This window comes from Aphelocoma coerulescens, chromosome 5 (assembly GCF_041296385.1).
Source record: "Aphelocoma coerulescens isolate FSJ_1873_10779 chromosome 5, UR_Acoe_1.0, whole genome shotgun sequence".
Lineage (NCBI taxonomy): Eukaryota > Metazoa > Chordata > Aves > Passeriformes > Corvidae > Aphelocoma > Aphelocoma coerulescens.
The window spans coordinates 281068-350682 of record NC_091019.1 but is presented as its reverse complement, the minus strand read 5'-3'; the positions used below and the strand labels follow the sequence as shown (position 1 = coordinate 350682).

The following is a 69615-nucleotide window of genomic DNA, read 5'->3' as shown; positions in this document are numbered from 1 at the left end:
GATTTGGATCAAACGTGGCGTTTAAATGTGGGACAGCTCAGCTCCCCGGGTGAGAAAGGGCTTGGAGTAGCCAAGCTGAGCCATTTTTGAGAATTCCAAGCATTGTGTCCTTACGCTCCTTAATACAGCGTTTAAATAATTGATACAGAATGGAGACAGTATCAGGGGGATTTGTTAGCCTGGCAGGGATGTTTTTTCACCTGGCAGTGTGTTGGAATAGTCAAGACTCCTTATGTCAGAATTAATTGGTCTTCCTTCTTTTCCTTTCTTTCCTTTCTAGATTGTGGCTGAGTGGGAAGAATGTTTGGGGTAAAGAAACGAAATGCCCGAGGGAAGCTTCGTGTTCCTGTGGGGCTGCTTTAGGTACGTGCAGGTTCTGAGCTGCACCGCGACTTGAGGCTCCCACAGAAGCCTTCCGAAGCTGGAAGGGCTGGGAAAGAGAATTCCAGGAGAGGTGTGGGAAGCGCTTTCTGCCAGGTCTGGGCAGTGTTTAGCCAGCTTTAGTTAAGTTCCTTTTGCACAGGTTTCGTGTTGCTTTGATGGTGAAGTCACCAAACCCTGAAGTTTGCTAAATTACCCCTGAAAAGCTTTAATGAACCAATGCTGAGGGAACTGGGGATTGGATATCTGGGATCTTATGGCCCTTTGAGGCCATGTTGGGTTTACCCCCTGATTTTGGTGCCAAGGGAAACTCCCAAGTTAAGAATAATCCAAATATGAAGCACTTCTCACAAAACTCAGCTTTGCAAACCTTTATTTGGGCTAAAAAATAAGAGATGGGAATGCCCTTGGCAGAAAAGCAGCTGTGAGGCCCAGCAGGCTTCAAATGCCTGTCAGCAGGAGCTCCAGGAGAAATGGCTGCTGGCTCCGGGCATCCTGGGCTTCCCAGGCAGATTTTGTACTGGATTGCAAGGCAGTTTTCCTGCCTCTGGGGGGTGGCACCTGCATCCCACTGGAAAGGGAAAAATGTGGAGAGAGCGCCAAGCGGGAAGGCGGTTGCTGATGTGTGTCCTTGGATTGCAGTTCCTCCCGGTGGGTCTGTGCTGCTGGAAGTACAAAGGAGATCAGTCCTGGAGTACGTGTGGGTTCGCCGGTGGGGCTTGGGAGAGACGCTGGACGTGAAATTCCAGGGAAGTTCCCCTTGCTGGAGTGAGAAGCAGTGGAAGCAGTTTGCTGTCTGCTTCTTCATCCCCTTCACCTCGGTCCCCTGGGGCTCCAGGTAATCCCCTCTCACCTTTGCTTTTCCAAGGGTCTCTAAATGAGGGCTTGAGCTTTGGTGTTGCTCCCTTTTACAGGGAAGATCTGTTCCAGGAAAGGTCTCCTGGTCTGGACTGATGGCGTTGCAGGAAGAGCAGGAAACCCCACAGCTCCTGTGGCTCCCTCATCTGATTTTGCTGCAGGCCGCAAGGCTCATTCCCAAGTGTCATCCCCTGGCTCCGTGACTCGGTGAGGTTGTGTTCCCCCAAAGGCCAGGGGCCGCTTTGTGTTGCAGTTCACGAAAGTCCAGCTCGGTGGTGCTGGGTTTGGTTTTTGTGTGCCATGAAGGCACTAAAACTTCCCCTCCTTCACTGGCACAGCCCTGGAGTGGGAGCAGATTCCCCTTATCCCGGAGTTATCCCGCTCCTGCCCTGGATCCCTGTGGTGCCGTGTGTTCTCCAAGCTCACAGCACTGCTGGCTCTAAACAAGAAAAACAATCCCTGTTCCTTCTCTTCTCCGTCCTTGATGTTCCCAGGCCCTGCATCTCCCTGGCTATTCCCTGTGTGAGTCTTCATCTGCATCCCACCTTATCCTGATCAAATAAGGGCCTGAGATGTGTTTAGCAGCAAATGCATTCTTGTAAAGAAAGCCAAGAGCAAAGAGCATCCAGATGCAGGGAAGTCTTTAGAAAAGCACTCCGGACGTGCAAATGAGGGATGTGTCTTCCTGCATCTCCCGTTGTTTTTCTCTGTCAGGTTTTGGAGGGGTTTCTCTCCGTGATTTCCTGCGATCCAGGTGCGTCCCTTCTTTTGTCCAAATCCAGTGCCAGAGGATTGAACAGCTGACGAGGGGGGTCTGGGATGAAGACGGTTCTGCTAAAATGAGGGAAACAATGCTGGAAGATAAATGAGCATCTTTTTAATGCTTGGAATAAAAGCGCTGGAGAAGGGCACTTTTTATTTGATATGGTGTCATTCTCCTTTTTTTTCCAAGGATAATACTCTGCGGTGAGCAATCAGAGCAGAAATATGAAATGCAGGAGTCTTGCATTCCACAGTGGGATTAACTTCGCTTTTCTGCTCTCTTTCAGGACAGGAGCAACCACTGAACTCGTCCTATCTTTGGCACCAAGAGCTTTGGATGTTGGAGCAGCCAAAGCCAGCTTGGGCCCCCCTTGTCCTGCCCGTGGTGTGGATGAGTGACAGGCTCCTCTTCTCCTCTGTGCTGGGATGAACTGCCTAGGGAATGCTATTTCTGACAGCCCGGTCCTAGCCATGGCTGCTGGAAAAAGGCACAGGTGAAGAGGCAACCTGCCGGAGTTCCTTGGGGATGATAGAATTGTGGTGTTTGGCTGTGCCCAGAGGGGCAGGTTGGGCATTATTTGTGTGTCTGAGGACTGGTTTGGGTGTCGGGGAGCCCAGGAAGCTGAACTCTCAGTGCATTCCCAGCTCTCCCAGGGGTGGGAGCTGGTGCAGGGCTGGGTGACAGCCTCTGGTTGGGCTCGGGGCAGGCACTGGCCCCGGCACAGACACGGGGTGGTTTGGGGACGCTTGGGGAGCAATGGGAGGAAAATGAGGGATGGTGCTGGGCAGAGCGATCAGCCTGTGCTCGTGTCAGTGCAGCTGTGCAGGGCACTGGGATCTGGGTAAAACTCCAGCTCTCCTGGTGTTCAGGGATGCAAGGTCTGAGGGACTGGATTTACCTGGGGCTTTCCAGGCCAGCAGGAACAAGAGGAAATGTGGTGCCAGAGCTGCGTCTGTGTGTGTCTGTCTGCCTGCAAGAAGAGTGCGTGTGTGGAATGCTTCTAACCTTGTGGGTGTGAGTTTTGCCTTTCAGGCTTTTCAGCTACTTTTTAAACTTAGAGTAAAAACCACCCAGCTCTGCTGTCTGGGGTTTTTTTCCCTCCCAGCTGGGTTTTTTTATCTGGGCCCCGGCCGCTCTGTGAGGTGACGTTCATCGCCAGGGGTTGGGTGCTGACCGTGCCGGGGCTGGGCATTTGTCAGGCGCGATGATTTTGGGGCTCCCGGGAACCGCCTTCCCATGGGGTGCTCTCGAGACGAGAGCGAGGGTGGGTTTGTGTGGAAGCTGAAGGAGGCGGGTGGTGGATGAGTGTTTTGTTCTCTGTCTGCTGCTGTTGTTTTGGGTTTCCTGGACCAATAAGATGTCATACATTTTCCAGAAAGAGAACAATTGTTAGGTTGTACTGCGATGGGGTTGGCTTGTGTTGCTCTGGATTCGTGTTTGCCGCTGCACTTGCACGTATTGCTCTGGATGTCACTTGGACTTTGACCAGTGTGCAGATGGATTGGATTTGTACTTGTGCTTGTGCACATTGTTGTTTCCACTTGCTTTGCTGAAGTGTAACTAAAAAACCCTCATTCAATAAAGTTGAAGAAACCCTAATAAACCCCCCTCCCCCCTTTGGTTGCTCTCTTCCTTTGGTGTGCTTTAGTAAGTTTTTTGCCGTATTTCTTGCTTTGCTGCTCTGCTTTGCTTTACTTTTTAGTCTATTCCTCACTTGACTTTTTCCAACTCTTTCTCTTTTTCTCACTGTTTAACTCTTTCTGGATGTCTCTGTCACTCTAGTTCTCAGTTGCTCTTTTTCTCTTCAACACTACTTCTCTTTTAAACTCCATTTCTTTTTCTCTCAAACCCGATTCTTCTCTTTCTCTATTCCTTTTTCTCTCTATTTTTCTTTCTTTCTTTCTCTCTGACTTGCTTTCTGCCTTGCTTTCTTTCTGCCTTTCCCTTTCTCTGACTTTCTCTCTTTCTCTGACTTTGACTTTCGAACTACCTTTCTCACCTTCCCTCCTTTGTTCATTTTTACCTTTCTACCTTAGTTTGTTTCTGTAGCAGCTTGGAAAAAAAACAGAGACCATTCTTTCTTCAGGCACAATCTGCCCCAGGCTTTGTGTTGCTCTTTTGGGCAAGTTTGAAGAGAGTTTTGGGAATGGGCACAGGGCAAGACCAAACAGATCCATGCCCACACACTTGTCAGGGCAGACTTTCTGCCCCTTTTAGGCCACTGACTCAAACATGAAAGCTCCCAGCTTTCTGGGAGGTGAAGGAAAAGCATTCCCACCTGCTGCTTCTAGCTGGAGTCATGGCCTGGTCTGCATCTTTCCCAAGAGAGCAGAAGGCCCTTCTCGAAGTGAAGATCAATGGAACAAGTTGCTCTTCTCCACAGGGCTCTCCTTAAGGCTGGAATGGCTGCTGCCAGCCTCTGCACTTTCTGCCTCTCCAACTTTCTACCTTTGTTCGTTTCTACCTTTTTGACTTTCTACCTTTGTTTGTTTCTAACTTTCTAGATTTGTCCCTTTCTGCCTCTGTTTGCTTCTAACTTTGAAACTTTCTACCTTTGTTTTTCTCCCCATTTTTACCTTTCTGCCTTTGTTGGTTTCTAACACTCTACATTTCTAACTTTGTGCCTTTCTAAATGTATTTTTTGCTTTCTAACTTTTACCTTTCTAACCTTGTTTCTAACCTTCTTAGAGTGGAGGCTCCTCTGGCCTCAGGCCCAGAGGGAAGCCAAAGCCTTAGGTTTGAATTGAAACCTTTGGACAAGCTGGCATCCATGAAGCCACAGCAAAGTGCAATAGAACTACGGATTTTTAACTTTTAGTAGAAATAGATGCCAAGTGCCTTCGTCATGAAAAAGCTGTAGCAGAGATCTTCAGCACAGCTCTTGCTGCAGCAGTGTTACCTTTTCACAGAATTCTTTACTTTAGACAAAATCTAGATTGAGTGGCACTGTTGCCATTTTTTAGATGGAGTGTTCACATAAACACTAAGAGCTGATAGAAACTGTAGATGCAAATCTGTGTAACACAGATGTAACACTTGTGTGAGGCTTACGACTGTTAGAATTAGACCAGGGTGGGTTAAGAAAACTAGAATCGTGTGTGAATCTTACTGGTCAATTAACAAATATAATCCACACTTCTGTAAGCAAAAAATATAGGGTATGGAGCATATAGAAGCAGCTGGTTTTGCCTGCTGCTGCTGCTTGGCTTTATCATGTAACCCCATTCAAAGTCTGCCTTCAAGACAGCTGTGAGACTGTGAAATCAAGAACTTAGCAGAACAGCAGCCTCCTCTGCTCTTTCACCCTGGTCTGAGAAGGAAGGGTACCCTGTCAAAAGCTCAACACTCGCCTTTCTGACTTTGTCTCTAAATGTCTACCTAACTTTGTTTCTAATTTTTTTTGTTTCTACCTTTGTTTTTAACTTTCAACCTTTCTACCTTTAGAAATTTGTTCGTTTCTTGTATTGTACCTCTTTGTTTGTTTCTAAATTTCTGCCGTTGTAACTTTTTTCCTAACTTTTTACTGTTTAAATTTCATTTGTTTTTAACTTTTTACCATTCCTCCCAGGGAGGGATGTGTGCAGAATACCAAAACCTGCTAAGGTCTTCATTTTGACATCTATAGACAAAGGCGATGGATTTAGATGTAGATTCATTTTGAAATAAGCCAGCCCTCTCTGTCTACTCTGTTGCATATAGGAATATAAGAAGCTGGGACTAGAGATGAGCAAGTTTTGAGCATAACGAGGCGGCGTTTTTCTGTAGGAAGGGAAGAAGCGAGTGCCTGGCGCCAGGAGCCGAGAGGCTCGGGCTGCAGGAGCTGCAGAGCGCCCTGAGCCGGCTTTTGCCTCTGCTCTGTCCGTGCCCCGCAGCGCGGCCCGGCCCCGGGCTGAGCTGGGCGGCGCTGCTGCCGCCTGGTGGCGAGAGCGCGGCACTGCCGGCCCCGGCACGGCGCCCCGGCGCTGCTGCCGCCCGGGGCCGGGGGAGCCGAGAGGGCGGCGGCCTCGGTGGCTGCCGAGCGTGGCAAGGGCAAGGAGCGAGCGGGGCCGCGTCTGGCAGCGGAGGGGAGGGGCGAAGGACGGTTCGGAGCGCCAAGGGACACGGGCGTGCATGAGCGGGGCCAGAGCGCTGCAAAGGAGCGGGCGCCGTGCGGGGCGGCGACCGCGACGAATGACAGCGCGGGGGGCGGCCCGGCGGGGCCGGTTTTGCCGGGCAGCAGAGGCGCGGTCGCAGCGCGACACGGGGCGGGGAGCACCGGGCGAGCACGGTGGGAATAGAGCCGCCCGCGTGCCGCTCTCAAGGGGGCGGCTCGGAAAGGAAGGCGCAGTTCGGCGCTTTCGGGACGGCGTAAGTGGCGTTTTTATTCGAACCTGCCAGGACCTTGCAGAGGGTGGGTGACACTTCCGCCACACTCAAGATGGCGGACGCACTAGGCCCCTAGGAGAGGTGTCCCTGCCGATGCCTGCCGCCGGTCGCGGGACCGTCGCCCGCCTCCGGCGCCGGTGACCCCACCACCCGTGTCCTCGCACCGGGGACCACGGCGGAAAATCGCGCGGAAAGCGCGGGGCCGGCGTCGGAATCCGGGCCGGATTCAGGCAGCTGAATAGACAGAAGCCCTTGTGAGGGGCGGGGGCCTTGTGCGTACCACACTAAAGATGGCGGCTCGACCGGAAGTGGCTTCTGCCAGCACCCAAGATGGCGGCGAAACCGGAAATTAGGTCATCGCCACACTAAAGATGGCGGTCGTTTACGCTGTTTTCTGACCTTCTCAAGATGGTGGCAGGGAAGGCCCCCTCTAGCTGCGTCTATTCGGCTGCCTGAACGCGACGCCGACACCGACGCCAGCCCAGCGCTTGCACGCAATTTTCTGAGGCGTTTCCCGCTATGCGGACACCGACTGTGGGGTCAGTGGCGCCTGGGGTAGGCGGGAGCATTCAGGCAGCCGAATAGACGGAGCGGGGTCCTCCACCGCCGCCATCTTGAGAAGGTCGCATCGCCACATTGGTGTGGTCCCGGTAATTTCCGCCCTTCTTCGCCCGACGCGGCAATGGCGGGGAGTCCGGGGAGCAGCGCGGCCGGGCCGGGGGCACCGGGGCGGGTGCTGCGGGCTCGGAGGTGAGCGGGGAACGGGGACAGTCCCGAGCGGACGGTGGGGGCCGCGGGGGATCGGTATTCCGGCCCAGGGATGGGTGTCCCGGGACAGGGGTGGGGGTCCCGGCCCAGGGATGGGTTGCTGGACTATCTAATAAGATTATATAACGATCGTACAAGGAGAACTATGTAAAAAATCCTCCCTTGTTACCCTTCTCCCAGCCCCGCTGTGTTTTCAGGATCCTGGGGGCAGAGTTTGGGTCTGGACAAGGCTCTCGGGCACAGGGTGGGATTCTTGGGGTGCAGGACCAGGATGTGGACTCGATGCTCCCTGCGGGTCCCTTCCAGCCCAGGGAATGCTGCGATCCTGTGCCTCTGGGGGTGAAAGAAAGGGGATCGCTGGGGTTTTTGCCCACTGTGTTCACGGCCCCGCCGGCTCCGGGCGGGTTAAAGGCGCAGCTGCCCCGAGACAGCGGGACCGGCCGGGGCTGCTCGCTCCCGGTGCTGCCGCCTTGTGGGGAGAGCCCGGCACTGCAGCCCGGAACGGCGCTGGACACGGGATCGGCGTGGAACAGCAGCCCAGGGAATGCTGAGGCACCCCAGGGAATGCTGAGGCGTCCCATGGAAGGCTGAGGCGTCCCCTGCCCGGGGCACTTGGCAGCAAATCCCTGATGTTGAGCGGAAAAAGGAAAGTTCTGGGTTAGTGGGAGGAGGTTTCTGGAATGGAGTTGGGTCAGGTGCTGATCCACGCATGGAATCACGGGGTGGTTTGGCTTGGAAGAGACCACCAAGATTATTTATGCTGTTTGTTGTCTGATTCCACAGCAAAGAACGTCCAGAACTGCCACCTCACCCTCACAGACAGCAGGAATGTCTTCCATAGCTCTTGTTTTGGAATGGAAATGGCTGTTGGGAGCTCTGGCAGGACCAGGTAAGAACAGAAATGGGATCATTCCGGCTGCTGCTGGAGGTGGTTTTCTCCTTTCAGGCTGTTCTTCTGACTGATCCTTTCACAGCACTGTTCCAGGGCACAATTGAGGGTCATTCCAGGAATTTCAAACCAGATGAAAACTGGTGGGGAAAAAATGTGAACCTGATCCATTTCTGGTAATTCCAAGCTTCTCCCACAACACCGTTCCAGGGGAAAGCTGATGAAAGGGTGAAGATGCAGAGGAACAAGTGCTGTAAACCCCCCAGGCTCTCTGACAGAGCAGACCTTGCCGTACTCCCAGCAGATCTCTTGGAGAAACTGTGGGATCACAGGGTTTTCCAGGAAAGCAAAAGGAGGGCAGAGATGAGGGAATAGGCTTCCAGTTAAGAATGGTTTGGTGGGTGTAGGAATGATTCTTGTATGTGTGATGCTTCCCTTTTTATTCCTGAATAATTAAAAAATTCTTGCTTTAATAAACCATTTAAATTTAGGAATTTAAATTTGAGAGGGAACAGTGCAAAAATAATACCGGGGGAGGTCATGGAATGATGGAATGGTTTGGGTTGAAAGCCCCATCTCTGAGCCTGTTCTGGGCAAGCTCGTGCCCATCGGCCACTCGGTGCAGGTGGACATGGAAGTCATGGAGGCGTTCAGGGAACGCTGATTGTTTTTCCCTGCCTCTGGCAGTCAGGTCATTACAAAGACTAATTGACCTCTTCCAGTGGGGAGACATTTGAACAAGAGGTGCCAAAAAGAATTGGAGCTTCTGCACGATGAAATCTGCAAGAATCCAACTTAAAATCCCCCCTGGATGGTCACCGGTGCGATTCCCACGGACTGGTCACCTTGGCCAGGAGTGTCCAATCCTGCTGTCAATGCACTGGACCAGGATGTCATTTTCATTTCATGTAAAGACCCTCTGGGTGCCCCCCAGTCACTGGAAGGACCGGACTGGGCTCCCAGGGCAGTAATTCCAGGTGTTCTCTTCATGGGAATAGCACAGGGGCCTTCCCCTTGCCCAGAGGAGCAGCCAGTGCCTCCCTCAGTCCACAAATCCCCAGGACAGAACACAGAGAAAGTAACAGGAATATGGAAATCCCCCACAGTGGGAGATTCTGGTGCTCTGGATTAAATTTTGGATTTATAATGTTAAAGGGAGGGGGGTGTGGAGGGGTTTTTCTCCCTCTCCTGTTCATTATTGTTACCACTGCTCTTGTTGCTCTCACTGTTATTATGTGTTGTCATTAATCTCAAATGATTGTATTTGTCTTGGTTTCCATTCTTAAACTGTTCTGAGCTGGAATTTTGTCTCTGGTCTCTTCCCCATCCCACGGGGGGTGAGGGAGCAGCTGCTGGTGCCCAGCTGGGGTCCAGCTGTGGCCCCGGGCACTTCTGGGGGCTCCGAACCCGAGGGACAGGAGCGGTTTTGGGCTCACAAAAAGAGACCCAGTGCTGCGTTTCGGGGGCTCAAAAGCAGGCGCAGAGCTTAAAAGCAGAGACTAAATCCTGCATTGTGGAGTCCTATTACCGCAGGCCGAGGCCCTAGGGTATATCACTGTGTCCCGCAGCCGCAGGGAGGAGGAGGAGGAGAGAAGATCCAGCAGGCAGGAATTGTGCAGCAAGATTCATTTCTTTAATTATTTTACAAACTCTATTATAGACTTTTTTCTTCATAGTCTAATTGGACAAACGATCAGCCTCCCCTTGGGGGTGATTGGCTAAAATCCTAAAACATCCACTCTCAAAATATTTTTCTACTGTACCATTATCAAGACTTTTCAAGGTTGCAGGTGGTGGTTTGGTTGTTTACATTCCCTGCCACCTCTTCTGTGAGAGAGAGAAGTCTCTCACAGACTTAGAAAATAGCAAGAGAACCCTTGCTAACAGCATTTCTCTATCTAAAGAGTCCTGAGAGCAGGCTGGTATGGCCAGAGCTGGGACTCAGAAACAGTGACTAAATCCTGTTTTCAGGGCTTGAGGAAGAGAATGAGTCCTGTGTGTTTGGGCTCACAAAGAGAAACTGAAGTGCTGCGTTTTGCTGGACCTGAATTAAAGCCTAAATGCCGTGTTTTGATGCTCAAAGCGGGCTCTTCGGGCCAGGGCGAGTCTGTGTCTCTGAGCTCCGAGTCCTGCCTTAGGCACAGCCCGAAGCCGGGCTCCCCGGCCTCACGCAGAGCTCGGGAGCAGCGACTCAGCGCCGCGTCCGGGGCTGGCGGCAGAGCCCGGGGCCGCGTCGTGGGGCCCAAGGCGGGCTCCGGGAGGGGCTCAGGGCTGAGCGGAGCCCGGCCCGGCGCGTCGGGCCCGGCTCGGGATCCCGGGGCTGCCCGGGCGCTGGCACAGCCCCGGCTCCCCGCGGAGAGCCGGCCGGAGCAGGAGCGGCAGCGCCGGGCTCGGCCCCAGCGCCCGTCCCGGAGCGGCTCCTCCCGGTCCCGATGCCAGCCCCAATCCCGCCGGGGAAGAGGCGGCGCCGCCCGGGACCCGCAGCGGCCGCCGGCAGGACCCGGAGCCCCGGTCCCGGGAGCGGCCCCGGTGCGCGGGGCGGGCCCGGCCCGGGAGAGAGGGGCGGGGCCCCGAGCGATGGAGCCGCCCCCGTGCCGGGCAGGGCGGGCCCCGGGGCCGGGCGGGGCCGGGGCTCTGGGGCGGTCCCGGGCGGGGCCGGGGGCGCGGCTTCAGGGGCGGCCCCTAATCCGGCTCAGGTGCGCGGGGCGGGGTCCGCACAGGTGCGCGGGGCCCCAGCGCGGCTGCGCGGGGCGGGGCCGAGGGGATTTAAGGCCCGGAAATCGCCCCCGCCGCCATTTGCGCGCTCAGAAGTCGGTGAGGCTGCCGCCGGGCCGGGCTCCCCCTCTTTCCTCCCCCTCTTTCTCCTGCCCCTATCCTCCTCCTTCTTCCCCCGCTTATCACCTCTTTCCTACCCCCCCAGTTCTTTCTCTCCCCCACACCCTCCCTTTCCCTCCCAGCCCCCCTCCTGCCCTCTCCCCAGCGCCCCCCACCCTCTCTCCCTGCTCCCCTGCGCATCCCCGACCCCCCCAGCCCTCCTTTGTCCCCCAGCCCTCCTTTCTCCCCTCTCCGTACCCCGCTCCCCAACCCGACTCCCCTCTCTTCCCCTTCTCCCCCTCCTCTGACCATCATCCCTCGCCCTCACCCGGCCTTTCCCTTCCCCCCTCGTTCTCCCCAACGCACCCCGACTCCTCTCCCTACCCTATCTCATTCCTTCCACCTCCCCGTGTTCCTCTTCCCGCTTTCCCCCTCTGCACCTTGACCCCCCCCCCCACCTGTGCTCCGTCCTCGTCCTCCCCCCCCTCCTTTCCTGTCCCCCCACCCCGCCTCTCCCTGCACACCCCGAACCCCCCACCTGCCCTCCTTCTTTGACCCCCTCTGCTCCCTTATTCCCGTCCTCTGTCCCGTCTTTCTCCCGCAGCCGCGGGGCTCGGGGCGCCGGAGAATAAAGCCCAGAGGGCCGGAGCCCGGCGCCCCTGCCCTCGCTGGAGCCCCACACGGGGCCGGACCCGCTCGGCGGGTCCCCTGTGCAAACAAGAACACCGCCGGGGCTCCGGCTTTCCACACACACACTGGGGATCCCCTCCTCAGGAGGGGGTCCCGGGAGGGGGGGGTGGGTTTCAGGGAGGGTGGTGGGTTGGGGTGGGCCCCCTCCGGAGGAGGGGGTCCCGGGGGGGGTGGGTGGGTTTCGGGGAGGGTGGTGGGTTGGGGTGGGCCCCCTCCGGAGGAGGGGGTCCCGAGGGGGGGGTGGGGGGGGTGGGCCCCCTCCGGAGGAGGGGGGTCCCGGGAGGGGGTCAGGGTGGGCCCCCTCCGGAGGAGGGGGTCCGGGGGAGGGGGGTGGGGCGGAGGGGGGACTTTCCCCCCCCTCCAGTCCCCGCCCCCTCTCCCGGACCCCCTCCTCCGGACGGGGCTCCCCCAGGCCCCCTCCCCGGGGCCCCCTCCTCCGGACGGGGCCCTGGGGGGGGGAGGGAGGGGGGCGGGTGGGGGTGGGGGGGAAGCAGAGGGGGTCATGTCACTCTGCAGCATGAACAGACATAGAGACCACAGGCCAAACCAACAGCCCCTCCCGTCGAGCCCCCCCACCCCACCCGCCCCCCCCCTCCCTCCCCCCCGGGGCCCCGGTCCGGAGGAGGGGGTCCCGGGGAGGGGGGCCGGGGGGAGCCCCGTCCGGAGGAGGGGGTCCGGGAGAGGGGGGCGGGGACTGGAGGGGGGGAAAGTCCCCCCTCCGCCCCACCCCCCTCCCCCGGACCCCCTCCTCCGGAGGGGGCCCACCCCCCCCACCCCCCCCTCGGGACCCCCTCCTCCGGAGGGGGCCCACCCCAACCCACCACCCTCCCCGAAACCCACCCACCCCTCCCGGGACCCCCTCCTCTGGAGGGGGCCCACCCCAACCCACCACCCTCCCTGAAACCCACCCACCCCCCCCCCCCGGGACCCCCTCCTCCGGTGGAGGGGGCCCACCCTACCCCAACACACCCCCCTCCCTGAAACCCACCCCCCCGCCCCGGGACCCCCTCCTGAAGAGGGGATCCCCAGTGTGTGTGTGGAAAGCCGGAGCCCCGGCGGTGTTCTTGTTTGCACAGGGGACCCGCCGAGCGGGTCCGGCCCCGTGTGGGGCTCCAGCGAGGGCAGGGGCGCCGGGCTCCGGCCCTCTGGGCTTTATTCTCCGGCGCCCCGAGCCCCGCGGCTGCGGGAGAAAGACGGGACAGAGGACGGGAATAAGGGAGCAGAGGGGGTCAAAGAAGGAGGGCAGGTGGGGGGTTCAGGGTGTGCAGGGAGAGGCGGGGTGGGGGGACAGGAAAGGAGGGGGGGGGAGGACGAGGACGGAGCACAGGTGGGGGGGGGGTCAAGGTGCAGAGGGGGAAAGCGGGAAGAGGAACACGGGGAGGTGGAAGGAAAGGTGGGAGACAGAGGGGGAGGATTGAGGGCAGGTGGGGGAAATTGGGAGGGGAAGGGGAGCAGGGTGAGGGGGCAGGGGGGACGCGGGATGGGGGGGGGGAGGAACGGTGGAGGAGGGGGGGGGGGGATGGAGGGGTAGGGCAGGGTTGAGGCGTGTAGGGGGAAAGGGAGGGGGGATGGGGGAGACCGGGCCGGGGGGGAGGGAGGGGAGGGCTAGGGGGGAGAGGGGGGGGGGGGGTTGGGGGGGGGGGGGGTGTAGGGGGTGGGGGAGGGGAGGCAGAGGGGGAAGAACAGAGAGGGTTAGAAGAAGAGAAGCAAACACAAATATAAAGAAAAAGAAATACAGAGACACAGAGATATACAGAGATACAGAACCCGGTCCGGCCGCAACCTCTCCCACCGAGCACCGAGCGCGCAAATGGCGGCGGGGCCGATTCCCGAGGCTTAAATCCTCTCGGCCCCGCCCCGCGCAGCCGCTCTGGGGCCCCGCGCACCTGTGCGGACCCCGCCCTTCACACCTGTGCCGGCCCCGCCCCGCCCCGCCCGCGCCTGTAAATGCCGGCGGATCCGCGCCCGCTCCGCTTTGTGCGCTGGATGCTCATTCTGCTCGTCCCGGGCTGCGGCGGGACCGTCGTTCGGAGCGCTGTGCGGAGCCCGGCCCCGGGGGCTGCTCCCGGCGCTGCGCCGAGCCCGAGGCGCTGAGGTGGGACCGGGAACGGGGTCCGGGGATTCGGGTCCGAGTCCTGTCGGTGTCTGCTGGGGGTCCCGGGCCGAGCCGCTTGTCCCTCGGCGGGCGGGGTGTGGCTCCCGGGCTCGGAGAACTGAGGTGGGATTGGGGATGGCATTAGGGATCGGGATCGCCGCGGCTGGTTAAAAGCCGCTCCGGGATTGGCGCTGGGGCCGAGCCCGGCGCTGCCGCTCCGGCTGCGGCCAGCGCGGGGCTGCGGTCCCGCCGGAGCTCCGGCTACGGTCCCGCCGCGGCCGCGGGGAGCCGGGGCCGTGCCGGGCGGGCGGCGCTTCCCCGGAGCAGGCGCTGGATCGCGCCTGGAAGCGGGCGGGGCACGGGGACCGCCCGTGCTGGCCCCGGCACCCCCAGAGGCCGCCGCTCCCGCAGCGCCGCCCGCCCCGTGGGGCGGAACCGGAGCGGTGGCGCTCCCGGCCCGGGCCCGCCCGCAGCCCCCGCGGGGACGCGCAGCTCCCCCAGCCCCGGCGCTGCCGAGGCCGCCGCACCCCCTGCGCAGAGCAGCGCCCGCCTCCCCCCGCCCCGGGGCCGCTCCCCCGGGGGCCTCCCGCCCAGCGAGCGCGGCTGCAGCGCCGCGGCCGGGAGGAGCCGCTCCCCCGGGCCGGGCGCTGGCGCCGAGTCCGCTGCTGCCGCTCCTGCTCTGACTGCGCCCGCTCTGGGGCCGGGGCTCGGGCCGCTCAGCTGGTACCTGATGCTCTCCTTCCCCCCCCCCCCCCCCCCCACTTTCTCTGCGCCTTGCACTCTCCAGTGCAAAAACCTCTGGCTTTGAAAGTCCAGTGGAAACTGTTTCTTCTTTATTTCCAGAGCACAGCATCTCCTGAGTGGGAATGGATACACAAGGAGCACCAAGTCGAACCCTTATGTGAATGCCTCATCTGGGCCTTGAACCCACACCTGGCCATTCTCAGCACCCTGCTCCAACCAAGCCAATCTCAGCTCCTGCCAATGTCCTGCCTGGCATGGCAATGCCAAGTGCCAGCAAGGTAATTCCTTTGCAAATACAGCTCCTTCTTTTATGCTAATGCTGCTTTACACCCCAGCCCCTGCCATGGCCACAGGGCAGAGCTCCATGGCCAGCACCTGATCATGGAACACCACAGGTGATCGCTTGGGGGACAGCACAAAACTCTTCCCATAGCCCTGATTTCCTGCCCTTTCCAGGATTTCCCCAACAGCTGTCAAGGTGCTCATTCCATGTCCCTTTCCAGGGAGAAAGAAGCAAGGCAAGTCCTGAGGGTTCACTTGCTCCATGGCCAAAGTTCTGGAGAGTGTCAGAGCTGCTCCTGCCTGCAGAGGGGCATTTCCCGCAGGTGAGTGTTCACAGGCCAAAATCACAGTGGCGGCTGAGGCAGCTTTTGTGGCCCAGAGCTGCACAGAGCTCTCAGTGACTCCTGCTCATTGCCAGGAGTGTTCCTTGGTGCTCCTTCTGTGTGTCCCAGCTGGCAGGGAACGGGGGGGAGGGAGAAGGCCAGCAGCCCCAGGAAGGGAACCAGCAGCTCTTGTGCTTTGGATTTGCAGAGAGGAGCTGTGCCTGCAGTGTCCTGCCTGTGGCACACAGCATGCCAAACACACATCCCGGGAACGGGCACTGGGCTGCCTGGGCAGCGCTGGGATGGACATGGATAAAGGGCGGCCCCTCGGCCAGGGGCTGCTCTGAACAGGCACCCGGAGATGCTTCGGCCCCAACAGACCCCACTGACGCCCCAAAAATACCCCAAGGAACAGCTGGCACCGGGGAATGTTGGCACGGGCTGTTTGCAGAGGGGCTCAGACAGCAATTCCCGCTGCCGACCTCCCACACACCTGCCAGCTATGTCCCAGCCACCCAAAATGCCTTCCCTTCCAGCCTGAGGACATCATCCCTCAGCAGCGTTAAAGCCAAGGCAAGCTTCCCCCACAGCAATGAAATGCCAAGCAATGCCCTCAGAGATGCCTTCAAATGAAAGGTCAGAGGCAGAGAAATCTCTTTGGATTGAGTTGGCAGTTTTTGGGGAACCAGCTGGAACTGCACAACTGATGGAAAGCTTTCACAGGTGGCTCACACTGCAGGTGCCCTGAAGGCAGGGATGTGCATCCCTTTCCTGAGGGAAAAGAACTTCCAGAGGCTCTGCAATGAAATAGCTCCTGCAGGGAGAGAACTCCTCCCATGGGCACAGGGGCTGCCTCAGCACGGGCTGGGAGCGCGTCCGGCCAGCGCCTTCTCCTGCTTCCAAATATCACCTGGAGCCCGAGCTCGGGGGGTGCAGGCAGCTGAATTCCAGGGAACTCTGTCAGGTGCCCCAGGGACATGGTGGGGGGGGCTGGGGGATGAGGGTTACAAACAGCAAATTCTATGGAACATGAAGCTGTCCTTGCCCTGACCCTGCTGAGCTTCCCTGGAAGCTCTGCTGCTTCCTGACACCTGCTGTTAAATAGGCAGCTCTGCATGGGAATATCCATGCTCCAGGAGGCACTAGGAGGCTATTCCAGTGGCAATTCAGGGCTTTGGGTAGAATTCATGTGAACTAGCAAAGCCTAACCCCAAATCTGGGCACCACACAGGGAACAATCTTTCTGCTGCCCTGGCAGCCAAAGCCCCTGGGCTGGGAAATGTCAGCAGGCAAATGGATAGAATGATTTAAATCCCAGCATCCCCCAAAGGGACAATCCACTCACCTCCCTTTGCTCCCAAAGTGTCCACTCTGTTCCCCACAGGTGCCCTGGGGATGCCAGGGAGGTCCCTTTGCCCACAGTGCCTTTCTCCTGCCCCTCTCCAGCCTGAGGCCTCTTCTCCCTTCCCTGCCAGCTGCTGCCAAGGAAGGAGGACACAGTGAGTCCTGAGTTCACCTCCAAATAGTCCTTCCCTCACCTTGAGATGACCTGAGACTTTACCCCCAAAATGTCCCCATCTGTCTCCTTCTGAGTTCCTCATTTTTTACAAGGAAGCATTCTTTCTCTGCTCTGGAGATTACCACAAGATTTGCCCCCAAAACTTTCCCCACCTGTCCACTACCTCTTTCCTCATTTCCACCTCAATATTCTCATTCTTTACCCTACAGACACTTTCAATTTTTACCCCTCAGAACTTCCCTACCTGGCCATAAAACCTCAGTTTACCCCATCAAGTGCATTCTCTCTGCTACAGATCACCTCAGATTCTACCCCCGACATTTTCTGTACCTCTCCACCACGGAGTACTTCATTTTTACTTCAAAATACTCCTTTTCTACCATGGAGATTCCCTCAAGTTTTACCCCCCAGATTTACCCACCTGTCCACAGCAATTCCCTCAGTTTACCTCAGGATGCTCCTGCTCTCTCCTAGAGATGACCTCACATTTTACCCCCTCAATTTTCCCTACCTGCCCAATTCTGATCACCTCCTTTTTACCTCAAAATAGGAGTTCTTTCTTCTACAGATTAACTAGGATTTTATGACCAAAATGTCTATTTTGTCCCCTGTATACTGACCAGATTGTAAAACCAAAACCACGCAAGTTCTGTCTGTCTTATCCCCAAAATGTTCATTCTGTCCCCTACAAATTAGGTCCGATTTTTTCTCAAAAACACTTACTGTTCCTCCATAATTACCTCAGGGTTTGCCCCCCAAATTCTACCTCCTCTTGACTACTGGTCACCTCATTGCTTCCTCAATATGTTCATTCTCTGCCCTACAGATCTTCCCACGTTTTACACCCCAAATTTCCTTGCCTAGCCCCAGTGACTGCCTCAGTTTATGTCAGTGTGTCATACTCTCCCTAGAGATTACCTCAAGTTTGACCCCCAAAATTTTCCTTAACTGTCCACAACTTATTACCTCATTTTTACCTCAAAATATTCATTCTCAACCTCTAGATTATTTCAAGTTTTACCCCCCCAAAATTCCCCTACCTGTCCACTACTGATTCCCTCTTCTTCCTTCAATATTTATTTACTTTCTACCACATAGCTTCTATCAAGATTTACCACCAAAGTTTTCCATCTGTCTACTACTGATGACCTCATTTTTACCTCAACATGTTCTTTCTACAGCTTATTTAATGTTCTTTTTACACAAGTTTCCCTACTTGCCCACAACTGATTCCCTCATGTTACCTCAGTGTGTTCATGCTCTCCCCTAGAGATTAGCTCAGATTTTCCCCACATGCTCAGTACTCATCACCTCATTTTTCCCTCCAAGTGATCATTCTCTGCTCTTGAGATTTTGTCACGCTTTGCCTCCAAAATTTTCCTTATTTGTCTACTCCTCTATGCCTATGCCAAAATATTCATTCTGTCCCCTACAGGTTACATCAAGTTTTACCCCCCAAATTTTCCTTCCTCTACAATATTAACTCTTTTCTGCCCCAAAAATGTGCATTCTCTCTCCTAAACATCACCTCAGCTTTTCCCTCAAAAATGCCACCTCGCTCCCCTCGACATCCCCTCCCATTTTCCTACACAAACAATTCTTGTGTCCCCTCTCAGTCACCCCAGGTTTTCCCAGTGAGGAGCTGCAAGGAATTCAGGCAGGGCCAATGACACCAGGGAACAGCTGTAAATTCAGAGGCAGAGAGAGAAGATCTACCAGGAAAGGGGAAAGGTTCAGAAGACATTTCTGCAATTAATTAATTAATAATTATTTCCAGTTCCCCACTGAGAAGAACACAACCTCACAGCTGTTAAGGCCTGACGGTTCCCTGCAGGGAGAGCTCAGCACACGTGCCCAGAGGCAATCCCAGCATCTGAAAGAAAGAAAGAAAGAAGCAGCAAAAGGTGATTGCTTCTCTTTCCAAGTTATTTCAAGTGCTCACACCCAAACCAACCTTTGCTCTTGATTCTGGCCGGGTGCATGGTGAGCGGTGGGCACAGGTCATGTCATCCATGCTGATGTGAGTGATGCTTTCTGGGGGAAATCAGCTGATTTCCAAAGTTCCCTTCCTGCCCCGTGCCTGATGTGCACAGGAGAAAACCCCTTCCCTGAAGGGACTTGTGCTCCCTCTAATCCCATTTGCCCAGTCTGTTCCATGGGGATATTGCCAGCCTGGGGCAGCAGAGGCACCCGCAGCTCTCAGCACTCTCTGCTCCAAGCACAGCTCTGGGCTCCTTTGCAGACTGCCTCTGCCGTGGGGTTTTCTCCAGGAGAAGCCAAGGAATTGCTCATGGAAGGGTGGAGATTAAGTTAGCCCAAAGGGAAGCAAAGAATAAGTACTCCAGGAAGAGCCCTTGGGAGCTGCTGGGCTGAGGTGGGAAGGGGACATTCCTTGCCTGCAGGGCCAATACACAACAACCTCCAACCCAAAGCACAGACTGGCAGGTGGGGTCTGACAGCACCACTCTGACAAACCTCCTTGTCATTCTTCCCTGCAGTGACTTTTGCAATCAAACTCTGAAGCTGACAAGCCCAGCAGCTCTGTCCATCCACTCTGGAAGGAAAGGATACTCCAGGGATGAGGCCCATTCCCAGCAAACGCTCCCAACACAGCCCGGAGGCACCGCTGGAGCTCGGGTGTGGAGCTGGGAAGGGCTGCCAGGAGCACGCAGCCCCCAGGTGGGGTGGCAGTGGCAGCAGCAAATTCCCCCAGGCTGATGGCACAACAGAGAGACAAAGGCCAGCAGTGTCCACGGGAGGTGCAGGGTTAATTCTGCTCCCTGCCCTGCCCCATCCCTGCAGGAAAGCTCCAGGGGGGAGAGAAACTCTCAGGGTGCCCAAAATGCAGCATCTGTCACCCTGATCCCGCTTCAACTCAGAGTGTGGGGCCAAGCTCCCCCCACAGGTAAACACTGAGCTGACCTGCTCAGGCTCAAACACAGCCCCAGTTCTCACCTCCAGCCTGCTCCTGGGGCTGCTGCCACATTCCTGACAAGGTGCCAAAGGCCCCTTTGGACAGGGCTCTCTCTGTCTCAGGTGCTGGGCACTGCAGGGACCAGGGCAGCCCCCTCTGGGGACAACTGGGGATTCATCCCACACCACGGGCAGGACCAGGGGCCCTCCAGTACAGGCTGGTGGGGCCAGAGCTCCTTGGGTTTGGCTGCTCAAACACCAAAGCTTTTGGCAAAGATGGGACAAGTTAAGTGGGTTTTCCTGTCCTGAGAGAGAGAGGAAATTGTTAAAATTAAGCATGGAAATTAAGTTCACTGTGGAAGTCAAAGGCTCCTGGCTTTCCCACTCCTGTTCTGATTGCTCACTAGAGGGCTTTATCCATAAAAAAATGAGAGGTGGCACCAAATAAAAGAACTCTTTTTCAACATTTTTCCCCTACTTTCTTTCACACATAAAAAGGATGTCCATTTTTACATAGTGCATTCTTTGCCTAATTTTAACAGAACTGTTTTCCTTCCAGGCCCCACTTGTGGGTTCTTCACTCCTTTGCCATCGGACTTTGGACAAAGGAAGAGAAGGATCGGCTCCACACGGGTGTCATCCAACGGGGAACACCCCCTGTACCAGCCCCAGCCTTCTCCAAGCACGCTGCCTCACTTTCCCCATTCTGGATGCTGGCTCCAATCCAGTCTGAGTTCTCCCCTGTTTTCCATGTCTAAGGACAGGAACTTGTCCTGGTCAGGGTGTAAGGCCTTAAACTGCACATTGATCTGGGGGGCTGTGACTGGGATTCCAGCAGGGAATTCACTGTTTTACAAATAAAAATTATTCCAGGGAGCTGCTGCTTCACCACACAGTGTCAGCAAAAGAGAGAAAACACTAAAGGTGTATCCAAAAACAAGGATGAAATGATTCCTCCTGCTTTTAGTGGGATCAGGGCTTATGCTGTCCTGGAATGACAAAGAACTTCTCCCTCAGCCCCCCAGAGAGCCCTTGAAAAGCCAAAGTGCAGCAGGGAAGGAAGGAAGGAAAGGCACCTGCTGGGGCAGCACAGGTCCAGCTGCTCATGGGGACTGGGAATGAGTGCGGAGCCAAAAGCACCTTCCCAGGCTGGAGGGGCTTGCCTAAAGCACCACCTCTGGGAAGCAAAGGGCTATGGAAGAAATGGAGTGGGAATTTACAATAATAATCATCATGTATCGGGAAAGAGCAACAACAGAAGCAACAATCATTCCAAGGGAGCAGGAGGGATGCTGAGCTTGAAACGAGGTTTGAGTGAGGCAGCAGCTCCTGGGAGTTCTAACCCACAGCTCCAGCTCTGCGATTCCAGGAGCACTGCAAGCTCCTACTGCCCCGTCCCCGGCTTTGCCTCCTGCCAGTACTCGGCCCCTCGGGCACGGCTGGGTGCGAGTGCTCCAGTGCTGCTGCCCCGAGGGAGTGGGAAAATGGCCATTAAGCCTCTTCCCACTGGACTGGCTCCGAGCTCTGGCTGGGGAAAACATTTGGCACCCCTGGCATTTCAATGAAATCAGTTTCCATCACTTTGAAGAGGCACTGAATAAACCCAGGGCACATAAGTAAACCTCTCCCCATAAGGACAGCCCCAGGGAATACACAATTATTCCTATGCCTGGCCAAACAAACCAGCAGCCAGGTTTTGGGAAGAGACTCCAGACTCTTATCTCCTTCCCTGGCTGTAAAACACTTGCAGAGGCTTTGGAGTTCATACAAGCTTGTCAGGATTTGGATACTTCATGTAAATTCCATTCAGATACTGGAATGGAAGTGTCCTAAAGGCACCTCCACTCAGACTTTAATTTTAAGCCCTCTACCACCAAAGAATTTAGATGTTCTTTTCTTAGGAACACCCCACCTCTGCTTCTTTAGGTGTCTCCACGTGGGACATAAATTAAATGTGGACAAATTTTAGAATGCAGCTTCCAAGTCAAGTTACCTGCTAGGAAATTACTTCAGCTCTCTGGTACCTTGGGCTGTTTTAAACACAGCCTGGCCCTTCATGGCTGAGGCTCTGAGCTACACAACTTGTGAGTGGGCAAGTAGCAGCAGCTGAGGTCTCATCCCAGCTGTACACAAAAACAGGGAGTGGGGGCTGCACTTGGATACGTGCAGGCAGGGTTGGGCCCCTTCTGAAAGCTTCAATCCCTGTTTTGCAGAGATTCAATCAGGGATAATGACATTTTCACAAAGCTCTCTTAAGGCACGTGAAAACCCGAGTAAGAAAATGGAATCAAACCCTTTGTTCCACTGGCCTCACGCCCCAAATTCCAACGGGACAGACAAGTCCCTCTCCTCGGAAGGCAACGTCTCCTACCTGGACCTGTGCCTTCCGCAGCCTTTGGTGGCCGCTGTCTCCATCCTCCCACACCTCCTCATCTTCCTCCTCAGCAGGCCTGGCTTCCTCATCCTGCAGAGCAAGCACAGGGACAGTCACCAACCTGCTCATCCCAAACCTGGCCAGCAGGGATGGACTGCTGGGACCCCCTGGACGGTCACCCCTCTGCTGGGCACCATCCCTGCTCTGCAGTCCATTCCCGTTCCTGGCCTGGCATCTCCTTTGAACGGGATGTTAAACCACAACCACTTGCTCGGCTGGGTTTTGGGACATCAGAGACTCCCCCAAGGCAGTGGACAAAGCTCCTGTTCCCACACCCTCTGCCTCCCAAAGCCCTGCTAGGGCCAGGCAGAGCAAAGGAAACCCCTCACTTCCTGCTGGAAATTTCCTCTTGTGCTCGGAAACCCAGGGAAATCGTGGTTGCCCCATCCCTGGAAGTGTCTGAGGCCAGGCTGGCCGGGGCTTGGAGCACCCTGTGGATGGAATGAGGTGATCCTTAAGGTCCCTTCCCACCCAAACTATTCTGCCATTCCAGGATGATTCTGTGATCTCTCCCTGCATTTATTTTGCATCGCTTCCTCTCTAATTTGAATTCCCAAATCAAAATGAGTTTTTAAAGAAATCATTTAAAATTATCCCAGGAATAAAAAGGGGTGCAAACATACAAGAATCATTCCTACCTCCATCAAATCATTATTAATTGGAAGCCTCTTTCCTCATCTCTGTCCTTAGTTTTCCTTTCCTAGGAAACCTTGTGATCCCACAGTTTCTCCAAGAGATTTACTGGGATTGCAGAAAGCTTTGCTCTGTCAGGGAGGCAGGGGGGTTGACAACACTTGTTCCTCTGCATCTTTATCCTTTAACCAGCTTTCCCCCAGAATGGTGCTGCAAGAGAAGTTCAGAATTACTAGAAATGGATCAGGTTCACCTTTTGTCCTCACTCTTTTCCAACTACTTCCAAATTCTTGGAATTATCCTCAAATGAGGCCTAGCAAGCTACTGTGAAAACATCGATCAGAGGAACATTCTGAAAAGAGAAAACCACATCCAGCAGCAGCCAAAACAATCCCATTGCTATTCTTACCTGGTCTCCAGGTGCTCCTGCCAGAGCTCCCAACACCCATTGCCATTCCATGAGGGTGAGGAGGCAGTTTTGGATGTGTTCTTTGCCATGGGATGGGAAAACAGAGCCCAGAGGGTCTTTGTGTCCCTTCCAAGCCACCCCATGATTCCATGATACCATCAGCACCTATACCAATTCCATTCTGGAAAGCCCAATTCCATTCCTCCCATCAACTCAGAATTTCTCCCTTCCTCTCTCTGCTCCACATCAGGCATGTGTTGCCACGTGCCACAGGCATGGGATGCCTCAGCATTGCCTGGGAATGCCACTCAAGGCTGCCCTTGTGGCCTCAGCGCTCCAAAATGCCCAGCTGGCTCCCGTTCCAGCTGGGAATGTCCCAAACAGCAGCGTGGGCTGTGCCCTCTGCCATCCCACCATTGGGGCAGCTCCCATAGAATGTGACTGACTTACTGGGTTTGCAATTCCTGGCTTAAAAGTCAGGTGGTGGAATATCCTCTCCTGGGAATATCCAGAAGACCAGAAGGCTCCCTGGAAGCCACAGGTCAGGGACAGAGTCAGATGAACGATCCTGAACTGGTTTTCAGGGGATGCATCCCCAGCCTGTGGCTGCAAAAACTCCAGAGCTGTTCCTTCCCCTTGGGACAGCCAGGGAAAACATCCCCAGCATGGATTTCTGACAGGAAAAACCTCACTGCTCCAGGCTACTTGGCTCCTCCCAAATCCAGGCCAGCACTCCAACAGGCTCTAAGGACAAAACAACAGGAAAGACCATCTCAGGGCACACGCCACAAGCTGGGCATCACATTCCTCACTGGAACTGGGCTGTTCCCACATCCCTGTGACAGTTGGGAGCATCTCCCGTTCCTCGCTCTTCCATTCAGGACAAAGAGACAACAGAGCTGTCAAACAGCCAGTGTGTAACCCCAACAATCCAGGGAAAACCACCTTGCTCTGGGGAGAAACATCATGCCCAGTTATGGAAAAAACCAAAGAGCGGTACTGGGAACACTCCCAGGCATGGAGGCTCCCAGCTCCGGAAATGCAGCTCACAGGCTTCTTCCCATGGGAACCCCAGTATTGCCCGGGATTGGGCTCAGGGAAAAAGTCCTGCCCATTCCACCACTCTGGCACAGACATCCCAGGAAGGTGTCCCTGACCATGGCAAGGGGCTGAACAGGATGGTCTGTAAGGTTCTTCCCAGCACAGACCACTCCAGGAGTTTAAGGTGGATTCGAGCAGCTCCTGAGGACATGAACACCACCCACACCTCCCACCTGGCTCAGCCCAGAGTCCATCCAGCACTCACAGAGAGCTGCTGGGAGCTGAAATTCTCCCTGCTCCCCCTGCCTGGGAAACCCTGCCTCCAGCTCCTGGGAAAGAGGAGCTGCATCCTGCTGGGTGCTCCCGGCTCTGGGCAGCTGCCGCCTTCAGGCGGGGGGATGGCTCGGGCAGCTCCGGTGACTGTTCCACCTCGATGATTTTGTGTTTTCCTGCATTTCCCTGGGCTGGAGGGGAGCAGGGGGTGCGGTGGGAGTGCGGGAAGGCAGCGGCAGGGAGGGCAAGGAGTGCGGCCGGGCACCGCACAGCGCAGGGGGGCTTCTGCTGGGAGTGGAGGGGCGCGACCCGGACGGAGACGTCCCCGCCGCTGCCGGCCACTGCCCATGGGGCTCCTGCCTGCCCCCGGCGCCACTGACCCCACACCCCGTGTCCCCACACTGGGAACCACCATGGAAAATCATGCTGAAACCTCTAATCCTGAGCCTGAGCCTTGACCTTTTACCCCCCCTGACCTTTGACCCCTCGACCCATTCCTTGACAACTTGACCTTTGATCCCTGACCCCTGACCATCCACCTTTACACCTTGAGCCCTGCCCTTTGACCCCCCCCCAACCTGAGCCCTTTGACCCTTGCCTTTTGACCCATGACACCTGACCCCAGGACCTTTGACCCCCCTGAGCCCTGTGACCTTTGCCCCAACTTTCTACATGTGACCTCTGTGCTTTGACATTGACCACCTTGACCTTCGACCCCTGGACTTTCACCTTTGATTCCCTGACCCCCCAACCTATGCCCTGACTTTTGTCCCTTTATCCCCTAACCTTTAACCCCCTCTACTTTATACCCCTCACTGCTATTGCTGCCTGGAACCCCTCACTCCTGCTCTACACGCCCCAGCCCTCAACCCGTACCTGTCACTCTCCAGCCTGCAGCTGTCATCCCTAACTTTTTGGTGTGGGGCTTGTCCTCCTCTGAGGGTTCCAGGGTTATCCCAGCACCAGGGTTACTGAGCTCTGCTGCAGTGAGGGTTCCAGGGTTGCTGCACTGTGCTGCTGGTGGGGGGAAAATGGTGCTGTCAGGGGTGGTATGAGGGCTGGTGCACCTTTTCCCTGTATTCCTAACCTCCACTGGGTACTCTCCACCCTGTTAGGGAGGCTGTTTGTTTGGCTGCACCCAAACCTTGGCGATGAACATCACCTCGCAGACAGGACGGGACCAAGGAAAAACAAAACCCAGATGGGGGAAAAAAAACCTCACAGCTGGCTGTTTTCTTATTATAAAGTTAAAAATCAGTTGAAAAAACTGAAAGGCAAAAATCCCACACACAAGGTTAGAACCAGTCACACACGCTCTCACAGACTGACACACGCAGACACAGACAGACACACACTCTCACAGACAGACACCCTTCTTCAGCTTACACACTGACTGCAGCCCTTACTCACAACACTCCACCGATGAAGACGCTTCAACACATCTTCCAACTGCTGCTCCCTGACGTGGAAGGGTAGATTCTGGGAAAAGCGGTAGCATCGGTGACTGCAGGGATCAGAATCGGCCTCAGGGACCTGCAAGACAACATGAGACAGTCTACAAGTAGCTGACAGCTCGGAGTTATCCCCATACACCAGGCCCATAAGTTTTCTACACAAAACCCCACAGCCAAGAGATGAACCACAAAGTTTTACAACTGTTCGACCCAGCCACGACTCTACGTGCCAGGGCAGGGCAGCTCCAAGTGTAAGCACACCAAATAGAAGCAAAGATGACACGAGGACTTGAGATAACTCTCCAGAAGATAAATTCTAGACCCGATATGCTTTGAGGCAATGGAACCTATGGAACTACCACAGTGAGGAGGGTCTAATACACTTCATAGAGAAGTCCATGGCCCATGAAAGAAAAGATACTACCAAAAGTGAGAAGGAAGATGGAGGAGAACATCTTGTGTACTTCTCCTGGTCTCCAAAAGCAAAACTGTAAAGATGCCGGAATGAGCCCGATCTGGGAAAGCACGCGAGCAGAGACCCCCGCTGCCGCTACGGCCCAGAGCGAGGCCCATAAAGCACCGAGATGTAACAAAGGCCTGTGACACAGGAGAGGATGGACACAAACTACAGAACACAGACACCCATGACATAGCACAGACACGAGCTGAAACTGCCCAGCAACGGGCACAAGATTGCTAGTGATGCCATGAGGATTTTTGCCTTTTCTTTTATACCCCTGTTGTACCTTTTTACAAATTCTGTATTCCTAGTGCTTTTTGCCTACATTCTTGGACTTGTTTGTCAAGCTGAGAGACTCAACATTTTAGAAGCTTCGTAGCTAGGGATCAGTGTGCCCCAGGCCCCACGGTCCTCTCCAGAACACATTCTGTAAACCAAGATAGAACCATCCAGGGGAAGGTTCCTTGGGGAGGGGGGCTCACTTGAGCCTCTCATTGGGGAATCTTTGATAGATATGCTAATTAGTAACACCTATAATGTTACACCTAATGTTGGGGGAGAGGGGGGGACACAGAGACTCGGCGGGGTGCATCTCGATGCATATGACCTGGACGTGTGCACCTAAGGATCCTTAAAATAAATACCAAGGTAAAATCCCTTTTCCCCTTCGAACCGTGTATGACTCTTGATTTTAAGGCCAGGAAAAGGCATCATTTAATCACGTTTCCCTCATTAGAGGAGACAATTAAATGACCACTCAGGTGCACAACCACTCCTGCAGAGCACTTCACTAGACCCCGTTTTGCAATAACTCCCCCAGGCTGCAAAGCCCCGTTTGCCAGGGACCTGAGAGAAGAATTCGGTAGTTTTAAAGGAATGTCAGCAACTAGGAATACACCTGAGAGGAGTTCAGTAGCTGGGAGGGAGCCCAGGTGACAAATAAACACACAGGCCCCAGCAGAACCAGCTCATTCCAAAGAGTGGCACTGAGGAAGCGCCTGGGCAGTCCCACAGGGGCAGGTGGGTGCCTGGCTGCCAGCACTGGGAACGTGGGAATGCTTCAAAGCACCGGCACTCCTGAGAAAATGACCAAACAAGGCCGTCATAAGGCAAGAGATGAGCCGGGGGGACAGTGGGTCCCACACCTGCCCCTTTTCCCTTTCCACTGTACAGCATCTGCCCAGGCTGTGAGCGAGCTTTGGGCAGAAGCACTCAGTTCTCCCCCAGAATCCAGTGAACCACTTGCTCATCTCCAGAAGAGAATCACAGGCACAGCACTGAATGCACCGATACCCGGCTTACACCTCTCAACACTTTCTCGCTTTGGTTTGTTCATTGAAAAATGGCAAAAAAGGAAAAAAGTCAGCCCAGAGCCCAGGAACGTTAAGCGACTGCTCTTTTACAAAGTCCAACACAACCCCCCCCAAGGATGAGGCTTTACGTAAGAGCCACCTACTCCGTCCGGACGGGATTGTGTCCGGACCCGCGACTCTTCCCTCGCTGACCTTCGGCAGCAGCCGGCGGAAGCCAATTCCCCGAGCACGGCAGCCCCGCGGAGCCGCCCAGAGCCGCCGGCCGCCCCCAGAGCCCCGCAGCCCGTGCCGGTGCTGGCCCGCTCCATCCCGGAGCGGCTCCGGCCGCAAACCGGGAGAGCAAAGGGGAAGGAACAAAGCCCTGACAAAGCCAATGAGCGGAACACCATTCAACCCATCAGCGGGGAGGGCAGCGCAGCGGCCCCGCCGGCCCCGAGCCCGCCCCGAGTCCCCGTTCCAGGGAATGCCCCGGGTTGCGCTGCCCGGGGAGGGACCCCCGCCCTCCCGGGGTGTCCCCCACAGCGGGGCGCGAGCGCGGGGAAAGCCGCGGGTCCCGGCGGGAGCTGCGCCTGGAGCGGCCGATGCCGCCCTCGGGCCCGCCGGTGCCGCCCAGGGGGTGCCGGGATGTGCCGGGAGTGCCCGGGGCGGGGACGGCGCGGCCCCGGCGCTGCCCCGGTGCCGGCGGGAGGCCAGGCCCGGCCGCGCTCACCTGCGCTGGTCGCTCCGCTAGGCCCGCACCATCTCTTGGCTGCCGCCACCGGCGAACGACGGAGGAGCCGCGGAGCCGCCGGCGAGTCACGGAGCGCCGGGGGGGGCGCGGGGCGGGCCCGGCGGAGGGAGGGGGGGGCGGCTGCCAAGCGGGCGGCCGATCCGGAAAGGTCCCGGCGGTCCATGGCGGGCTGGCGGCTCGCAGGGCTCGGGCAGGGCCGCGGCTGCGCTGGGCCCGATCCCGGCCCGGTCCCGCCTGGCGCTTCCCGGCGGCTCCCGCGCCGCCGCCGCCGCCCCGATCACGTGACGCGCGGGGAACCACGTGACCCCGGCGGAGCGCGCGCGCAGGGGGCGTGGCGCGGGTCAGGCCCCCCCTCCCCGCGGGGCGGTGGGAGAGTCACGTGGCGCAGCGCGCGCGGAGCGACACGGGGAACAGCGGGACAGACCGGGAAACACCGGGACACACCGGGACAGACCGGGACGCACCGGGACAGACCGGGATGCACCGGGACACCCCGGGACAGACCGGGAAACACCGGGACACACCGGGAAACACCGGGACACCCCGGGACAGACCGGGACGCACCGGGACACACAGGGACACACAGGGACACACCGGACACCCCGGGACAGGCCGGCAGAGGAGCAGCTTCGGGGTGACCCAGCGGGGGCCGCCCAGTGCCTGAAGGGGCCGCAGGAAAAGATAGAGAAAGGATTTCCAAGGGACGGAGGGACAGGACACAGGGAATGGCTTCCCAGTGCCAGAGGGCAGCGATGGATGGGAGATTGGGAATTGGGAATTCCTGGCTGGGAGGTGGGGGAGACCCCGGCAGAGTTCGCCCAGAGCAGCTGTGGCTGCCCCTGGATCCCTGGCAGTGCTCAGGGCCAGGCTGGACATTGGGGCTGGAGCAGCCTGGGACAGTGGGAAGTGTCCCTGCCCGTGGCAGCGGTGGCACTGGATGAGCTTTAAGGTCCTTCCAAGCCCAAATCGTTCTGTGAGTCTTAGAGCCCTGAAATTCTCATGACAGAGGTGGAACTGCAAGAGCTTAAGGTCGCTTCCCAAAAAAACCCCATTGCACGACTCTGCAGCTTCTGGAGCCCTCGGTCCATTGAAATGCAGTTTCAGAGGAGCTCCGAGGAAATGGTGCTTTGGGGAGAGCAGAGCGGCTGGAACAGAGGAACAGGAACAGTCTCCTGGAGCGAGCCCTTGTGTCTCAGAGAGCGGGATCGGCTCGTTCCTAACGCACCTGGTGACTCCCAGAGCGGAGGATGGAAACGCAGCCCTGGTCCGAAAGAAACCCTGCCCGGGAGCGCGGGCTGGGATTGGGAGCCGGCAGAGGGAGCTCGGTGTTAAAGAGGCTCTTTTGGCTGTAAAGGTGCGCCTTTGTCTCTCTGCGAAGCACCCGGCCGTAGCGGCGTTTTTGCTGCTGTCTCCTGATTTTATTAAACTTTCATTAAACTGTCCCTTTTCTTCAACTTTCCTTCAAATTCTACAAAGAGTGAAGCTCGTTTTTCACGGCCGCGCGGTTGGAGCGGCACCAGCGCTGATCCCTCCGCGGGCAGGATCGCATCACAAATAGTCCCTCCTGGCGGATCACTCCGCGTGGGGCCGCATCACCGGTGATCATCACCGGTGATCCCTCCGCGGGCAGGACCGCATCACAAATAGTCCCTCCTGGCGGATCACTCCGCGGGCGGGCGCCATCACCGCTAATACGAGTATTTATAAATTCCAAAGAACTCGTTAACGCAGAAGAAAGCAAGTACGCTTCATGCTGGGTGGGAAACATAGGGTCTAAGGGGTAAGAATTTTAAAGCTGTCAGAGACCCAAGGAAAGGAGCAAAGGGGAAACAAGAAAGAGAAGGGCTGGGACCCCTGGAAGCATCGCCCCCTCCATTGCCGCCTGCCCCCCCCCAAGCCCAGGCTCCTGTGGCGCCGCTCGCAGCTGCAGCGCCGCTCCTGAGCCCGAGGTCCCGCCTGTCCCGGCCCTCAGGCACCGCCCGCGGCTCCACCGCTTGTCCCAGCGGGGCGGCTCCGCCGGTAGCCCCGGTGTTCCCGCCGCCCCCTCCAGCCCCTGCGGGCCCAGCGGTAGCCCAGCCCCCCCTTACGTTGTCCCTGTGCCCGTCCCTAGCCCAGGGTTTTAAAAATCCTCAGGATATTAACTGTGAATTTACGTTTTGTATTAAGAAGACTAAACATCATGGAAACAGCTGAATTTAGGACAAACAATAGGCCAATAAATACAATACTAGTGCTTTAAAATAATTAAATAACCATTTGTTCTTGCATCTATGTTGCTTCCAAATACTGGCAGAATTCCTTCAAATAAACAAACTGCTAGTTTTTTTGTTTTCTTTTGAATTTTTAAAGATTGCATTTTGGCAGTCATTCGGGCAAATCTGGACATTTGTTCCATTCGTCTGAAGTGAAAAAAAGCGATACATCTATCACATGGCACTTTCTCTCTTAGGAAGCCAAAACTAGGGCCCTCCAGGGAACAAGAAGTTTAATTACAAACTATCACTGTACAACAAGACAGATTATTGGGCAATAGTGCGTTCTGAAAGGTATTTGTCATAATGAGGAATGGGCAGGGTAATTGGTGTTTGCCAACTGACAGGCACTCGGTGATCGATGCATCTGAAGGGCCAACAGAAATTCTCCATCCTTGCTTAGGCTCTGCTGACAAGGCACTTTCAGCACTTCTCTCAGTGTTTGGTATCTCTCATTCCAAGTTCCTGCTACGTCCTGAACAGTTTTGGTGAGTGGTAATTTGTAATAGAGGATGGATGATCAGCAGGTGATTCTTCAGTCAAAAGGACTAGTTTTTCCAATTTATCTGTGGGATTTACTTGAAGTGATATGTCATGTAGTACTCAGATGACCTATTTCTACAAAGAATGAAAATTACTCAGCTGCATTAACTTACATATATGAGTGAAAATACAGTTAGATATTACTTAGCTCATAAATGTATAACTGAATAAAAAGTGTTCTCTGAAGGATACAAGTAATCTTTACTGCCATTTGGCGGTAGACAGAGAGAAGTGACACACCAAGGTTACTCTGCTCATCAGTGGCAGAGATGGGAAATGATCTCACCTGAGCTCCAGGGCAGCATCTTATGCATGAACTGTACTGCTCTCCTCGTTCATTTGGGAATAAGGTTAGCATCCAAAGATAGAGCAGAAACACATTCTCTGGTCAGGCCTGTAACTCTTTACAGTGCTCCTTGTACATTATTGTGAAGCACTTGACACCAGGCACAATCAAAAAAGGGATACTAGAATACCCTGACCCTTAATTTTATCTAGAGCAAAAAATTGTTACGTAGCAAAGTTCATGTCTTAGGTAGCTAAAGGAGAGCAGCTTCTTCATTTCACAAGATTTAATAGAACAGTCAAAGCACTAGAATGCTACTGAAATTAGGAAATGCTGCAATAAATCACAGAGTTCTACTGCTTGCATTAAAAAAAAAAAAAAGTTAAAGTTTCTGGATTCCCATTTTAAAAATAGACTTCACAGTCATTAAAGAGTACTAGGGGTCTCTGAGAAGAATAAGCACAGGCTTTAATCTATTGTTTTTAATAAAGGAAGTCCTGCCCCATCTGTAGGGTCAGAATCACAAATCATCTATCTTATTATCTGAGAATAAAGACTGAACATTAGTCATATTCTTTTTATAACACAGAGTGACCGATACTTCAAAGCATTGTCATCACTGCTCTCTGGCTGTAAATGAAAACGTCATGGTGCTTCACTCTCATCTTGTATTCATATGCTTGACAGACAAGTTAAATGAGAATTGTCCAAAGCTATGAACCAAACCATGACAAAAGTAGCTCTTAGAGTGGTTTTAAATCACTCAAGCTGACATTCCTCGGCCCCAAATGTCAGACCACACAGTGCTGCGATGCACGCAGCAGGCAGAGCGCACTGTCCTGTTCCTCGGCTCCCAGCTTCAGAAGTGGCTACTCGAGTAAATAGAAACCTCAGAAACGTAGTTATGGAAATAGTGCATGTCAGCAGACTTCAAAGGGCAGAACATATTGATAATTGCAGAAAGAGGCCCAAAAGGGCTTCAATCACTCCCTGTCCCTGCAGGTTTTTTTGTTGTCCTCTTAAAGGAGCAATGACTGGGTGAGGATGAAACTGCCTTCCTGCCCAGCTGACAGAGGCTTTACAGGCATTCTAATGCTTCTGTTTGCACGGCTGCCCTTCCAGCTCTGTGCTGTCTGCAGCCTGAAGGCTTCCCCAGCTCTGAGAGCACAGACCAGCACTGGAAACACGACCAGCGCCAGAGGAGCTCCAGCGGTGACATCTGCTGAGCCCCCGGGCTCGCATCCTGAGCCATCGCAGGTCCGAGGGAAGCACCCGGCTCTGGTGGCTCCTTACCTGCCAGCACTGAAGCAAACGGCTGCTGGGGATCGAACGGCATTTCAACCTGCCAGACTCCAGGTTCTGGGTATCCAAACGGAATACCATTTCCTGAGAATAAACACAAATTCATTATCCTGGTGTGGCTACAGAGAAAAACTCACTTAGACAGCCTGTTCTGCTAATGTACAAAGTAAAGATGTGTTAGATCGTGCAGCTGTCATCGCAGCATTGATGTTTACAGTCTGTGTCTGTTTTACATCTGTATATTTTCATTCAGTGTTTTACTGTATCCTGGTCACTCTATAGGGAAACACAAATCTTAAAAAAATACAATTATTTTCAAAAAAAAGGAGATGCATTGTTCATTTCTACTCCAGTGAAAAGCTGGATTGTACTTAAAAGGCATTGGCTTCTATTTGGGAAAGTGCTGATAGACTGTGTTGCAACAGGAGACCCTGAAGGGATTCTGGCTGACTCAGAAATTTCTCCAGGGACTGCTGAATAATGTTCACAGCAGACACAGTTCAGACTCTTTTAAAATGAAAGAGCATATGCTCTCTCTTATTATTTTTAACAAGGCTAACGATACAAGAGATATCAGAATAGATTTTTCCTTGTCGTTTCCAAATACCGTGTGATTAATTCCTGGGCCACAGAACAAGGGCATAGAGGAAGATAAAGAAAATAAATTATTTAAAAATTATTCCCTATGTTTTCAGTGGGTAATCAACAAGTCGATTCCTGTAAGCATCCATTTGAAGCTTTCTTATAGTTCAGAATTGCCAACAAGGGCTCTTTTACTTGCCCCTTTCAGTGGTTTCCTGAAAGCACACTTAAGCTGAAATCCACTGTGAGTCCTGCTGAAGGCAAATTGATAGCTCAGAGGAGTAAAGTGAACTCTCTGCAGGTATAGAGACTTGATCTTCAGAATTGTCCTGCCATTAAGAGAAGGGAGATTGCCTAGAGAATGGCTTTTAACATATTTTCATTCACCATGCTTTCCTATCTACTGTGATACTTAAAATCCCTCTAGTACTCAAAAACCCATTCAATGTGGATTTAATGTCTATTGTAGAGAAAAAACTTTAGAAGCTAGTTTAAAAAAAAAATCAAAACACCTCCATGGTTTAAACGATTAAAAATAGGTGAAGTGATTTTAATTATTTGTTTCCATACCTCTGACTTGCAAGACGCCTGGAGAGTACGAATGACAAGCAAGTATGTCCAAAGATGGCCACATAGGATTAGACTTCACAACACATTAATTCAATTCATCCTTAATGGACATCAGATTATAAATGACCAAACCTTTCTATGTTATTGAGGTGCCTCCTAAACTCTCTAGGCTCAGAAGACAAAAGCCCAGGATATTGAATAATTAAGCTCCTTAAGAGAAAAGAAAAATCAATTCCAATCCGTGAACATAAATTCAATTTCCTCCAGCCGTCCTAGCTCATACAAAGCAGAATTCAACCAGCAAAAAACTCGTTACCTTCCCAAACCTGTGGAATATCCAGCAAACCAAATTCTCAGGCTCCTACAGTGAGCAGAGCAAGGACAGAACTAAACTGATTTTTTTTCTTTTTTCTTACAATGCTACGCTGGTGTCCAATTGTCCTTAGTTCTAGGATGTGCAACCCTGAGCTGCTCAGGGAACCCTTGCCTTATCACATGCGAAGAGGCTGTCTGCAAGCCCAGCAATACTCAGGGGACCAAGGGAGTTACAGATCAACATCAAGTATTTCAGGCTTCACCCCGACAAACTAATGGACACTACCAAGCATTCACACAGAATTAACCTCCTGCTTTCACTTCGGGCAAAGCTTTCAAAGAAAAGAGCATCCCTTGGAGAGCTGTGGCTAACAGCACCAACCGGGCCAAGCCTCTTCTTCACCAGCCAAGAGAAGTTTTGGCAGCGACTCGAGCAATAACAAGACAAGGACTTTAATCCCCTTTAATTGTGTGATTCTGTTGGGGATTTGTGCTGCTTCAAAAGCAGTGTCTGCTGTGGTTTTGAGTCACCTGATCCACACTGTTTTCCTCTCTGTTTTCACAGCTCTGGCATTGGCCAGGAGAGCACTGTGCAGATCCACGAGCAGCTTTCAAAGGTCAGCAGAGCACTGCCTGGTTTCACAGCCTCCGTGAGGCTATCTCAGGGCCTGGCTCTCCCAAGCATCCCACAGCTTCCTGGAGAGGTTGCTAATTACCAGACATTCATTATCTGTTCTTATAACCCAGAGATTTAAATTGAAAAAAAAAAAAACAAATTAAAAAGGGGAGGGACGGAAGAATGAAAAAATACTAAGAGAATGGATCTGCACTAAAAGTGCTTTGACTTATCCTGTAGGACTCCTGGCTTCAGTTCCTACAAGGAGACATTTTCAACTGCCTGTCAAATTCACATCACTGGGCCTATCCTCAGCACCCTCCAGCCTTGTCACATTTATATGGAGAGGTGGTGGAAGGATGGTGGCTGAAGGGTGTTTGGGGCTCCAAGAAGGAAAGGGAAAATATGCCTGATGCCATTCAAGGCTGATAACTCAGTAGGAGGCTGTAGAAGAGCTTCTCTGTCAGAAGAGGCAGGAGCAGTGCTGAACACTGCCCAACCTACCACTGCAGCTGAGCAAGCAGGAGGAATGTGGGAGAGGCAGGACTGGGAGACAGTGAGGGGATTAGGAAACACGATGCCAGGATTCTTCTTCCGTTTCCTTTCTAAGGTAATTGGTCCTGTCTAACTGAGACAGACCCCTTGTCTAGACTGGCTGCCGGACTGAACAGTCAGACCAAATCCATAATTTCATAAGGTCTGGTGAAAACAACCTTCACAAATGAAGTAGTTGAAATGAAGTAGGGCAATGGTAGAGTGAATAAGGAATCTTGCTAATGAGCCAGAGGTAAACCAGAGCCTTACTTACACTCTTGCTGAGAGCTGTTCTGTTCCATTCAGCTGTGTATTTGATCATTCAGCTAAGAAACCAGCATGATACAAGGGATCTAAAATTTCAGTTGCTTCAACCGGAATATCTAAAGTAGCAAAGCAAAGAAGCCAACAAATTATTTCATTGTAAGCCAAATTATACAGGATATACCAGACAATACCAGGAGCATTAATGGTTTATTAGGGAAAGAACACCACCAAGTAGACCTCTCATAGCTTCGGTTTTCTGTTGCATAGGCAGCCCCTCTGGGTTGGTCATCCAACACACAGATTGGGGGGTACATAATTATGGGTCTCAGTCTGGGCAAGCTTAATCACTTTTTTTTCCATGAGGACCTTCCCTCGATTCCATGTGTCAGTGATAGAACAAGGGGGAATGGCTTTTAATGAAATATGGTAGGTTTAGATAAGATAGCAGGAAGAAAATTGTTTCCTTTGAAGGTGGTGAGGCCCCGGCACAGATTGCCCAAAGAAGCTGTGGATGCCCCATCCCTGGAAGTGTTCAAGGCCAGGCTAGATGGGGCTTTGAGTAACCTGGTCTAGTGGAAGGCATCCCTGTCCATGGTAGGGAGGTTGAAACGAGATAATTTTTAAGGGCCCTTTCAACCCAAACCATTCTATAATTCTATTATTCTGTTTCAGGTTATTGCATTTATTAACTTTAAACCTCATTTCCTATATTCCTATAGAATTTCACCAAGCCCTGAAGAAAAGAGAAAGCTATTTCTATAGCAGCATAGGAAGCCTGCACCACAGGCAAGCAGAGGGACAGGTCACACACATCTCAACACTGTCTGAGAACAGTATCAGTGGGATAAATACAGCCAAGGTGTGATACATATAGGAGTTCAAAAGAGACTTGTGTACTAAGTGGCTGCTTGACACAACACTAAAATTCTTCTGTTGTGGGGGTTAGGTCTCAAACATTTACCACTTAGGATAGTGATTTCTTTGTCACCAGTAAATGAAGACCAGTCAGCTGCTAACTTCAGCTCAGGAATATGCCACTAGTGATGGAGGACATCCAAGACCTGCTTGGTGACCAGACTGCAACACACTGCAAAGTCCTGAGATGCTGTCTCTGGACTCAGGCTTAGAGAACCTTTTCAAAGTGTTTATTACTCTCACGCACAAGGCACAGGAAACCCTCTGCGGTATATGTACATTAAAGACAGAACCACAAGTTTCATCTTGAACTCTGAATGTGTGTGCGCAAGGAAAGTATGTGCAGAAATGACTTACTAGAAAGGAAGACATCTGGGTCAGATGTTCTCTTCACTTAGTTAATCACATGGAAGTGTCATTCTGAAGAACTTTGTGTATTAAGCCTGAGGAAAAGTGCTTTGTTCAAAAGCGATATGCACATAGCAAATGTGAGAACAAGAGTTCCCGTCTGACCCACAGAATCCACCACTTACCCTGTTATTTATGCAAGCTGCTGTCAGGTCATTTTTTACACACTCACATAGTATTTTCCAATCTATGATGAATGCTACACAAGATGAGGGCTATTCCTTGACATGTCAGACTAGTGAGAAAGTTAAATTACCTCTTTGTGAGTTCCAAGCTCAATGTATCCACAGAGAGGGTGAAACGCTCCTGTGCCACAGACATAAACATGGGTCCAGTTGTACGGCTGAAGAACTCGGATAAAATTGGCACACTCTGTCTGTTGGGAAAAGAAAGATAAAGGTTACTTTTCATGTTTATTCTTCTCTTTCACATTATACATAGAATATAAGTTACAGCCATATAAGCTTATATAAGTTACAGCCATAGCATTGGTGTATTTAAACTCAGAACTACTGTAGCAGAAACTGTTTACAAGTAGTTCAAACCTGTTAGGACTATAACTTGACAGTGGCTATCTACCAGGCAGTTCATCAATCAGACTTGCAAACCTAATTCTGCTGTATGCTTACAGCCACGAGAAACTGTCTGCTCACACCACGGTTTGGAGGGAATCTGTTCAGCCAGTGTTGTAGCAAACACCACCCGTCAACAATTGGGCAGAGGTCGCAGAGCCACTGGGTTTGTCTGGCTACCAGTCTTCCTGCCTTTGCTCCCAGCTCAGGGTACTGCACATGCTTTAATACCAAAGATCACATGATTAAAGCGACTGTGGTGGGCTGAAAGGCTTCAACACACTTCCAAGGGCATGCTTTGTCTCTGCACCAACCACATCTTACTGGTGACTTTTATTTGGTCATTTCTGAGTCCAGTGGGACGTCCTGGCTCTAGCTGGGCTTGCTCCATGTTGTTGTTGTTGGTAAGTAGCACAGGCATGCTTGCAAGGATGATACATGGGGCTGGGGGAAAAGCCTTGATTTAGCCTTGCCCAGAACGAAATGAACACAAAAACACATAACAGATACTTCAGAGGGAACACACAGGATTTGTTCATATGTCCAAGCCATCACCCTGCATCTAAGTGAGAGTCCGAAACAACTATTTCCCTCTCAGGACCTTCTCCTTTTTCTCTTAGTGTAGAAATAGACCAGCACAAATCTTCCACATGCACCACTATCAGAATATTTCCAATGCTCAGCATTGTTTAGGTTCTGACTGCTGTAAAGGTAAGGGTAGTAACAAGTTAGAATAAAAAGCTAAACTCTTCAGGCAGAGAGCTGAGAGCATTTTGAGCTGGAAGATACCTTGGTAACCGACATGCTGGAGATTTTTTTTGGAGAGAAAAGGAAGAAATTTTATTTTACAGCCAGGAAATGTTTACATTTAGAGTGGGCTCTAGACACATGACGTAATCTGTGCTGCACAAAACATATAAAAGTTGTATTGTGTACACGTATGTACCTTAAATATACTTCCTAAAGAAGATTTGTGGTTTCTGGCAAAAGCCATTGAGTCTGAGATTTTTTTTTAAACCCCAACTGCAGCTGTCTGCAAATTAAGTTGATTTGTACACTGCTCTACTACTGTTTCTTTAATGAATTATAATGAAGTTACATTCAGGATACACCCAAGAAAAAAAGAAGCATTTTAATGTGAGAAAAGAGGATTCCAGGGAAATACTGCCTGGTATACATTTTTGAGGAAACGCCATTCATCTCTCAGCTGCATTTATTACACAAAAGAACAACATATCATGATTGATGCCTGCAAGATTGAATTTTTTCAAGTATTAATATTTAGAAACCAACAGAAATGTAACTTTGTTTTTCAATTAAGAAAAAACACTTAGGACATTAGTTCAGAAGAAGTGTAACAAGAGCTTACTAAAGCATTTTTTGCATTTAATAAAAAATACATAGATATGCATAATCCTCAGCCATAATAAAAAACATACATCATACTTACATGGGCATCTTTCCCAGCTAATTTGCATAATTCTACCTTTTCTTTTGCTGCAGGCCAGTAAATCTGTAATAGAGTTAAAACAAGACAAAGATGATGAAGATTATACACTGTCCTGTGACTGTAGATTATTCCAGGAATAAACAGTTAAAACAGATTTATGCATGTTGAAGGACCTTGCATGTAAATTGAAATGAACATGACTTCAAGTACAAGATCCCATTACAAAAAGTTAAGAGGCTTTAAATCAACCCCCCTGATTCTTGTTTATTTCTTCATTGGCTACATGTACTTTTAAAAAGCATTCAGTTAATCTGGCCGGGGCACCTTGTCACCATTATGTGTTTCTCTCAAAGTTATGATGAGCCAAATCATCTGGAAACTAAACTGATTGCAAAGCCAGGCAAATTACATTTGTAAGAATTTGGTCCAGTGGACTTGGCAGAACTGTTATAAAAAAACCACTTAGCTCTTTCTGCCAATTTTCAAATGAAAATAATTAGGTTCAAAAAACTAAGGACAGCTGAAGGGAAATTTGTAGAACAAAAAGTACATTTGGCAGGAATCAACAGTGCATGGTTTAAAAACATCAACATTAACTGAGTTTACTGAGAAAATGACACAGAAGTTTAGAGAAGAACTGTGGACCTTAGATAATTGCCAGTATATATTGATACTGTTTCTCTTTCTTTTTTAATCTGCCCTGCAGAATTCTACAAAATAGGTTTTGATGTAGATAAATCCAGATGACAACATACTATCAGTTACTGTAATCCAAATTGTGATGGTGAAGAAATGTCAGTGAACAACAGTGCAGGTTCTGCCTCACTGATTTCAATTAAGCAGTCAAAACTGGATATGATTGAGTACATCTGATTCTATTAAATTTCAAATAGAAGCTAAATACAGATTCTTCTCGAATCACTGTGTTAAATATGGATATTTTGTACTTCTAATTTTGACAAGAAAAAGCAATTGTTATTTCTCATGACTAGTAATAAAAACACCACAAATCACACTACTTTTTAAGCAAATATTGATTAGTAAATTGCCTGAAGTCCCAGGCACCAGTCAGCAGGTCATTAGTAGTCACAAATGCTTTATAGTAGTCTCCAGTCATGCTTTACAAAATCTTAAATAGCAAATGTATAGGAATGAAGAATTATTATAATATGCACTAGAAATAAAAACAACATCAAGGAAGGACGCACAACTCAGTGGCATGCAAGAGGAGTTGACTGCTGTCATATTCCCCTTCACCCAGCTGTTGGCACCTTACTGGAAGTGGCTTGACATACCCAGGCTCAGTCCCACACAGGTAAGGAAAGCAAAAAGCAAGTGGCCTCCCTCAAGTACCTTTATCACTTTCCAAAACCTACAGTCACTGTTTCTCTCAATCTGGAAACAGTCTGGATTTTACTTCTTTCTCTTTCCTTCCCAGTGAAAATGGATGTATTGGATTTCTGCAAGGAAATTAATTTCCTCTCAAGTGAACTCCGTTACCTTCCTGATAAAAAACCTCTTAGCAGAGACAATGTCGTTTAAGTTACTTAAACCTTAACCCTCTGCAACAATATTTACATGGAGTCAGAGATAAGACAGTGTAACAGCATTGCAGCACTGGAGCACAAATTTGCTTTCCCAGAGCATTTTCTCGGAAAGATCTGGTCAAAGCACCCAGGTATGGAAATGCAATCAGCCATCCCAGGGATGTGTGGATGGCACAGAGCACAGTGCCAGGAAGCACAGAGGAAAGTACTGGAAACATCATGAAGGGCTGAAGGTAGGTCCAGTCTGGTCTCCACTGCAACACAGAGAAGTTTAAGAAGAAAAGCTGATGAAAAGCGACCCGTGAAGAAAAGCTGATGAAAAGGAACAGATAGAGGAACGTAAGATCATGGATCTCCAAATACATTTGGCCACGGAGATTTGTCTGAGATCTGATCCTCAGTTTTCTTGTACATAAACTCTATGCCCAAGATCCCTGAATCACTTACAGGAAAGCCTCGAGGTCTTCAAGGGGTTTGGGAGATTTTTGGCCAAAGTTTAGTTATCCAATGAGGTAGACAAGATGTCCCTTTGTAGGCTTTTGAAAATGCCCACCTGTCCTTGCCAACTACACAGAAGAACTGGAGGAGTTAAAAACAGAGACATCTGCTTCAAGGCTTCAGAAGTGTTAATGGACTTGAGTTACCCTCAAATCTTCTACAGATTCGTTCATGGGAATCAGTGTTTGTCCTACAAGGCTGAAATACACACATCCCCCCTTCTATGATAATTGACCACAGACAATTATTATTTAAAAAATCAATTGTTTTACTCTCTAGTTACTCAACAGCCTCAGTATTTAGCATTATATAAGGCCACATTAGACAATGAAAAGTGAAGCTAAGTGATCTAACTTGAAAATCAATTTGCAATTATATATGGGGGAGTAAAAGTGATGTTTATTAGCTTACCATATGAGAAATGAGAGATTCCCAGAAACTGTCAGTTCTAAATCGTAATAGATCAAGAAAATTGCATCATTTGATGAGTTGCATCATAAAAATTGCATAAAATAATGAGCTGATGTGCTGAGCAAAAAAGCATGAACTTCATTTTTTATTACAGGACATGCTGTGTAACAGTGCCACAAGCCTGGTTCCCTCAAACACTGGCACAAGCAACATTATACATGTGTACTGACTTTTCTGTAGGGGGTGAAATTAAATTGTACCGTTATATTTTATTCCAATGTGTTACTTAGTTTCACAATATGCCAAAAAAGTAAGACTGGAGGCTCCTGTAGTTTCTTTCAGATTTAAAATCATTTAGCTTGTAAATGGTTTGAAGCTTTGAAGTTGGTCTTTTTTTTTTTTTTTTTTTTCTATTTATATGCTTTATTCACAATGGTAACATCTTATTAACAAATTCTCTTTTATTCCCAAATTTCTCAATAAGTAAAAACCTCAAGGAATGGAAAAAAACCCCCAGATAGCCAGGCCTTATATATTAAAGGTGACAACAACATTGACTTGTAAAGTTACAATAATTTTGTGTTACAATCAGTACAAATTATATACTTAATATACTTTATAGTTGTATGTATCTGAAATGTCTGGAGAAATCTTAGAATAGCTAAGTGGAGTTACTGAATTTAAGGCAAGAATGCAACTAGTTGGAATATGTGAACTGTATACTTAAACAGGATTCTTTTCTTTTCTTAATCTTCGGTTTATTTTCCTTTTAAAATAACCATATCAAAATTCCAAAGGTCAGCTACTGTCATGATTTCTAGATTTTCTCTTCTATTGCCCAATTAAAAGAAAAAAAACAACCTCACCATTACTTTTAAATCATTCTTCAAATATTTTCTTAAATTTAGGAATGGGAAAGAAATTAAATTCTCCTAATAAATGGAAGTTAATAAACTCTTTTCTATCAGAGAGAAAGAAAACCTCCCAGGAGTACAAAATTAAGCAGTACATAAGTGTAGGACAGATAAGGTATCACTTTAAAGGGTAGCTGGAAATTGATTTCTGATTAAAACAAAACATTTTAAACCACAGAGGTCTTTTCCAGATCAGGAGCAGTGAATTTCTAAAAGTAACATTTTCCCTTCCTCCAAATATGCATTTTACTATAAGAAAGGAATGAAAAAGGAAGTAATTTTTTTTAATACATTATTTATATATAAATAAATTGGTATGTGAATGCTATATGTATATATATATATATATATATATATATATGTATGTATGTATGTATGTATATATATATAAAAATAATATCTGGATCCACCACTAAGAGCCAAATTTCAGCTGCCATCTGTCATGAATTAATAATACTGGTATTTTACTCATTTTCATGTATGCATCTTTCTCTATCAGATTTTGTTCCTAGCCTAACACTAAAGATTATAGATCTTCAGGAGAAGGGGTGCTCAAAGATAAAACAGTGAAATCTGATTACAAAAAAATGTGTGAAAGTACAGCTTTTTCAAGAATCACTTCTAATTAGGCTACTAAATCTAGGATGGTGCAGAACTTTACAAAATGAGTGGAAAATGCTATCTATTGTCACAATACAAAAGAGGAAGATCACAAGCTATCTAAACAATTTAGAAGCCCACTGGTCTTTTTTCATCTGTTTTTAAGGTTTCAGAACAAGTTTTTAGTTAGGGAAGAAATAATACAAGTTTCCAATGAAAACGGAGTGTGGCAGAGAAGACAACAGAACTTGGTAAACAGCCACTATCCCACTCTAATATTGTACTTTTCTTAAATAACCTAGCTGAATTACATTAAGGTGGTAGAGCTGCTCTTCATCAGGGCTCCATTTAAGTATTCACTACATTGTCACACGGAAACTGATTAGCTCAGCTGCCAAAAACAGGCATTAGTACAAGAAAAAAAAATGGTCTGATAAGTAAAGAACTTGAGGTACAAAGTTACTCGTGCAGTTCCCCAAGAAACAGTGTCAGAACTCATCCTATTTCATGCACCCTTCAGTAGCTTTGGTAAAAACCCAGAACTCTCCAACAACCCCTGCAGATGACACAAGGTTGGGAAGCATCACTAAAACAAAAGAAGTTAAATTATGCAGGAATAATCAAAGGGCTCTGAAGACCAGAATTATCAACAGCCAGAGGAAATGGGTATAAACTGCTAATAAATAAATATAAATAATAGATTGTAGATTTGAACAAAAATCAAATCTGAAACATCGGCGTAACAAGGATCTGTTCCACAGCAACAACATTCCTAAAGAAGTTGCATGAAGTATCCCAAAGGGCCGCTTACAACAGATGATGATTTGGGACCCTGAGCCAGTGCACGCTGGGACAGATGAAAACAACTTGTTCCAAAGCTGCTGTTGGGGATCTGACATGTTTATCTATTTGGCCCACATGGGGCTGTGTCTTCTAGCACCCACAGCTCCTGCAGGTTGGCAGCTTTTCAAAAGCTTGTCAGGCCTTGACAGCATTCCTATTCCTGCGGAGCTGGGCGGGTCGCGCTGCAGATCACACCGCGATGATCGCGCTGACGTGTAACCCCGCGGGCACTGTTAGCACAGCCACAGAAAGGGGCACCATTGCTTTGCAGCTATTTACCCACTGTTTACCCAGCTGACAACATTTTGTATTTCGTATTTATTTAGCGCAAGGAGTAAAATAGAAAAGGCTTTTGCAAACTCACAAGAAACTTCGATGTACTGACGTCATGTTTCCAGCAGGATCCCAGAGGTTGGTGCTCCTATAGAATTTCTTTGCCAGCTTTCCAGCCTCTCATGCTATTAAACATCTCTCCGTTTTACACTGCACTTCTGGTGGTAATGGCACAGAGGCCTTCAGTAGAACTACTTTCCTTTGCTGACCATCTTTATTTTACTCACAGGAAGAAATCACAATTTTTCCAGTTTGCAAATAGCTTGCAGAATTTGTCAGGGACACTTCATAATGCCATTCCTGCAACAGGAGTTAATGGCTTCTGTACAGGAAAACTTCAGAGAAAATACATCCCTGTTACAGAAAGAAGATTATCCATTGCTGTATTTTATATATTTATTGACTATAATCACTTTCGCTTTCTGCATTCATCTGTCATTCTGGAGGACTTGCTCATTACACTGTGGTACTTGCTGTTGTTTTATAATGAGGTTTACAAGCACTGGAAACCAGACAGATTTTTTTTCAAGCTGCCAGCTAAGGAAATTTTCAACCTATTACACAATACATTTCATAAAAACTACAATGATTTAAGAAATTCTGACTCCAGCAGAACTACTGATTTATTTCATCAGGAAAAATACACCAGGAAATAAAGCTATAACTTAATATATGGAAGTCAAATTAACTCATTTAGGTAAATCAATAGGTTTTAAAAAGGAAGTTATTAAATTATATATATGTATACATTAGAGAAGGGAGCAGGATACAATGCTTTGGATCCTTCTTTGCCAGAAATGTCTTAATATAGAGCATTAGACTCTAAAATATAATCTTGCCAAGTAATTATATCTACACATGAGAATAAATTGTTGGGGATCCTGACTTAGCTTTTGGAGGTATCAGTAGCTCCTAACAAAACAAATATCTGAAATTGAGAGCTTTATCAAAGTAAGAAGTTCATGTTCAGCTTTGTTTTAAAGAACGGAAACCCCAAACTATGCACAATCTTGCACTGCAGTCTCAAAGCTGTTATGCCTCTCTCGCCCCATCAGCGTGCTTTTAACACTCCTTCCACAAAGTCCACAAATGAACACATCATTTATCGGCAGAAACTTAATATTCTAATCAATTTCTACTCGTTTTAGTAGCTGTATGTAAGCAGATCATTTTTTCCAGATGACTCGTACTCCAGAGGAGTACAAAGGACACACTTCAGACCCTTGTAGTCCCAACATGTGTGGTTTCCCCACACTGGGAAGGCCTGGAAGTGAGCCGCCTGGCCCAGTGCCAACCCAGACCACGCTCAGTCTAAACACAGCACCGGCAAGTGCTACTTTCTGACACTTCACTGCTACTGTAGAGTATCCTTTAGCTTCCTCCTCAGGGGCTGAGATTTTATACACAGCTCCTCACGCAACTTCCTTCATCTCATCCCTTCCCTCCACTGCAAGATTCAACCAGCCAAGCACAGTGGAATTAAAGAGAAACACTCATGTGACATTGCCTTGTGTTACCTGGGCATTTAAGCAAGAAGATACATTTATAAAGTTGTTGAATGCCCATGGAGACCTGGGAAATCAGCACACCAGGACGTTCTGCAAGGCTTCTCACTCAGTTCTACCCATTTAAATATATTTTGCCTCAGTGCTTTTTTGTGAAAAGTTAAATATTATCTGAATAGTTAAACTATTATTTTACTACTAAAAGAAGTATTTGAACCTGCACACATATTTAGTCCAGATACGCAAGTGGTTAGGAATTTTATTCCCTCCTTTCTGGTTACCACAGATACGTAAGCATGCATTCTCTATTCATCTTAGGAAATCCAAATTTTCTTTCCAATACAAAGTGAGTCTTTTCTCTACCACATTTATACCAAATGGCACTGTCTGACTGCACATTAGTGCTCCTGGCTCCATCTGTGTTCTGCTCTTCTTGGAAAGCACAAGGTCCGTAATGAACAGCGCTGGTTTGGCCAAAGGGAAAATGTCACCAGCTTGGACTGAGGGGTGGCTCGCACAGAGTGCTGCCACCTCCAGAAAGGTCTGGGCTCAGAAAGCCCCACTGAACATAATGGGAGGTGACAGCACTCAGCATCTCTCAGGAGGCAAGCAGAAGCCCACAGAAACAGAAGTCTGCTTTTCACACAAACAAAATTTGTCTTCTACAGAAAGCCTACACCAAAAATCAATTTGTGGTCTGAAAATTTGCAGTTGTGAGTAGTGCTGTTATTAATGCAATATCCTGGGAGGGGTAGTGGATTTTGAATCAATTACTGAGATGACAGAAGCAAGGTAAGTGCTTGATAAAGCATGCCAGGAAGAAATTTCCTGAAATACCCAGAATCTGAGTTTTACAGAAACTGCCATGTGCAGCATTGCTGAAGTCCAGATAAGGAACAAGATATTCAGACTGGTACTGTATCTCTTCTATACAATGACAGCAAGCGTTGCTCTCAAACGTGAGGGCAAAATAGTCTCTTGTTCCACCTGTTCAGCTCCTGCCTGCAATCACATTAATTCAGGGTCAGTTACCTCTTCAGAGCTGGCAGCAGTACGTAGCAATTTAAAACCACCCTCTGGTGCCTAGAGAAAATACCAAACACAGCTGAGAATTCAGATTTTCTTCCTATCTGGGACAAGCAGGAAACCAGTTTTCATGTGTTCCTGTTGCAAGCATCTGGTTTCCACTCATAGCAGTCAACTGTGCTTACAAAAGCTCCAGTTCACCATGTCTGCTAGAAATATCGAAGCCTAAATTGTCATCTTATTATCTCAAGTTAACACACTGTCACCGGGCACAGGCAAGGGACTACAGCAGATCCCAGTGGAAGCTTTTCCTAAAACTAGTCATTCTAGATATTAACCAAAATGTTAAAATTGCCACTTTTATTTTACTATGATTTAAACCATCCAAATTGCCTCTGCTCTGTTCAGTATTAGAGTAAAGTAATCCCAGGGATGCCAGGAAGCAATGAAAGAGCTGTCTTCAGTTATTTCCTTCCAAATGCTTTGAAATGAGGAGGGTAACCATGACCAGAGGAATTGAGAAGTGAACACTCTGAGCTGCATTTTTCCTGTCTGCTGATATTTTGACGCTATTTTCATGCACTGCAGGGCTCTTCCACACAGCTGATCTCTTGCAGGTCATCAGTCACAAAGGACATCAATCAGCACAAGAAACTCAATTGATTAAAGATAATCCGTATAACTACGGCAGGTGAGATGATCAAATCTTGGTAAATTTCATTGCACAACGAATCTGCAGTTACCCAGAGAAGAAAGAAAGAAAGAAAAACACAAAACCAACCAAACAAAAAGAATTTAACAAAATTTAACTTAGGAGATAAACTCCGTGGAAAAGGCACTGACCTTTTTTACATTTTTGTTTACATCAACCAAGTTGAGCAGGAAGATGTGGTCCTTTGCCCCGACTAGTAGCCGGCCCCTCTCCTCATCCGGCAGCAAGGTTCGAAAATCAAACCCCTCTGTTGAGCCCAGGAATGGGATGCAGCTGTTTGAAAGCAGCAAGTCTGTGGGAAAACGAAGAAAATCTTTATAATCAAAATGTTTATATATGACTCATCAGTGTCTTTATTATAAATACATGCAACCAGCATGGAGTGTACCAGGGAAATGAGTGCAGTCTTGGAGCATGTCTTTCCAGAGTTATAATACAATTCCTGTTAACTTCGGGTTCTCTGGGGTTTTTCTTACTTCCAAATTGGGCAATATTTACTTGCACAAAATATTTTTCTATATAAAATTTTCTTAACAAATTATCTGTATGGCATAAAGGAATGAGAAATTCAACAGAAATTAGAAACCAAGAAAGACATATCTTTGCAAGATGTGTGCTATATCTTTCCTTCATCCCAAGAAAACGAATTCTGTTTATATCACCATACTCATGGATACACATGATCAAGGATCAATACCTCACCGTATTTGGTGCTCCAGATATAAAGCAGCGAAGAAGGTCAATGCCAGCCAAGAATAATTAGGAGCAGGAAACAGTGGGTAGGAACATTTGAAGATCATCCAGTTCAACTCCCTCACTATGAGGAGGAACATCTTTCACTGGATCAGCTCGCTCAAAGTCCCACCTAACACAGCCTTGAACGCTTCCAGGGATGGGGCATCTGCAACTTCTCCGGGCAACCTGTACCAGTTTCTCACCATTCTCATCATAAAAAATGTCTTTCTTCTATCCAGTTTCTATCCACTCTCTTTTAGTTCAAAACTATTGCCCCTTGTCCTGTCCCTAAAGGCTTTGGTTAAAAAGTCCTTTTTTCCTTTTTTACATCTTTTTCACAAGCCCCTTTTATATATTGAAAAGTTGCAATAAGGTCTCCTCAGAGCTTTCTTTTCTCCAGGCTGAACAACCCCAAACCTCTCAGCCTGTCTTCATACGGAAGGTGTTACAGCCCTCTGATCATTTTCAGGGCTCTTCCTTCCAAGGTCCATGTCTTTCTTGAACTGGGTGCCCCAGAACTGCATGTAGGACTGTAGGTAATTAAGAAAAAAAAAAAAAAAATGCTCTATGAAACTAATGAAAGAACCTATACTGTTGCAAAAAAGCTAAAAAAGCTGTAAAATAAAAATTCTGTAGCATTTTGCCTAATGAATACTCTGTGGACGTAATTCTGGACGAGGACACAAACAACATATAGAAAAGAGCACAAGAATATTTAAGTCTTGTTGGGTAGTCATTACTTTGGGGAAAAGAAAATAAACATGTGAATCAGTTCTTCCACAAGCCAACTCTCCAAGCTAAACTATTTGGAAATCTTCAGACAGAAAGGCAAATCCTGTATTTAACGGGAAGATAAAATTAAGGGTATTTCCACCTTCCTGGCACTGGATGGACAATGTAGCATTCCTGCTAGAAAACCCAGACTTACCGCACAAGTTATTGGCATATCCTGATCATGATGAAAATTCGGGCCAGTGTTTTGGAGAAAAAAGTCCTGAATTAAATAAAGGGAAAAAAACCCCCACCCAAACATTTTTCTCCAAGGTCTTACACAAACCAAGTGACAGGCAAGAAAAGATTAAGTTCTAGTCCTGGCTAATGAACAGAACCATGGGAGAAAAATATTTTATCATTATTAATCTGACTACCTGGTATATAATTATGACAATTATTTTTTGGCTCAGTCACTTCTACTTAAGTTTGTGTACTTTTGTCTGGCTCAGTGCAGGATGTTGTTATGGTACAATCTGAAAACAAATTGTCATGCATTGCAGCTCCTATTCCCCTAGGTGAGATTTATTTGGCAGTACTTTGGGAAAAAATCTTGCTTCACACTGAAAAATTTTATCTGATGCTGAGCATTACATTACTATACACCAGCACTGTCCTTTCCCACATACCTTTCGTGAAGGCAAAGATGTCAGGATTTGTTTTCTAAACCAGTAACACTTTAAAAGATGTTTATTAATTGCCAGCAAGACCACTTTGGAAGCAGCTTATGGTTAACATGGTACTATAAAAACCTCAGTCCTCACCTGCAGAACACAAGTAACTAGCATACAGAATATGAGGAAAAATTCCTTCTCATCTGCAGTCACAGGAATTTGATCTAAGGATAAATTACATGCTTGTGCAAATGCTCTAAAGCACTTTCAGCACTTAAAGCCATGCAAAGCATGGGCCTCTGCAAGAGTGTCAATTGCAAAAATATGTGGATTTGATTCTTCTCCACATACATGAAGGACGATGACTGAGACTGCTGTCTACTTCCAGTTTCCTTATTTGAAAGGAATGATCTCTGAAGAGACCATCCCAAATGGACATTTGTCATCTGTTGTTTAACAGTTCTAGAATTTCTCAGTAAAAAAAAACCCACCTAGAACAGCTACAACAGTGAGGGAAAATGCTGCCTCATGACTGAAATGCCCAAGTGGGAATGAACCCTGCCTGATCCTTGTACAATCATTTCTTTCACTGCATCGTAAGGAAAACATCTGTAGAATATTCCAGATTGAAATGACAACACTGCACACTCCTTTCTTACTGGTGCAAATGACAACACAAGCTGCAAAGTGGTGAAGAATCACGTTTGGTACCTACTATTGAAAACAGCTTGGAAATAAGACTCTGAGCATGGCCACTGATAAGATTATAACTGTAATATGATCTAATAAAACTTTACCAGTAAATATTAACAGAGGGTTGATTAAATTTCAGCTAGATTAATAATTGTTCTCAGTCTATAAAACAACGCATTTTATTCTTACGCATTGAAATTTCCCTTCACAGCGAGACATATTTACTATCACCAAGGATATTGCACTGGAAAAATTTACTGTGAAAAGCACATTTCCCAATGATTCTCAAGCTTAGAGCAAGCTGTTGATTTGAATCACTGCATCTCTGCAGCCTGGCTAACACAGAACCAGCATTCTCACAAGGTACAGTAACAAAGTTACAGGGATGGTCTTTCATGAGTACGCGTTCAGCACTCAGTTTATGGTCTCTATTTGCTGTTTTCCTCAAAATTAAATACTTTTTTCCAGCCCGGTGATTAACTAAGTATCCAGCTAACTCCCCTTCTGGGTTAATATTTCACTGCTGACTGATAGAAGCTGGAATAGTGACTGGGTTTTATTCATTTCACACAGTATCTCGGTGGACTTGGCTCAAAACAGCATGATCATTGCTTACTTATAAAATCTCCAGCAGCAGAGCCACAGCAAAGAGACTTCAAAAGTAAAAATCTCATTCTGTTCTGATCATATGTATTTGCATTTATAAAACATATTTACACTTGTTAGCATCAAGTCACATGTGTGGTGACCATGTTGCCATTCCTCAACTCCAGCATGCTGTCACAATGCAGCAATGTAGAACCACTTGGTTCAGAATCAGAATGCCCTTTGTGACTAGGTACAGATTTTTTTTAGTGACAAGCCATGCCTAAATTAGCAGAAAGGGAACATCTCAGCCACTTTCAAAACAGTTACAGACAACTTTGAAGGACTCTGAAACTAAAGGCTGTATAACTTTCATATACAGGAAAGAACAAAGGTTGCATCACTTGCCTTTAGGGAGGAGCAAGTCCTTTCTCATGTTGGAGAATACACGTGAAGGTTTACATGGGCATTGTAGAAACTCAAGCAAATTTCTGGGATAAAGAAAAGTATTTCTAGCATGACTGCAGCAATTTATCCAATTCCTAAGGTATGCTGAGTTTAAAGTTGACCAGTTGACCCCAGATGTATTGGTAGGAAGGCAAAGAGAATAAATACTTCCGGACTACTACCAATCTCTACAATGTAGTGCAAGAAGTAAATGACATTTTGTTTAGCTGCATGTCACCATGGACAAAGCTGTGCATGTGAAGTGGCTCTCATTGATATACAATACTATTAGGCCTGGTGAAAAACGTAATATTCATAGAACAGCAGGGCCTCTCCAAAAGGATACAGACAACTGGGAATAGAGAAAACATGACTTTCTGTGTTCACAGTTTTGTGTTAAAACCTTGGTTATGAGAAGCCCAAAAAAGAGCTGTGTACTAAACCACATGTTTTGCAGTTAGGGACTTCTCTGTTCATCTTTCAGGACGGAATTGTTCCCCAGGAGGGTATTACAGTCATAAAAGTGACTGTGAAAAGAACACTTTTCCAAAGATTCCTAAAAAATTCAGGAGTACTCTGCTGTAGAATTTCAGGCATTTCAGGGCATTTTCACATCAACCTTCAAGCATCTCTATGGGTTTGCTCAAGAGAGAGCACACGCAACATATCCAACATCTCTGTTTGCAAAATGGCATTATTTCAGGCAGGTATATAGGAACGACGTTCTCTAAGATACAGAGGCTTAAATATAAAGAATGTCACGTTTCAGGCAATTTGAGACACTTCTCTCCTTTTATTAATTTTCCAAACATAGCTATCCAGATATTACTGAAAAGGAGACAATCTACTATAGTAGGGTAGCTCAATTTCCTAAACTAAGACCAACTTTGCAAAATAGTTGTACACTGATAATAATAAAGGACCTCTGGAAGCAATGCTAATAAAGAATTCCTATTATAAAAATTTGGACTACCTATTCTCCTATGGTAAAGTGAGCTACAGGTCACTGAACAACTACATCAAGTCCCTAACAGGCCAGTTTCATGTCTTTGAGGTGTGCCAAGCAACCTCTCTCAGTCCGTAGTCTTCTGTAAGGATGTGCAGGTGGAGCCAGTTTCTGCCTCGTAGACGTAGGAACATCACAACAGCACCGTGGTAAACTGGAAGGTGAAGGGCAGGGCAGTGCAGAGATGTGTGTCTGCACAGTGAATCCGTGTGCCGCAGCATCTTCCATCCACGGGAGCAGGAAAGCAGCTTCAGGATTGCCAGTGAAAAAAGGAAGAATTATGCAGTGCTCACGTGGTTGCCATCGGGTGTGAGCCCCCCCAGCACAGCTCTGTGCAGGGAATTCCTCTCAGTGGCCGGAGAGCAGCATCCAGAGGCGAAATCGCAGCTGACCGTAAGCTCGCATCGCCTCTGCGTGGGCGGCCGGATCTTGGGCCAGGTGCTCAAAGAGGTTGAGCGGCTCGACCGCTCGCATTGCCGGCGGCAAGCTGATCTCTGCAGGAAGCCTCTGGTTGCCTAGGACAAAGTGCTCCAGGCGTTTCAACTGCAGGCAGCGGCGCAGGTATGCCATGATGTCCCACAGCCGCCGTGCAAATTCCCTCCTGCGCCACTGGGACAGCGGTACGGTGGTCAGCACGTGCATGACCACAGTCTTCCAGGTCGAGCTGGAAAAACCTGTGCCCCTCAGGATGCAGGTGAAGAGCTGCAGGCATTTCAGGTGCAAGCTCTCACACGGCACCTGCCTGGCGACGTGCTGGAAGAATTTTGCCTCTGCCACAGCGTACGTCTCAGGCCACGCTGTGCTTGCGATGGAGTCGGCCTCGGCGGGCTGGCTGCTCACAAAGATGCTGGAGCCGCCTGTCTGGGCCTCTGTGGGCTGGCTGACCGCAAAGATGTCGGAGTCCCCGTGGCGCACCCCAAACAACATCTCCACCACCAGGCTCTTCTTGCCTTTGCTCAGCCGGAATTGGCAGGACCGGCTGCAGGGCTGAAACACCAAGTGCCATGAGTACGACTGAGGCAAATGCAGCCACGAGCATCTCACCAGCTGGTAGAACCAGTGGGAGGTTTTCTCCACGTCCAGGTAGGAGCCGGTGCAGAGTGTCTCTAGGAGGCTGGGCTTCTGCTTCTGCCGCAGCTCCTCCTGCGAGTGGTGCAGGAAGCACAACAGCTTCTCGCCCAGCTGCTCCCTCTCGCACGTGCACACCAGCTCCACACGGACGCAGAAGGTCCTTGCTGCCATCTGCCCTCCACTGTTCAGCTCCAGGTGGAAAGCGTGTCCCGGTGGGGGATTCAGTGGGACCAGCACGCGGTACACCCCATCCTGCTCACGGGGACTCCAACCCTCAAAGGCACTGCCCACCCCGATGGCTTCTTGAGGCACCGGGTAGAAACTATTGCTCACGCTGTCAATAAAGACACGCGTGAAGCTCTCCATCAGCTCAGCTGCCACTGAGCGACCTTTCTCCACGTCCTCGACGGGACACTGTATGCGATCCACTAAAAGGATCCCTCGCTTATTCCCAGCATCACGGGCGTCTTCTTCCTCTTCAATTCCACCACGGCTGCCTTTGCCCTTGCCAGCATAGCCTTCTTTTTCACTGGCAGCCACATGACCTTGTTCTCCTTCTTTTGCATCTTCATTCTTCTCTCCATTCGCATTTGCATCACCCTGTTTCTCATCTCTGTTTGCAACACTGGTCTCTTCATTTCCAAGGTGAGTGGTTTTTTCTTCAGTTGCAGCAAACCCACTGTGGTCTATTGCCTTCCCACCATCACTGGTGTCTTCCTGCCCAATCCAATCACTGCTTTGTTGTTCACTGGCATCACTGCTTCCCTGCACCTTCACATCTGCTTTTTCTTCCTTTCCATCTACCTCGTATACTCCTTTATTTACATCATCACTGTTGCCTGCCTTCATATACGCATCATTGGTTTTTTCTTCATTTCCATCTCCGTCTTCCTTTCCAGCATCCTTGTCTGGCTCCACCTTCACATCCTTGTTTTCTCCTTCATTTACTTCATCTAGGTCTTCCACACCTCCAGTAACATTGCCAGGTTCTTCTTCATTTCCTTCGGCAGTATTGTCTCCTGGCATATTCCCATCACTCCAGCCTTCATCTTTCTTTGCATCATGGCCATCGTCACTTTTAACATCACTGTCTTTCTTCAACTTCACATCTTCATCTCGTTCATTGGCATCATCATCGTCTCCTTCATTTGCAGCCACAGGACTGCCTTCTTCATTTCCACTGCCGCTGTCATCTGCCTCCACAGTCACATCTATGGTTTCTCCATCTCCCTTGGAATCCAAACTGTCTTCTTCCTTTTCTTTTTCCTTCTCCTCTCCCAAGATCTTGCAGGAGCTCTGGTCCTTGCCGCTGCTGTTGGTTTCGCTGGCTTCAGGACTCCTCCTGCAGCTAAACCACAGGCCCAAGAGGAGCAGGAGTCCAGCAAGAGCCCAGAATGGCCACTGCTGCAGGGCACCAAAGAGCAGGGCTCCCCAGCCCTCGTCCTGCTGCTCCGGGGGCCCTTGCTCCAGCTCCTGCAGCAGCCGAGCCATCTCGCGGTCAAGCAGCTCCTCACGCTCCTGCATTCGCCGGTGCGTGGCCTCATCCAGCCCATCCCCAGCTGGCTGGGGGTACTGGATCAGGCTTTGCACGAGCACGAAGAGCAATGACAACAAAGCCATGGTCTGCAAGAGGACACACAGAAGGGGTTCAGTAGGGCCAGCATGGAGGCAGCCAGTGGGGGGCAGGAGCCACAGGGACGTGGCAGCAGGAAGGAGAGGGCCCCCGGCAGCTGGCAGGAGGCAAGGCCTGCACCGCTGCCCCAGCAAGCACCGAGCCTGAGCAAGGCACTCCCACCAGGGGCTGGGCCCTGGATGCAGGGACAGAACACACGCCCCCGGTGCCGGCGCTTCTGCCCCAGCCCTCCCCCAGCCCTGCCTCCCCACCGCCTGTGTGCACTCACCGCTTGCCCAGGCTCTACTGGGGCAGCGGCAACCCATGGGGCCTTTAATAGCTGCCCCCATTGTGACACGGCCCCTGTGCTGTCACAGGCCCCAGAGCGCATCACAGGCCAGCCCCACCCGCCATCCCCAGCCCGGGAACTCATCATGGCCCTGGGCACCCAAAGCCTCAAGAGACACAAAGTGCAGACCCATCAGTCGTGAACCTGGGAACCCCAGAGCTTCCCTGTACAAAGCAGGCACAAGCGCCCTCCCACACAAACCCTTGTCAAATATAAATATGGGTGACATGATCCATGGATGCTCTTGGTATATAGGTGTAAGCTTTTATTTAATCTTGGAGGGGGACATTTTTTATTAATAATATTTATATTGATTACTTTTGGGGCAGTATGTCATATAGGCTAATGTTTTGTTACAGATTTAGTGAGAAATCTTTCTGAAAGAAATCCAGGCTGCTTGAATGATGCACAGGAAGATCTAACACCCTCCTTTAAGAGGCCCAGTAAGTTAATTACAAAATTTTGGTGTCTTCAGCAACCTCTCAGCTCTTAAAACTCTATGGTTCAACACAGTGCAAAATTCTGGGATAGCCAGGATTTTGTTCAGAAAGTAGAATGTCTCCTTTTTCAAATTTGTAGCAAAGATGTACATCTGTCACTCCCACCATCTTCAAAATTGTCTGCCTTAAACAGAGTTAACCAATCTCTCTGACTTGTTTGATGTTGCGCTGGTTAAATAAAGGAAATTCTGACTCTTTCTGCTATCTCTGTGTATTTATCTCCAAAGGACTGTGAGTACGGAAGAGTCATCCCCTATATTCCTCAGCTCTTCTTTGGGGAACTCACCTAGAAATGGAACTGCAGAAATGGGGAGGGAGGAAAAAGAAACAGGATGTGAATCGAGCACCTGCATAGTGACCACAGATGTCCACTGCTAGACAGACACTGACGTCAGGCAGATCGTGCCCTCCAAATAGTGCTCAGAAAGAGAACAAGTTTGGGATTTCTGAAACTGCTCTGAATTGGATTTGCTTAAACACATGTCATTAGTAAAAGTAATCAAAGAAAGAGTTTTGATCCCTCTTCCAAGCTGATGCCACTTATCATGTCTCTTCCCTGCATTCTTCTAGGGAAGCTGTTTTTGATGTTGTCCCGTCCTTCTTTTTATAAGGGAGCAAAAATCCTTTGTCAAGTATTACTCTTTCGGTTTTGTTTCCTCTCATCTTCTGAGATATAGTAAAGTGAACATTCAGCAGAATAGTTTTGTATTTTTTGAACACAATTCTTCTTTTATCCAATTGAGGCCCTTCTGTGATCATGAAAAAACAGCCTCCAGTCAGTGACATCAAGAGTTTACACTCATAAGAGCTTGACACGGGTCAGTTCTCCAAGGTTATTCTTAGTTCAACTGCTATGTAAGCTGTTGATGTCACTGACTGGAGGCTGCTCTTCAGGACATTATATATATGATAATTATATGACAGAAAATGCAACATAGAGTTGAATCTGACCTTCAAGTTCACTAGCTTAAAAAAGGAAAAAAAATGTCTGCAAGAAATTTGCTGCTTTTCCCATTACTAAGATGTAATAAATGCCTTCAAGTTTATACTCAGTCGACGGCAGATACACATGGACAGCAGCGCCCATCCATCTTCAAGCTAGGGTACATTTTAAGTCTCAATGATCACTGCCTCCAGAAAGCATTTTTGAGACAAAACAGGCAAAGTCTTTTGCATATCTAGACAATCATCCAATACTAGGATCTTCACTCTCACATGAACACTTCATGTTTTTCCATAGAGGAATCTGAGATAGATTTTTCTGACAAATAACAGACCACCAAAAATTAATTAAACGACAAACAAGGGAAAAGCACCACTTCCTCACTCAGCACATTTTCCTTGATTTTCATTAAGCATTCAGATTTACAGACGCTGATATTGCCACAAGAGCAGTTTTTTTCTGGTTTTACTTCCTCTTCTAGTAGAGCAAGCACAGCTGCAAAATGCAAGCTCATTTCTAGGCTCTCTTACACATCACCAGTTTACCACATTCCAACCAGTCATAGCTGTGCAACACCCCGTCAGGGTACTGGGATTACTGCAGTGTCACAGACAGCTTAAGTGAGGCTCATGGAGCTGTACAGTTTTAACTACGTTTTATATGTATAATTAAATGATGCATGACATGGAAATAAGCCAGCTGTACTGAAACTGAACAAACTAACTGCTGTGATGCAACAGTTAAGCATCTCATCAGTTATAAAATGAAACAGGTTTAAAGCAAAAGCAATATAGAGAACAGAATGCTTGACACTGTTAAATAGCATGTTCAAAGGATAATTTTTGAACATTAAGGAAATGTACTCACCCAGTCAAATTTTCAAAAGAATTCCTGGCACCAAAATGTTCTCTGTTTGCTTTTTCACCATGTTTTAAGAATGGATCACTCTTAGGGGGAAGAAAATCCTGTGTGCAAAACACTGCGGGAAACTAAACAATCCTTAAACATGGCTAATTGCCACGTGGAGCTGATGGTTTAGCACGGTCATCCTTCAGCAGAGGAGAAAGAACTGCCTGTCTTTAGTTTACTTAGGTAAGATGAAAAAAGTGAGGAGTGTGAATTTGATCTCGCTTCAATTTACTTCAGTGGAAAAACTCTGGCCATGACTTCAGTGAGAGTGAGACTGCATCTTAATTCATTCTATATGGAGAAAAACAAACCAGCTGAGAATAATGCTTTTGTTTATTAGATTTAAATTACTACCATAGTCGTTTTGAACAGTGCTAAGTAAATCCTGCTTTAAAAGCCAAACCTTGCCTTCAGTCGTGCTTATTCCTCTGTACTGTGTCACAGTGCAGGATTCCTGGTCCTCTGACCAAGTCACGGCTGTCAAAGTAAGCATGGTTTGCTCTGGGGAATGGCCACATTCCCACACGGGAATGATACATGTTTGTGGATATCACTGGTGACAATGCCCAAATCTGGCCTGGTGCATGCCCCCCAGCCAAGAAACTAGGGTGCACGCTTTGGTAATATAAATGCATTCACTGAGAACACAGACTACACTTACTGAAATGTCCATGAAAAGCAGCCAAGTAAATCAAATCAATAGGGTTAAATTTGCAATTTCTCTCTTTCTGCAGGAAAATTTTAGGATAGCCACAAATTGAGAAAAATTTGATTTTTTTTCTTCTTTTTCTCAGAAGGCAATCAACATTCTGGGTCTGGCTATTCTTTACTTCTCCCTATGAAGTAAAATCTAAAAAGACACACACGATATTTATGGAAGGACCTCCCAATGAATTAGGAAAAATTATTACTCAGAAGATAAAACAGAAACAAGACTGTCTACACTGTATGAATTAAACATACGAGAATTAGGACACAGAGCCTTCCATTCTTTAGTAACAGAACTGATGCTGTCCTGAAAATGACATGAATGAATTAGACTGGTGTATGAAAACCTTCTGCATCTGCTCTAGAGGTTGGAATGAGGATGTTAAATGAGGCAGCAGACAACAAGGATGTGCTGCTTAGGGAAGCTGTGGTTGTGGAGTTCTGCAGTTTGGATGAAGGTCACAGGTTATCTCCATCTACATGAAAATGAGTGATAAATACACACTGTCGGTCTTAAGACTGAAAGAGTACTAGGCAAAGAGGGTTAAAATATGGAATATTACTCAAAATCATCCCCTGGTTTTCTAAAGATCCTAATCTTCTATTAGAAGACAGTTTGTTACCTTCTCCTAATATTAAAACTACAGTAATAAAAGCACCTCAATCTTGTAGAAGTATCTAAGATACACAGATTAAGTAAGGTATATGCACTGAGAGCACCCTAAAAACATCACAAGAGGAGTGACAATTTCTGGGATAGTAATGACATGAACAAGTATCTAACTTAAGTCTGAGTGAATAAGAGTATTTTTCAACTAATGGATATGGGAAAATGTGAAAAGATGAGATACGTGATTAAAGATCATAGTGGATTTGATTAACACAGGTGGAGAATATATGACTTTGATTCTGTACTACAACGTATTTTAATTGATTTGTGTGTAGTTTTAGTTTTATACATGCACAGTTTTTTAGAACACATCTTTAGACTGGGACAAACAATAAAGGAAATCCATTGTACGACTTTACATTGATCCCGACATCATTCACTGGAATATCTTAACATTTCCTGCACAGATTCCCATTCGTTAAGATGACGACCTTGAGAAGAAGGAAACCTATAGCTGCCATTCAGAGAAGGTCTAAAATTTTAATTGCTGTTTGAACACAAAGGAGCTTTGACATGCTGTGGTTTATTGAAGCACTCCTGCAGTTATAGACACATCTTTAACCACCCTACCCTCTCCCTCTTCCTCCATCCACCACTGATTGATGCAACTGGAAAATTCAGTAACTGCAAAGTCCTGCTTACTTCCAGCTCTCCTGCCCCAGCAAATGCTCAGCTCTTCTGGGAAGATGGAGCTATGCCATAAACTCATTGCACATGAAAGGAGACGAAACCTTCCCTTCAAAGACACGTGTGACCAGGTTTTTGGAACTGCCTGACGTGGCCAGTTCTCATCTGTTTTCCATAAAGAAGGAGAAGAGCCCTGTATTCTCCTCTTCATGATAGTTCAAGTATTAATTCCAAAGAACAGAGATGCCAGGACTTGTCAGTGACATGACTAACAATTTTATGACAACTGGCAAAACAGTTCATTTCTCCTACATCTTATTCTCAGAAACCTTGGAATTGTTTTGTCTGAAAGATTTGGGGGGAGGAAGGTAGACTTAATTCTCACAACTATATTAAATACTCAGTATATGTGATATCCTGTTGTCAACACACAAATATATAGTTTGATTATGATAAGCCATACTGGAATCATTTACAGTACATAAGTGTGAAAAAACAGCATTAAATTTTTTCTTGTTCCATGTGGAAAAATATACACCTTCCAACCCCCCAAGAAAGTAAGACAAAGCACAATAAATTCTGGTAATTCTCTTTCTTCCGACTTTTCAGTTCCATCACAGCTCTCAAAATTAAGATTTATGTGCTATTTTGCATCTGCATCTGTTGTTGATTTTCCCCCCCTACGGGGATATAGGTGAATAAGTTTGGACAGGAAACGGTATCCCTCAAGCCAAACTGAAAGGTTTATAAAGTTGCTAATAAAAGTTTGGGTCAGGGCCTAAATATCAATCATCTGCTCATCATCTTTTTAAACGAGCTCAGGCATTTCCCCAACTGTTCCCAGCAGGTCTCTGCCACTATTTTAAACTAAGATTTCAGCCATTTTTTTTCCCCTGTGTTGACCTCAATAATTTTTCTTTCTCCCCCTCTTTACCTGCCAAAGGCATCCATCAGGATTTTGCCAAAGGCTATCTGCTTTTGAAGTTGAGAGGAATTCACTAATCGTGAGTGTCAAATCCACAATAAATGCCGTCGCCATGTGGTACATGCTGCTTTTGGGAATTATCTCAAAAGGCCTGGCTGTGAGAAGGCCGGCTGTATGTTAGGAGGGTTTTACTGCTAACTTTCGTAACTCACGTCAGGTCTTTCAGTTTCTCTATTCATTGGCTTCAGTGAGTGCAACTGTTTCCCAAAGTAATAAAAATGTTGTCAAGATCCCTTGATCTTGCTTCCTCTGTCTCTCTCACACAAACACATCCAAACACATTTATATACACAGTGGAATAGCATGCCCAGTGGCACGCAAATCTAGCAAAAGAGAAGCTTGTAAATAAATAGCAAGTCATTCTGCTTACTCAATAAATTTCTCTGGGTGTTAAACTCATGATAAACATATCATAAGCCCCAATGAAGGCTTTACAGCCTGTCCCATCACACCATCCTGAGTGTAACTCTGCAATGCATAGGAAGACATAAGTTTGAAAAACAGAGCAGAAATAGCTCCCATAAGGGCAAGGTGCTGACACAGCTGAAACATAACTAATGGGAGAGCATTTGTTTTCACTAAAGAAGAAAGTATCAGTGACACACCTCTGTGCCTGTGCAGGTGTGCTGTACATTCAAAGCAAAAAGAAATCTACCTTCTTTAAAAACTTGTCCATTAATACATAAATATGTCTGTGTTGAAATCCCTCGGTACCATTCTTAACAAGAACTACACACAAGACTAAGAAATTCTGCAGAGAAACACGCTTTTGTGATCCAAAGAGGCAAGGAGAAAGAAAACCACCTATGAAGAGTTTAACATACCCACTTAGTGATAGAAAAAGAATTATTACAAAAATAAATGTCAGTCCCCTTGAAACACTTGAGTCAGCTCTCTCAACTTCCTCTGATGCTGTAGGAAGGTGTGAACGTCCTCCATGTCTCACATCATCCCTACCAGCCACATAGGAATGTCTCCAATGCACCTCAGAGTGTTTCAAGTACCACTCCCCTCTAATTTATGTAGAGTCTGTTAACATCCTCTTGGAGCAAACAGAAATAATACTTTTAAAAGACAGTTATACTTCAGAAACATGTGCCCCGACACAACAAAAAGCCCAGATTTTAATACTGCCCCGAGGCAGAATTCATCCATCTTTAAGGCTTCTATTATGTATTTCCTGGTTAGTAATACAAAAGAACTGCTGGCACTATCACATCAAAACGGAAGTGGCAGAATCAGAAAAACTACTGAAAAGTTTACCTTTATAGGAAAGCTTCAGTCTTGGGATATTTTGTTTTGACATTCCAGTGACTGGAAGGAACAGCATCACTAAAGACAGCGGGCTGCAGGCACGTGGCACTTGCAAAGCTCTCATTCTGCTCTCCTCTTCTGTACCTTCTTTTGTACTATGGTGAAGTATCTCCCCACTTTTCAAACAATCCAAGTTTGATCTGGAAGAAAAAAAGAAAACATCTGCAGATCTGCTTTACTGCATAAGTAACAATTCTGTAAGCAAGCCAGACCTATCTTTAAGGAGCACCTCAGTTAATTTCTTTGCTACAAAAGTAGTTTTCCTCTAGTACAAGTAAATATGTTTTGTTTCCTTAATACTAAATTTACACATTTTGACATTGGAAAAATATGTAAACTTTTCAGACACCAGTGTCTAGCCTAGCTAAAGTTTAAGCACAAATTAAATTAATGCAGTATCCATAAAAAGAACATCTGACATTCAAAAGTGACCATGCAACTTGATAGTTAATACCAGTCCATTGGATATCTTGTATGTTTTATAGCTCTTTTTGTCTCAGTACAACAGCTATTGTGTGTTTATGCTATGACTAGAATGAACTGAAATGTCTCAGATGCCATGGGGGTACAAGCTGAGTGAACAGTGAGTACATATCCATATCCATCAAAAACTTTTCATAAATAAACTAAGAAAACTGGACAGAGCAAGCAGTTGTGTTTAGTTTTAATAGAGAAAAAAGTCAAAGCGGATGATGGATTTAAAAGTGCTTTCAGTATGATATTTCCAGCAGAATAACTGCCTCAACTCATCCACCAAAATGTCCTATAAACTTTAATGAGTGTTTCAGGCTGGGGTCAATAGGCTGATATGGGATTTTGTTAGCACAGTGTGCAACTAAGCCAGCTTTGCAACACTTTTCACTTAGTAAGAATCACTCATAGTCCATAAATCTTAAAGTGTTTTACAAACGAAAGCAATTATCACTGCCCTTATTTTCCCTATGCAAAAACGGAACCATAAAGCTGCAATGAACCTATTTCCTCAAGGTCACACAGCCAGCACAGGAGTTGAAAAGAAAACAGCAACAGCAGTCCTGCTGTCCTTTGTACCCAGCTATCAAGGATCCCTTTTGCCCAATAACTCGACTTTTGCACGTGAAATTATTTGAAACGGTATCTTGAGTTCTGAAGGCAAAACTTCACGGTTAATAAATCACAGAGATCAGAGTATGAAAATATTTGTGAGACCAGATCCTTCCCCCTGCAAGTGCCTGATGCTAGAGGCCAAGGGAGATGGCTGGTGAAATGACAAATGTCAGTGTTTGAGTAATGCTGGAAAACCAAGGAGTAAGGAAATGTTATGGTTAGTCGAGAGATTAATGGCTCATGATGTGCCATGAAAATTCTTTTCTGAAAGGTACTGGAGCTGCCTGATTAAAAGAGCAATCCTAGTGCCCACAGCAGCCAGCACTTGCACAGACACCAAAGGAGAGGCTCCTCGCAAGTCCATGAGAGATGCAGCACAGCTTGTGGCCCCTGAGCCTTTCCACTGGTCTGTTATTTGAACTCCTGCAGCACTAGGTCTTGCAATTCTGTGAGCTACAGCAGCACCCAGAACCAATTCAGCACCTCCTGATACAGGCAGTTCATCCTTCCTGGCATGAAAGGATGGAAACAGAATCCCTTCAGTTCTCTCTGACACAGGAAATCTTGCTCAGATGAAACTTGGGCTTTCTGAGCCTCCAGACTTTCGCTCAGTAGCAAAAGACAAGGAAGTGTGCAAGAAAAGCATGATGGTGAAAAAGAGGGAAACAATCCGTAAAATCCCCAAAGCATAATTCCTATTGCAGAACACTATGCTTCTTTCTTCTCAGTCCCCTCTTCAACACTCATATTCAGTGTCTGAATGCACTACTCTTGGCCAAGCGTGAGTACACGTTCATGAAATGACATGGAGAGAAAACAGACAAACATGAAATGCCTGTTTCATCTTTCTCTTCCCTTTATTACAGTATCAGATCCTAAGAGAACACCCTTAACTTCTTCTGTGCCGACACATCTATTTGAGGGTGGACCACGAAGGACTGAAGTGGATTAGACTATCCCAGGGTTAAATCGCCTTTAAGAAATTTATTTAGAGGTGAAAAAGGGGAAAAGAAGGAGAGGGGAGGAGGGGGAAGAATATGTGAAAATGAGACACCAGCCCTGTTCATCTTCAGCAGGATGATAGTGACAAACCATACTTCAAAAAGAAGCAATTAAGAGGGAACCAGTCTCACTGCAAGTATGTTGAGAAGTCATGGCCTGAAGGTCTGGGCCTCAGCCAACAGGGAACTCACCAAAGGATATGGGGCTCATTTTCTTGAGGCAAATTACTGTGAAGAATCAGGACTAAATTTGACTAAAAAACCAGTTGTGTCAATGCACTGTCATTTGCTGAATTGATTGAGAATCAGCACCAAACTCGGGCCTTCGGCCATAGCTCACAACCTCACTTTTTCATGTAGGCTTTTTTTGCTAATGGGAACCTTCCTTTTTTTTTGGTTGGGTTTTTTTTTCCTTTTCCCCTTTTATTTGAATAATGTCTGTGAAAAACCATTTGCTTTCACAAGGCAGTTAGTTTACACTCGAGGCAGCTGCTCTGTGAGCTCAAGCCAACCCTGTCCTGTCTTTAGATTCATTGCAATCTGGCCAGATTGTCACGTATATTTTTAGTTTATGATGATCCTCTAATACAATTCCACACAGAGTCCTTCCAACAGTCTAGCTCAGGTTAATGAACTTCAGGCCAACTAACTTGCCATTAATCGTCAGGAAATGCCCTTCCTCTCTGTAACACATGCAATGTCAATCAGTGTCCTGTGCTGTAGCAAACAGTTCCATGGGCAGAAATAAAACATAAAACCTAAACGCAAATTTGACTCCCCCATTCCTTCCTCCCCTCAAAAGTAAGAAGAATTTGGTCAGAGAAGGAAAAATTACTGGTTTGTTCAGTTCTTCGATACTTCAGCTAAGGACCAACACATTGTAAAACCTCCTCACCATGAACAGATCCAAAATAACTGAGGAAAAAGAGTCTGAAATGAAAAATGCCGAGGCTAAAGCTGGTTTCCCACCTTGGCTTCAGCTAGGAAATAGCACCGCACTGTGTTCATTATCACCTGCAAGACCGACCAGGGAAGGAAGCCAGGCATACACCTCGCTGAAACAGGGGCATTTCCAATGGAATAAAGAAGCTTTTATTTGCCCCATGTAGGGGTGGGAGGCACAAGGCTGAGGAGGGGCTGAGCAGCCTGGCTCCATCCTGCTAGGACCTCCCTGCGGGGCCCATAAATTGGGAACAGGCCGTAGGTTAAATGCCAAAAGACAGAAAGCTGAACTGCTGGTGCCCGGCCATCCTGACAGAGAGAGGGGCTGGACCTGACTGGCACATGTGGGATGCCACATCTCTGAAATGAGGTGTCACCTCCCTGCAATTGGTCAGATTTAGTGGAGCCTATAAAACAGATTGCTCTGAAGCTACTGTCTGAAACAAGAAAACCTGGGGCCAATTTACTAAACATAATTTATTCCAGGCCCTTTGTGGCAATAAACAGAGCTCTTCAGCCTTCTCAAACACACAGACAGTAAGGAGTTCTGTGCTTATGGGAGCTTTTTCAGATCGTTCAGCTCAAACCTATCTAAATGCAAAGTCTTGCATTCACAAATACTGTGTAGTTTCCGACTTCTCCTGGCATCATGAAGTCCAGAGCTGAAAGGACTGTGACCCATCTGCAAACACACGCTTTATAAACTGTATTCGTGTAACTCTTGGTTAGTTCTGTAAAATAAAAACCTTTATGGAATTGGAGGATAATTTAAAACCTGTTTCCAACACTAGGTTTCCGAGGTCATTTTGAAATTCAGAATTTTACATTCAAATAAAGAGTTACGGCTCAGTTTTAGTGAACCTAACAGCAATGCTGCAAATTGTGACAGCTGAAAATCTAGAGCAACCCAGTCATCATAAGCTTATAAATTCATTATAAACTTAATGAGTAAGTTGCCTAGGCCACGTAGCCTCAATATCTAATTTACTATCACTGATGCTAGAGTTTTTCTTTCTTTCTTTTCCTCATCTATCCTTGTTTGAGATGATCTCGAGGTTTTATTTTGTCTATGGAGTCAGAAGCCAGCAAAAGATGTCCCTTCTAGACATCAATAAAATAGCATGAGTGGCCTGTCAGACAAACATACTGCTTTAAAAGATTTAAAACTAATCACCTACAAGAAGAAACAAAAATTACCCCGCCTACAATTCAAATTGATTGAAAGGTACCTTATCTCTTTATGATCTCTTCCTTAAGTATATGTACTTTATATACATGCACACAAATTTAAAGCATGTTACTTTAACTGCAAATATACAAATACGTGTCCAATGCATTATGTAGATGTCTCACCTTGAAATTATCATACATATTCCAAAAGAAAAATTACTATTGAGTGGTTCAAAACTATACTATAATCATGAACTGGATATTGAATTGTCTTTGTTAATAAGAGAGAAAACTATAAGCATACATGACTCAGATTAGTAACTTATAAAATCAAATAGACTAAAAGTAAAATTGCATCATTAGACTTAATATTCTTAACTTAGTTCTGCAATAACAAAGATGACATTCATCCAGAGCACAATGAAACTATGTTCTTGTACCACTTACATAGATGGTCTGTTGATATATTATTTGGCAGAAGATGCTTTTCACTTTACCGTGTTCTATTTTATTTCATTGGCACCTCGCGCGTTGCGCCGGGCGGCTCATTCGGGGACATGCGCCGGCTCCCACAGGGCCCCGCCCGCCGCCGCTCCCCGCTGCTCTCGGGAGATCGCACACCGCAGGCGGCCCAAGCCCCGTCTCGCCGACGGCCCTCGCCACCCGCCGCCCGCCGCCGCGTTCTCCCGCTCCCTACCGGCACGAAGCGGCGCCGGAATCCCTCCTGTCCTGGAAAAGGTGCGCTAAAGAAAAAAAAAATGAACTCCGAACTTTCCACAAACGTCCCAACAAACGAAGCCGCTGTGAGGGGCTTCGAGCTGGGCCTGGTCCCTCAGGGAACGGCGCTTTCCATTGGCTGCCGGAGTAGCCAGGGCTCCTATTGGCTGCCGCACGCTGCGGCGCTTCCGATTGGCTGCTGCCCGACCCGCCGCCCCCGGGCCGCTGCTGCTGGGGGTCTCGCCAGGCGGGCTGCAGCCAGAGCAGGACACAGCGCAGCGCCAGCAGGCGTCCGGCGGTGCTCCGTGTCTGTCGGCGTCTGCACTTCAGACAGACAAATTGCATCCAAATTGCCGGCGATTTCCACCACCTGCTATTTCTCCTCTCTTTTCCTGGATGGATTTGACAGCGCTTTCTTTCCCCCCACAGAGTGGGAAAGCAAAATGCTCAGCTGCCCCTTGGCCATCTCCGCTTCCTTCCACAGCTCCAGCCTTGTCCCTCTTTCTCTCCCCTTTCCTTTGCACTAGGTTCTCCCTCCTCCTTTCCCAGGCAGCTCGCAGCAGAGACATTTCACCCACCGGCACCACCTGCTTCCTCTCACTCCGTCCCAGTTTGCCCACTTTGAACTACTGGAGCCGCCTGCCCGCGGAGCCGGACCCGCCGTGCGCCTGGGTAATGGTGGCGTGAATGATCGCAGGGATTATTGGAGTGGGCTGGGCCTGGCCAGGTGCCTGGTGCCAGCAAAACCGCTCTGTCCCTCTCCTCCTCACCCTGGGCAGGGAACAGAACACATCAGGAAAGGCCCGAGGATCGGGAGAAGGGCACAGAGAGATCACTCACCGGTCACTGGAATAAGAGACACGACTGGGGGGAATAAATTGAATTTATTGTCAAACAAATCAGAGCAAGAGAATGAGAGGTAAACCTGCAGGGCTTTAAGCCTAGGAACGAGGACTTTTTCCTCGGCAGCTCGCAGCTGCACGAGGGGGATAAAGGATCCCCCGGGGCCCCCGAGCAGCGGCTCTGCCCCCCCTCAATGGGGATGTGTCCAGACCCGCCGGTCCATGCCGGGCTTCTTTTTCAATTTCTTAATCAATTAAGGGAAAAGTCCCTTTAGTCACCATTTCAAAGCCTTGAATCAAGGGGAAAACGGAGCTTCCCTCTCAATTTAGACCCGTAACTGATGCATAAGGAGGGTCTCCCTTAAATATAAAACCAAAGAAAAAGTGAATCAAGGGGGACTTTTGCTCAAATTAGCCTCCTGAAATGAGGGAAAATGCAGCTTCCTCTTCACTTTCCCTCAAGAAACACCATTTTGGGGGCTTTTGGACACGTTTTTCCTCTATGAAGGTCCCTTCAAATGAGGGTCCCCCTCGATGGAACTCTTATAATGGCACATAAAGGGCTTCCCTTTAAAACCAGGGACGGTGGTGTTTTGCCCTCAGTTTTAACCTTAAGATTATGAAAATGGGGCGGTTTCCCTCAATTCAAATCCATCAAACAGCACCATAAAGGCTTTCTTCTTCCAATTAGACAGGAAAATAATGCAAAACAGTGATTCCCAGCCAACTGAGATACAAAATCATGAAAACATTGTGTCAATTGAGACCCTCCAAACAGTAGATGAAGTGGGATCCTCCTAAGTTCAAGCACAATTAAAGAAATGGAGTGTTTTCCCCTCAATTAAAATCCTTTTTCTTCTCGTAACCCCCCCCTGCCCCCCTTTTTTTTGGGGGGGGGGGGCGAGGCACTGGGAGCACTTCCTCCTCCTCACTGGTCACACTTGGGGCTGCTGCACGTTGGAGAGTGGTGGGAAGTTTCCTCCCAGTTCCCTCCCAGCGTTCCCAGTATCTCTTCCAGTGCTCCCACTGGCAAAACACTGGGGGGCACTGCATGGTCTGATGATGGAGGGGTGCATTGTCGAGGATCACAGAGGGGCCCGGGGGGTCCCAGGCGTCCCTGGGGGGGTTCCAGATTCAGCAGTAGGATTTTTCAGACTATGAGTGAGCTATGTGGCCTTTGGAGGTGTCCCTTCCTCTCCTGCTCACAAGAGAGCAGCTCAGAGGTGATTTGGCTCCTGAGCGTTTCAATTTAGGCCCCCAAAGAGAGGAGGAGCTGCTGCCCACATTACACCTTACAGCTCTGCCAAGGGGCATCTAACCCAATGTGTGCTCAGGAGGTGGGGATGCAAACCCCAAATCCCATCTCCGCCTCCCTCTGCAGTCCTTTAAGGGGTTCCTCTAGTCTGGAAAACCAGTTCCATAGCTATAGTAAACCCAGAGTCTCCTGAGTGAGAAACCACATACTTGTAATTCCTCTGCAATAGCCTCATCCCACCTCCAGCAGCCCCTGGGAAGTTGCAGGCAAGAACACCTAACCTGGTAAGCAACTCCAATTCTTGGCAGATTTCCAGGACAATGCAAAAACATTTCAAAGTATTTTTTCAACACATCTGCTTATTGTCCTTTAATGCAAAATAGTGATTCCATACCAGTCCTAAGAAGAACAGGCCCAGGGAAGACCTTGCTCTCTACAACTCCCTGACAGGAGGGTGTAGCCAGGTGAGGACTGGCTGCTTCTCCCAGGCAACCAATAACAGGACAAGAGGAAATGGCCTCAAGCCGCACCAGGGTTGGGCATCAAGAGGACTTTCTTCCTGGAAAGGGTGGTCAGGCCTTGGCAGGGGCTGCCCAGGCAGGTTTGGAGTCCCCGTTCCTGGAGGTGTCCGAGGAACACCTGGACATGGCACTCAGTGCTCTGGGCTGGGTGACAAGGTAGGGATTGGGCACACGTTGGACTCGATGACCTTAGAGGGCTTTTCCAACCTCAATGGTTCTGTGATTCTCATGATTCCAAATTCATTTGCAAAAGTTCTCACACCTCTAGTCACACCTTAGCAGGTGTGTAGGCCCAAGCTCATACATTTGAGAGATTTACTGCCTCCAGTGGGATCTACACCGCAATTTCAGGAAGAGGCAGGACTTGAGCCGTTACGAGAGAAAACTTTG

General features: G+C 48.4%; 4 protein-coding genes and 1 long non-coding RNA gene across 11 annotated transcripts; 1 reads left to right on the top strand and 4 right to left on the bottom strand.

Annotated features, from left to right (window-relative positions):
• Nucleotides 1-14394: 14394 nt before the first annotated feature.
• On the top strand, nucleotides 14395-19694 carry LOC138110981 (uncharacterized). The gene is made up of 2 exons (XR_011151190.1): nucleotides 14395-18395; nucleotides 18990-19694. It is a non-coding gene; the product is annotated as an uncharacterized lncRNA (long non-coding RNA).
• Nucleotides 19695-24805: 5111 nt separating this feature from the next.
• LOC138110962 (uncharacterized) lies at nucleotides 24806-29834 on the bottom strand. Its single transcript, XM_069016106.1, has 4 exons — nucleotides 29761-29834; nucleotides 28131-28503; nucleotides 25601-25727; nucleotides 24806-25211 (listed from the first exon to the last, which is right to left on the bottom strand). The coding sequence occupies exons 1-4, from the start codon at nucleotides 29832-29834 to the stop codon at nucleotides 25060-25062; spliced, it is 726 nt and encodes a 241-aa protein (XP_068872207.1). The 3' UTR covers nucleotides 24806-25059.
• Nucleotides 29835-30619: 785 nt separating this feature from the next.
• On the bottom strand, nucleotides 30620-61917 carry LOC138110980 (semaphorin-3D-like). Of its 7 annotated transcripts, none has more exons than XR_011151184.1 (6): nucleotides 61641-61917; nucleotides 47284-47444; nucleotides 38764-38826; nucleotides 36998-37117; nucleotides 35426-35534; nucleotides 30620-32618 (listed from the first exon to the last, which is right to left on the bottom strand). XR_011151184.1 is itself a non-coding variant. In XM_069016123.1 (6 exons), exons 1-6 carry the CDS (start codon nucleotides 61753-61755, stop codon nucleotides 31016-31018), a joined length of 558 nt encoding a protein of 185 aa, XP_068872224.1. In that variant the 5' UTR covers nucleotides 61756-61916; the 3' UTR covers nucleotides 30620-31015. The 7 variants fall into 7 exon arrangements, 2 of the variants coding, with proteins under 2 accessions (XP_068872224.1, XP_068872223.1); XR_011151185.1 differs by lacking the exon at nucleotides 61641-61917 and adding an exon at nucleotides 47855-48427; XM_069016123.1 differs by lacking the exon at nucleotides 35426-35534 and having other exon boundaries at nucleotides 30620-31021; nucleotides 32526-32618; nucleotides 61641-61916.
• On the bottom strand, nucleotides 52317-53923 carry LOC138112073 (inositol 1,4,5-trisphosphate receptor-interacting protein-like 1). Its single transcript, XM_069018760.1, has one exon. It carries the CDS (start codon nucleotides 53921-53923, stop codon nucleotides 52352-52354), a length of 1572 nt encoding a protein of 523 aa, XP_068874861.1. The 3' UTR covers nucleotides 52317-52351.
• Nucleotides 53946-55168, bottom strand: LOC138112069 (uncharacterized). The gene is made up of 3 exons (XM_069018758.1): nucleotides 55094-55168; nucleotides 54043-54697; nucleotides 53946-53965 (listed from the first exon to the last, which is right to left on the bottom strand). The coding sequence occupies exons 1-3, from the start codon at nucleotides 55166-55168 to the stop codon at nucleotides 53946-53948; spliced, it is 750 nt and encodes a 249-aa protein (XP_068874859.1).
• Nucleotides 61918-69615: the final 7698 nt, after the last annotated feature.

Excerpts from the sequence above, each read along its gene's own strand:
- LOC138110962 (XM_069016106.1), bottom strand. The coding sequence starts at position 29,834 with ATGGCGCCCGCCCGCGGAGTGATCCGCCAGGAGGGACTATTTGTGATG. Across the intron at positions 28,504-29,760 it reads TGCCCGCGGAGGGATCACCG|GGGGGGCCTGACCCGCGCCA; the intron begins GTGATGATCACC and ends CCCCGCGGGGAG. Across the intron at positions 25,728-28,130 it reads TAGCGGAGCGACCAGCGCAG|GTCCCTGAGGCCGATTCTGA; the intron begins GTGAGCGCGGCC and ends GTTGTCTTGCAG.
- LOC138112073 (XM_069018760.1), bottom strand. The coding sequence starts at position 53,923 with ATGAAGGCAGGCAACAGTGATGATGTAAATAAAGGAGTATACGAGGTA.
- LOC138112069 (XM_069018758.1), bottom strand. The coding sequence starts at position 55,168 with ATGGGTCTGCACTTTGTGTCTCTTGAGGCTTTGGGTGCCCAGGGCCAT. Across the intron at positions 54,698-55,093 it reads TCCCGGGCTGGGGATGGCGG|ACCATGGCTTTGTTGTCATT; the intron begins GTGGGGCTGGCC and ends GTCCTCTTGCAG. Across the intron at positions 53,966-54,042 it reads ACCTGGCAATGTTACTGGAG|GAAGACGGAGATGGAAATGA; the intron begins GTGTGGAAGACC and ends GATGCTGGAAAG.
- LOC138110980 (XM_069016122.1), bottom strand. The coding sequence starts at position 61,755 with ATGAGAGCTTTGCAAGTGCCACGTGCCTGCAGCCCGCTGTCTTTAGTG. Across the intron at positions 47,445-61,640 it reads ACTGAAGCTTTCCTATAAAG|ACTTGCTGCTTTCAAACAGC; the intron begins GTAAACTTTTCA and ends GTTTTCCCACAG. Across the intron at positions 32,619-36,997 it reads AGCTTGGAACTCACAAAGAG|GAAATGGTATTCCGTTTGGA; the intron begins GTAATTTAACTT and ends GTTTATTCTCAG.